Source organism: Pinus tabuliformis, chromosome 8 (assembly GCF_031772625.1).
Source record: "Pinus tabuliformis cultivar Carrire ecotype Pingquan chromosome 8, CPIR1, whole genome shotgun sequence".
Taxonomy (NCBI): Eukaryota; Viridiplantae; Streptophyta; class Pinopsida; order Pinales; family Pinaceae; genus Pinus; species Pinus tabuliformis.
The window spans coordinates 1,065,832,715-1,065,904,803 of record NC_142294.1 but is presented as its reverse complement, the minus strand read 5'-3'; positions in this window follow the sequence as shown (position 1 = coordinate 1,065,904,803).

Below are 72,089 nucleotides of genomic sequence, written 5' to 3'. Positions count from 1 at the left end.
CTCCCATTGGAATGGAAAGAATTGGGCTATTCAATACATATTCTCCCATGGATAGCTTGATATTATGGCACTTTACAGAGCAATTTATCATTCCTCCATTTGCAACCATCACTTGACACTCTGGTGTTGGATATAGGAAGCAATTCAATTCTTTTGCTATCTTACAATGAATAAAATTGTGGGTACTTCCTGAATCAATCAACACTATTACCTTTTTATTCTTGATTTGTCCTTCTATCTTGATGGTTTGAGGAGTGGCCAGCCAATGGATTACAAGATATGGTTGGATTCATTTCTTCTTTATCTAGGCTTAGTTCCTGGAGTATATCATCTTCTTTTGACATTTCTTGCTCCTTTTCTTCTTCCTCTTCACAATCGATGTAGAATAATTTCTTCTCATCACACTTATGACCTTTAGTGTATTTGCTATCACAACTGTAACAAAGCCCTTTTGCTCTTTTTTCTTCCAATTGTTGTGGTGTCAACCTTATAGGTTTTGGAAGGCTAGGGGCAGCAACACTTCCATCTTTGTAGTTGTGAGTGGTATGCTTACTGGTTGCCATAATTTTGCTTTCCATTTTTCTTGCTAACCTAAATGCCTTCTCTAATGAATCAAGTTCCCAAAGGTGAACATCATGTTGGATATTATCCTTTAAAGTCCCTATGAACGCATCAATCCTATGCTCCTCTAAAATATTTTTTACCCTTATGTTCAATTTTTGGAACTCCTCAATGTGCTCCATTATTGAACCCTTTTGTTTGAGACTTATCAGTTGGCTAGAAAAGGTGTTGCTTTTTGTATCTTCATAATGTGCTGTCAATTCTTCCATAAAAATTTCGCAAGTGATAATTTGTTTACGAGAGCAAAGCCATTGATACCATACACACTGATTTGGTTCCAAATATAAAGTTGCAATACGTACCTTTTGTGTGTTTTGCACATTATTGAGATCGGAAACTTGCTCCATTTGTAATATCCATGTTGCGGGATCCTTGCCATCAAACTTCCTCATATCGATTTTTGGAATATGGTGGGTCTTCAGTCCAACATTAGAGTCTATGAAATCATGATTAACATTTCTTTTGTTCTCATCATGAGTTTCATTTAATACCCTTTCACCATTATTAAGCATTTCTTGTGGAAACTTTGTCAAATCTGTCTTCAAATCTTCCATGCCTGTCTTCAAATCTATCTTCAAATTGTCCATCTTAGCTTCCATGCCATTCATCATAGCTTCCACGCCCTTTATCTTAGATTCCATGCCATTTATTTTAGATTCCACACCATTTATCTTAGCTTATGTTAGCTTTTGTGAGAGTGACATTTGTTGCACTTGGTCTTGTAATTTTGATATATCATGTAGCATTTCTTCCTCTTCTTCATGAGTCATGCTATCACTTTCAGGTTGCTTACTAGGTGTTTTCATTTTCTTTCCTCGGGGCATCAGTTACCAATAATAATGCTCTACTATGCCCTTTGAATTCTTCAAAATAATTTTTCAAACCAAGGTTAAGAAAAAAATTTAAAAAATATGCACACCTTTTTTCACTTTGTAGGAGCTCAATATTGCCTCTGATGTATCTTTGTAATTTCAGATCATCCAGCTCTAAAATTGCGACCTGCAGTAGTCCTTTGTGTCCTGTTTCCAATGGCACCAGTCGGATCCAAATTGGATTCCCCGAGGAATAGTTATGCCAAATCTCCCACAGTGACATGATTATAGACTAGTTCAGTACAACGAACTTGTACGACATTCCACGAGTCACTGTTTCAACATTTTTCTCCAAACAATATATAAAAGAATATACAATCCGTTCTCTTTTTGGAACTTCTTACGAAATTTCAATCCAATTCTTATAGAGAAAGATATGACAATTTTCCCCAGGTCACCTGTTTGGAATGTAATTCAAGAGTCTGCAAAAAGAACAACTTCCTCAGATCATATCTCTGCAAATATAGTGTGAAAAGCTCTGAAATTCAGACTCGAGGTTCAGTGCAATTTCTTCTCAAATGGTTTTTTTTTTTAGCTTCTGAGACGTTGCAAGAAAAACTTTATAGCGAAAATGCCACGATCACCTATTTGGAGCAGCGAAACCCTAAAATCCAAAGCTCTGATACCAAATGTTATGAAACCAGCTCAAAAAAAGATAGAATGGATAGATCAACGCCTTAGAGTTCAGCCTCTTCGAGGGAGCAACCTCCTTTACATTACATAAATGAACAATTCTTGGATGATTCAAATGAAAAAATCTCATTTCTATATATAGGAGTTTAAGGAGTCGCAATATAACCCAGCCGACCTAACAATAATAATATAAAGCCACAAAAATAACAATAGAGGGATTCTATGGAGCACATTAATAACAATATGGGGACAATATGGGCACATCAATATTAATAAGGGATACAACTATAATAGTATTGGGGTAATCACTAGTATTATAGTGACCTAACATGGTGGTCCTGAATGATTGCACCACCCGGTTGGGACCTTAGAACAAATCCTTTTCCATTTGGAATGATGGCTCCAACTAGAATTATGGGACCCATTTCCCTTTCTATAAAACAATATGAAATGGAATAAATAAAGATATAATGCTCTAATATGACAAGAAATTGAAATAGAAACTAATATACTACTATTTATCCTCAGTATATTGATGGTATATGTCATTATAAAAATTTCACAATTATCATAACAATATAGCTCATCATGTAATTATGAAGTTAACTCAAAGAAATAAAACTAATTTAATTAAATAGATAATTAAATTAGTTGGGTAAATTGCCACATATATTGATATATCTTTGTTCACATATAATTTGAAATTTCAATTGGGCACATGAATAGTGATAATGAGAGATTCCTTTAACACATATATTATGAACAAAAATAGAATTCCATTCTACTCTAAGAAAATAAATAGATAAGGGATAATAGTACCTTATTGACCATAGATCTACTCATCCTAGAAAGGAAACAGTTCAACTTGAAATTAAGAAAAACTTAATTACAATAGACCAACTTAAGATTTTTCTTACAAACATTCGAAACACGGTCTCTATGTGAGAGAGACAATTTCTAGTTCGTTAAGAAAAGATAAAGATATAAAATCTACCAAGAACGTCAAGGAGTCTTAAACAAAAATAACTACACAGAACACATCTGGAATTAGTTACAATAAATTTCCTATGTTCGAGAGGAAGATTTTCCTCGAATGTGTTGTTGAAACTCAAAGATATCAATTATCTTTTTTAGTTCGGCTGGAGATTTTGGTTGAATCTGCATCTGACTCATGAAGATACATCTCTCAATGATGACAAAATTTGTATGTTGGTGTTCAATAGGTATCAAATAATTATACATTGATTGTGTGATTTTACCAAGGACTTCCAATGGTGCTCTAAGTTAATCTTGGTTAGTTGGTCAATGATCTAAACCCTTTTATTGTATCATTCCTACCACATCTTAGTCAAAATTTTGATATCGGTTAAAGTTTCCTCAGGATAACTTGGAATGAGATTATATTGGAGTAAATTATCACTAATTTCCTCAATGATATTGCTTAAAATGTCTCGAGCCTGGTAAACTGTTGCTTCATCTTGCTCTATGCGAATCTCCCATTCTATGAAAACAATTTCTTTATGGGCCTCTTCGATTTTAGGATGATTGGCTGATCTGATTGCCTCACTTTCCTCTCAGGTTAGGAAACGAAAAATATTCTCCTCAATCTCTTCAAAGCATTTTTTCATATCTGATAGTTGATTTACTAGTGAGTTTCTCATCTTGCAACGATCATGAATAATTGCCAATTTCTACCAAAAGAGTACCTGCTACTGGGCAAGAAGAATGTTTAAATATTTAACCTCTTTCTTGATATCTACCAATTGTGGATTGATACTCATATGTTCAATTGTTTTCTACAACTCGTAAATCTATGCATATCTGGCATGTGTATCTATGTCATACTGAATTTTGAGAGTATTAAACCTTTTTTGAATCTGTATCACCTGTGTTATCCAATGATTTGTTATCTTATGCTTTTATGCTTCAATACTTTGTTCCAATAGTGAAATTTTCTCCTCTTTCTCCTTGAGTAGTTGTTGTACCTTTGTAGCTTTATCAATGGTGGATGAGACATAATCACTTGTAAATTGAGTAAGTCTACCTAATTCCTTTGTTGGAGTTGTTGTGGGGTATTTACATAATACTTCGAAAGATGCATTACTAGGGACTAATGCCTGGGACTGATTAATATTTCTCTTATTTCTCTCCCTCCTTACTAAAAATTTGTTCCAAGGGCTGTAGAAAATGTGTAATGGAGGAATATCCTCAATCTTTAAAACAACTTCAGAAGAAGGAATTGCTGGTATAATTTCTATATCCTTGTCATCCAAAAGCTTCTCACAAACCTTCATTGTTTTAGGATTTTGTTCAGGATACTTTAGGGTGTCTTGAACCTTCATTTGTTGACCAGTATTAATGTCCTGAGACTCATCAATCTTGGAATTTAGACCTTGATTATATTCTTTCCAAATATCTTCTAACCTAGCATCAGGCACAAATCCTTCTACTTGAGAAGAAGAAGAGGCAAATTCTACTTTTGTTTGAGAAGAATCAAGTGACTGTGTAGAACCAGTAACTTTAGCATCATCATTAACAATTTTCTCTTAAGGTACCTATGATGAATCCATGGGAAGTTAAACTAGCCTGGAGGCCCTGTATTGTGTAAACTGATTCATTTATTCAAGGGTCAATTTTTCTTTTCATCTTTGTGCCACCAGGGAATAAGAATAAACCTTTCAAAATAAATCATCAAATTTATTAGGCTCATGAACAAACTCTCTGATACTTTGTACAACTGTGATACTTTTAACCACAATATGGGTATCATATTGCATATTAGGTGTAGTAGGAAAAAAAAGAGCTTGAATAACACGTATTTCAATTTGTGTATGCTTATAATTGTCTAAATAAAATATATCAAATTGAACTGGGAATTAATGCCACATATTTTTGTTGGATTCTCTCAAGGCTTTGGAAATGCTATTGCCAATAGTTTGGTAAGCAATCTCCCTACTCAGAAGTTTATTTGGGATGAACAATGGTAAAACATGAGGATTTACTAAACTTCCATATAGCCTGATATAGGTAAATTATTGTTCACCAAACGAATTCCCCACTTGCAGAAGATCAGATTCAGCTTCTGGAGACATTCCAGTGCCTTTGTACCAAAGATAACCTGATAGGTTGGTAATATGACCCTGTGGCATATTTGATAGAAATTTTGATGATATTTTGAGTCCCATAAAATATCATGATAAATATGAATGGGATTCGGGTCTTACAGAGTCCATTTCCAACCCATAGATGAAAAATCCATAGGAAAAATAAAGCATCCATAATATAGGCACTCATATAGAAAGGTGGGACTATATTTTCAAAAAATTTGCATTTACCTATAAAGGCTAAATAATGGGAAGCCAAATTTTCTAAAAGTATAATGGCCTAATCAAATATAAACCCTTATGAAGCTCCATCTATTAGAGGTACCCATTGATCAAGAAATTTCTATACATTTGGTAGTGCGTGTAGCCTACGCATCATAGTAGTAATTTGGGAATAAGGACCAACGGGAGAGTCTAAAGTATACCTACCACTCTCTTCCCTTTTTTGTTTGTTTAAGTCCTTTCTCTAGCATCTCATTTGCTCCTATGCATGTCTATGCTATTTAATAAATGCCTCAACATATTCCTTGTCCTATTTTCATTTTGGTTCAAACATATGATGCATTTTCTGCAAATCGTCATTGGTTAAGGACCCAATGATTTTTTACTTTCTTGTAATAATCTGCCTATTATCAATAGTTAGATTATCCACAACCCACTAAACCATATTGGTATAAGGAAGAAGTCTTCGTCTGGCTACAATTTTATGCATAAAAGAATTTGTGACATCGCTGAAATTTGTATTTGAAACCAGGCTGGTATCATTAGTGGTCACTGTTATTTGAGTAACCCTAGGTTCTTCATTTTTGAAGAAGTTGTAAATTCATTCCCATGAAGAATGCCTAGAATTTTTGGTACAAAATGTATCAGAAAACACGTCATAGCAGTATTTTCATCAATATATTTTGTTAAAGGAGAAATGGATTATTACGATGTTGTAACTTTCTTCTTACCCTTTCCTAAATTTGACATCTCTTCATTATTCTGGCAATCAGAGCTTTCCTATATAGAAAACACAGAGATCAGTGGAATAATCTCTTTAGCCGAGACTTAGTGCAAACCATGAAATTTACAATAGTAATATTTTCATTTTAAGGAGATATTCATAATATCAAGGTGAAATGAATGAAGGAATTTAGAATTTCAAGAACCATAAATCCACATTATCAATCATTAAGTGTGCAAGTGAGTAATCACGTGGGCTTATCATGTCAGTTCATAGGAGGAATTATATTGTAGGATTATGTTAAAGAGTTATGATAAATTAAAACTCTGATGTCAAAATATTTCCATGGAACAACAGTCATGAGGAATTCTCAAATGAAAAAGCTTTGATAAAAGAGGCGTGAGTTCTATCCAGAGAATTACATCAATAGGTTTAATAAAATACTTTTGATGGAATAGTTTTGATAAAAGAGTGGTGGTTTAAATATTAAGTCTTTAAAAGGATATCAGATGAAGAGGCTATCATAGATGCAATTAAAATATAACTCCAATATGGGATCTACAGATATAATAAATAATAAGTTGCAGGGTCGGCAGGAGGTTTATAATATTACTTTTTGGAAAAGCGCGCAAGATTTTTATAAATGTTAACAAAACCTTTTATATGACTGTTATAGACATTTTTGTGCCTTACAGATCTAAGCATGAAATGTCCATAAACCAAGGGATCCTAAGTCCCTAAAGGTGTTGTTCTAGCTCCTAAAGAAACAAGGTCAACAAATTACAGCTTCTCCCAGAAGTTCTCCACCAGAAACTGCTCAGAACTAGTCAAATCAGGATCATTTCAGCTGCTCCACTAGCTAGCTGCGTTGCAAAGCACCCAAATACACCGGCTAGGTGCGTTGCAACGCACTTGAATGCACTACCAGGATGCGTTGAGCGGGAAATGACAAGTGGCAGAGTCATTCCACGAGGTGGAGAGACAATGGAAGCTTCCAGGATCTTCTCCAATGACACTTGCCTCACTGAATTCGACCAGTGATGAGTAGGAGGCTCTCAGTCTCCAAGTGGAAGCAAGAACTGACAGAGAGAGGCCACTAATCAATTCATGAGCTGACTCATCCTCTTTGCATACATCTATATATGGATCCCCCACCAAGAGATCCAGAGGCTGGAATTTTGTACATTGCAGAGAATTGTTGTTGGTTTTGAGATAGATATCAGAGTATTGGGTGATTTATGCTTTGTTGGAGGTGAAGAGGGGATTCTATGCTGGGAGGTTGATGCTAGATTAGGAATCATCGGTTGTAACTCCTCCTGGATCTTCTTGTTTTATCAATAAAACTATTTGAGTTTCTCCTACATGCTTGTATATCATTGATGTTTGTTATATTTGTATGTTTAGCTTAAATCTGATCCTAAGCTATTTATGAACATAAATCCATGTCTTTGTGTAGTTTATTTGTTCTGTGATATCACAGGAACTTGGTGAAGCTGGGCAAGTAAGGAAGCAAGTAGTTGGAAGCTGTCAAAGAGGAGAGAGATGTTGGAAATAATACTGAGAGGGGGGGTGAATCAGTATTATCAGATCAATCAAACTTTTTCAATGCTCAGAAACATATACGCTACTTCAGTTAGGTGAACCAGCGTGTACACGCTACTATGACTAAACAAAACAGCGTATAAGAAGAAAACTCATAATTTAGTTAGCTTATTCTTCAGTTAAGTTCATCAGGACATTGTTCACCACATTAATAGTAAACAGGTGCAGTATAACAGAATAGATCAAAAAGCCACACACATGAACACCAAGATGTAAGGTGGAAACCCAATGTGGGTGAAAACCACCTGCTGCAAGTTGTCTCTATCTTTCTTTAATATGAAACTTCAGTTTACAATCTTTTGTACTGGTGCAGCCTTATACCAGTACGCAGGCTACAACCTGCAGAAGGCTACAACCTTCTCTCGTTCTCCAAACTTCCTTGGAAGGGAGCTCCAACCCCCTTTGCTCTTGTACTAGCCAAGATACTAGTACGTAGGTGCTGACCTACAATCTTCTTTCCTTCAGGTACCACCTTTCATACATTTTCAGACTGGATATTCCTGAAGCACAACATTACAATCTGTAGACCCCAATTCATTCAATTTTCACAACAGATCATTGAAGCATAAAACAACCAAACTTTGAATCACTGAACCACTGAACCCTGTCAATCACCAGTTACCAGAACACAGAGCAGACTACAGAAATCTGCAATAACAGTCAGACCCCACTGTAAACCCAAAATCAAGCTTCAAAAGATATACGCTACTTCAATGAGCAAAACCCGCGTATACACGCGCTTTTGCCGAAGCCAACCTGCGTACAGATCTAAAAATAAATTTTCTCAATTTGCAGCTGTACCAGACATCAGTTAGACCCAGAACATAACATTGCGACAATATGCAGATCTAGAAATACGCATAATCACCCATATCATGATAGTGCATTTCAAACCATTAGATCCCGATCTATCCTTAGATCTAGTCTTCCATCAACCGATGTGATCTCTCCTTGGCTTAGATCAAGCAACCCAACACCTGCATATCAGATCTCTTTCTCTCTTAGATATTCAAGCCTTGTCGAAAGATATTTTTGCCTAATGATCTTCTTCTCCTTATATAGCCTTAGGCCTTGCTCAATACCAAGAGCCAAAACCATAGTAATACAATACCATTAACTTCAAAACTAGAGATCGACACGCCCGTCGAGACACAATGGTCCGAAACCATAGGCACAACTTCCAAGGACTAACCACCATGGACCAAAGGTACTTTTCCACATACACGCGCTTTTTCTGAATCCAACTAGCGTGTACACGCGACTTGGGCTTAACGAACCTGCGTATATGAACTTCCTTGGCATGCTGTACTAAGATCTGTCTTCTGATTAAGTTGCCATCACCTGTACCAACCTCTGAGCACCTGTACCAACCTCTGAGAGAGTTGCCATCAAGGACAACACTTGAATCATAATGCCAACAATCTCCCCCTTTGGACTTGATGGCAACCACCACACCAAGTCACTCTCCCCCTTTGACATCAAGGGCAAAGGGCTGTGCTCCCCCTGAGGACATGCTGATACCTCTGCTTGGCTGTGCTGACTCGTGCTCCCCCTGACAGTAGGCCAGATCTGCAAAAGATGTTCTTCAACAAGAACCAAGACTTATACACCATAAGAGACCTTCCTATCACCAAAAGACTCAATACATACATCCATACTCCCTACCAAGAGGGGACATATCAGAAACAACCAATTATATTACAGCATTCATCCCAGGCAAAGAGGGGAAACCAACATAGGCCGTTACATGACCTTGACACCATAAAAGAGATATGACAAGAGAGATACATGACATAGAGACAACAGATCTAGACCAAGACTTAAGAAAGGCACCAGCAGCATCTGATAAACATCTTGTTAGATCAGCAACCAGGATTTCTTTCTGAGCTCCTTCTCCTGAAACCAACAACCAAAACATCTGAATGCCAACAATGCTTTATGAGACTTTTAAGCTGCTCCCCCTGAACCTGTGCCTGTTGCACCCCCTGAAACTGTGCCTGAAGAATTCTGACATTCCCATTGCTGTTCAGAACTCCAGAGTTTTCCCTTGCTGTTCAGAACTTCATATACGCGATTTCTCCTGCATAAAACAGCGTATGTACGCGGATATAATCTTTGCAACAAGCGTACACCTTACACGCGACTTTCCCAGCATAAATCCGCGTGTATACGCGTATATACCTTTCGTAACTTGCGTATACCAACTTTTCTGTAGAACAGACAAGCTTCAACAGCAGGATGAAGCATCAACTACTCCCAGCTTTTGTCTGAGATATTCAAAAGTTTCCCTGGGCAGTGGTTTTGTGAGAATATCAGCAACTTGTTCCTTAGAAGGAACATACTCCAACTTGACCTTCTGTTCAAGCACTTCTTCCCGGAGAAAATGGTACTTGATTGGTATGTGCTTGGTCTTTGAGTGCATGACTGGATTCTTTGAAATGCTGATTGCACTAGTATTATCACATAAGATAGAAACTGGTGGAGTGCAAGTGATTTGAAAGTCCTGCAAGGTCTGCATCATCCAAAGAAGTTGTGTGCAACAAGATGCTGCAGCCACATATTCTGCTTCAGCTGTAGATAAGGCAATCGAACTCTGTTTCTTGCTGAACCAAGATACTAATCTGGAACCCATGAAGAAAGCACCACCACTTGTGCTTTTCCTATCATCCACACTTCCAGCCCAATCTGCATCTGTGTAAGCATGAAGAGTGAGATCTGTATTTCTAGGATACCATAAGCCATAGTTTTGGGTCCCTTGAAGATATTTGAAGATTCTTTTGACTGCCTGAAGATGAGTTTCCTTTGGGTTGGCTTGAAATCTTCCAACCATTCCTACAGCATGTGTAATATCTGGTCGAGTACCTGTCAAATAAAGAAAACTCCCAATCATGGATCTATAAGTGGGTTGGTGAACTGCTGCTGATTCATCATTAGCACTGAGGCTGCATCCTGTAACCATGGGTGTACAAACTGGCTTTGACTCTTCCATGCCATACTTCTTCAAGATCTGTTTGAGGTATTTGGTTTGAGACAAGAAGATACCTCCTTCATTTTGTTGGATTTGCAATCCAAGAAAATATGTCAATTCTCCAAGAAGTGACATTTCGAATTCTTTCTGCATAACCAAGGCAAAGTTTTGACTCATAGTCTCTTCATTGCTGCCAAAAATAATATCATCTACATAAACAACAAGAATTAGCAATTTGTTATTTTCAACTTTTATATAGAGATTGCTATCTGCTGATCCTTTTGAAAAGCCTTGTTGGTGAAGATATTTGTCCAACCGATAATACCAAGCCCTTGGAGCTTGTTTGAGTCCATAGAGTGCTTTTTTCAATCTGCATACAAGGTTTGGATCATTCCCAAGAATGAAGCCATCTGGCTGCTCAATATATACTTCTTCTTCTAAGTCTCCATTCAGGAAGGCTGATTTCACGTCCATTTGAAATACCTTGAAGTTTTGAAAGCTTGAGAGAGCAAGGAACATTCGGATGGCCTCTAGTCTTGCCACAGGAGCAAAGGTCTCTTCAAAATCTATTCCTTCTTGCTGTGCATACCCTTTACAAACAAGTCTGGCCTTGTTTCTAATTACTTCTCCATTTTCATTTAATTTATTCTTGAAGACCCATTTTGTTCCTATTACATTCTTATCTTTTGGTCTAGGAACTAATTCCCAAGTGTTGTTCTTTTCGATTTGCTCAAGTTCTTCATCCATTGCTTTGACCCAACATTCATCTTTGCATGCCTCTTTCACATTTTGTGGTTCAGTGGAGGAGAGTAGTGCCAAGTAGCTTGAAGCTTCTGCAAGAGTTCTTCTTGTTTGTACTCCTGCTTCTTTTTGCCCCACAATCTGAGTTTCTGGATGATTCTTTTGGACATATCTGGATGGAGTCTTCTCTTCTATTCTTGTCTGCTCCTCTGGTTCTTCTTGAGATTCTTCTTCTTCTTGAGGTTCTTCTTCTACATCATTTCGCCTTTGAGAGTAACCTTCATCTTCTTCAATGTCTTCATGATGAACTTGCCTAGGAATATATCCCTTCTCATCAACCACTATATCAATACTGTCAACAATTCTGCCAAGTCTTTTATTGTAGCACTTGTATGCTTTGCTATGTGGAGAATAACCAAGAAGAATGCCCTCATCTGCTCTAGGTTCAAGTTTGCCAAGTTGCTCATCAGTATTCTTAATATAACATTTGCTCCCAAAGATTTTGAAATGCTTCACGGAAGGAGTTTTACCACTCCAAAGCTCATGAGGTGTTTGAGTGCTGTTTACTCGGACATTTGTTTTGTTAAGAATAATAACAGCAGCATGTGCAGCTTCACCCCAGAAGGTTGCAGGAGTACCTGATTCATCGAGCATAGCACGAGCCATTTGTTGGATAGTTCTGTTCATTCTTTCCACAACCCCATTTTGCTGAGGAGTTCTAGCTGTAGAGAATTCTCTTCTTATCCCATGTTCATCGCAGAAATCGAAAAATTCATTTGATGTGAACTCCCCACCTCTGTCAGATCTGAGGCACTTAATTTTGTGTCCTGATTCATTTTCAGCCAATGCTTTGAAGGATTTGAATTTTTCGAATGCTTCATCTTTGTGCTTCATAAGTCCTAACCAAACAAACCTTGAGAAATCATCAATGAATAATATCAGATATTCTTCTCCTCGAGGTGTCCTTTTCCTAAATGGACCACATACATCTGTATGGACTAGCTCAAGAGGCAAGCTAGCTGATCCTTCCTTCTCTGGAAAGTTAGTTCTGGTTTGCTTTCCAAACTGACAAGATTTGCATATGGTGTTGTCTGGAATTTTGATATCTGGAAGATCGCGAACTGCCTGATATTTGCATGCTTTCCTTATTTGTGAGAAGCTTAGATGTCCCAACCTTCGATGCCATAACCAGTGCTCTTCATCCTTGCTAAGATAGCATTGTTGTTGTCCTTCTTCAAATATGTACAGATTATTTGGAGTTCTTTTGCCTTTGAGAACTGTTTTACCTGTATCAAGATCACGAACAAGACATCCATTCGATCTGAAAATAACCTCGGTTTTTTGATCACACATCTGGCTGACACTTAGTAGATTATGCTTCAATCCATCAACATACAAAACATTTCCAGCCTTGACCTTTTCTTTCAAAGGAGCAATACCTTTTCCTTTTATAGTTGCAGGAGTATCATTTCCAAAAGATACTTTCTTTCCCTTTTCTAAAGTAGAATAAGATTCAAGTTTTTCTTTATCACCTGTCATATGTTTCGAACATCCACTGTCAATGTACCATAGATTTTCCTGTCCTTCTGCATAAAAAGCTATCCCACATCTTTCTGTCTGAGGTTCCTTTATTCTCCATTTTTTGGTGCTCGTGGCTTGTTCCTTTTTCTCCTGAAACCTGCTCCTGCATTCAGAGTCTTTATGACCAAAATTATTGCAAATAGAACATTCAACTTCATTTTCAAGAACCGAAAAGTTGTTATAGGTCCTCTTTGTAATCCCTGTCATACTTCTTTGTTTTTGAGCTTCCCTAGTCATGATTGTTTTATATGCAACACACTGAGCTGCTTTGTGACCAAAGTTATGGCAAGAAAAGCATTGTCCATTGAAGAAGCTTCTGCGGTTATTGAATCTACCAGCCAACTGATTGTAATTTCTATTTTCATCTATTCTTGAGCCAAACTGAGAGGATTTTACCTGTGGTTGGTTGTAGCTTTTGTTCACCCTTAAGAAGGATTGTCCCTGATAGTTTCTGTTTGTAATTCGTCCCTGCTTTACCTGATTATCTTCATTGTTCTTCTGCTCATTTCTTCTTGCTGCATCAAGATAACTTTTTGAGGTGGATGCTTGAGAGGTTTCTCCATTATAGCCCAAACCTGTCTTGTTTAGAGGAGACCGCTGCACATTGATAATCTCATCCAAAGTTTCAGATCCTTTGACAAACTTAAGATTAATAGTTTTTGTTTTCTCAATTTCTTTTCTGAGACCAACAATTTCACCTTCTAGTTTTTCAAGATGTTTTTCCTTTTCATCAATTTGAAATTGCAAAGTATCAATGATCACACTCTTTTCTTCTATGCACCTCTTGAGTCTAGTAATTTCATTATAGAGATTATCCACATCTACAGCATCCTCATAATCATCATCTTCAAATGCCATTAACAGCTTATATTTATTACCTTGTTCATCTTCATCACTGTTTGATAAGCCATCACTATCTTCATGGGTGTAGTAGCTTTTCTTATTTGCACTTTGTTTCTTGTTCCATCTAGCAGGTTCTTTTCCTTTATCCTTATAAGGACATTTTGCAGCATAATGACCTACTCTTCCACAAGCAAAGCATTTGAAAGGTAGCTTACCTCTGAACCTTCCAGAACCCCTTTGAAGATTTCTGACAAAATTTGATTCTTCTTCCTCTTCTTCTGGAACATGGCTTGCTTCATAGTAATCTTCTTTTCCTGATGCCTTAAAAGCAGCTTCCCTTCTGTCAGATGGACCTCCCTTTCTCATTTCATAAGCAGTTAGAATTCCATGTAGCTGAGACATAGTGAGAACACGGAGATTTTCTTTTTCTTCTATTGCAGATACTTTAGATTCAAACTTGGGGGATAATGATCTTAGAATCTTTTGAACTACTATAGTCTCTTTTATTTCTTCACCCAAATTTTTCATGCAATTAACAATCTCATCTACCCGAAGAAAATAATTAGCCACACTTTCATCATTATACATCTTGAGAGTCTCATATTGAATCCTGAGAGTTTGAAGTTTAGCTTGCTTTACCTGTTCATCTCCTTCATAGCTAGTGATCATTTTGTCCCATATCTCTTTTGCTGATTTGAAGTGCATGACCTTCATGAATTCTGTTTGGGATATACTTCCTAATAGAGTACTGACTGCTTTTGCATTTGTTTCATACTGCTTTTTCTCAGCTGGATCTGTAGGAGTAGCTGAAGGAAAAGCATAGCCTGTTTCTACAATATTCCAAACTTCTGTACCAAGAGATTGAAGATATGCAGTAACTCTTACCTTCCAATAATTGAAATTTGTCCCATCAAAAATCGGTGGCCTGATTGATGCTTCTTTCTCGTAGTTGCTCATGATGAATGATCTACCTTCAAGCGATCAAGCTTCTCTGAAGGACCTGCTCTGATACCAATTGTTGGAAATAATACTGAGAGGGGGGGTGAATCAGTATTATCAGATCAATCAAACTTTTTCAATGCTCAGAAACATATACGCTACTTCAGTTAGGTGAACCAGCGTGTACACGCTACTATGACTAAACAAAACAGCGTATAAGAAGAAAACTCATAATTTAGTTAGCTTATTCTTCAGTTAAGTTCATCAGGACATTATTCACCACATTAATAGTAAACAGGTGCAGTATAACAGAATAGATCAAAAAGCCACACACATGAACACCAAGATGTAAGGTGGAAACCCAATGTGGGTGAAAACCACCTGCTGCAAGTTGTCTCTATCTTTCTTTAATATGAAACTTCAGTTTACAATCTTTTGTACTGGTGCAGCCTTATACCAGTACGCAGGCTACAACCTGCAGAAGGCTACAACCTTCTCTCGTTCTCCAAACTTCCTTGGAAGGGAGCTCCAACCCCCTTTGCTCTTGTACTAGCCAAGATACTAGTACGTAGGTGCTGACCTACAATCTTCTTTCCTTCAGGTACCACCTTTCATACATTTTCAGACTGGATATTCCTGAAGCACAACATTACAATCTGTAGACCCCAATTCATTCAATTTTCACAACAGATCATTGAAGCATAAAACAACCAAACTTTGAATCACTGAACCACTGAACCCTGTCAATCACCAGTTACCAGAACACAGAGCAGACTACAGAAATCTGCAATAACAGTCAGACCCCACTGTAAACCCAAAATCAAGCTTCAAAAGATATACGCTACTTCAATGAGCAAAACCCGCGTATACACGCGCTTTTGCCGAAGCCAACCTGCGTACAGATCTAAAAATAAATTTTCTCAATTTGCAGCTGTACCAGACATCAGTTAGACCCAGAACATAACATTGCGACAATATGCAGATCTAGAAATACGCATAATCACCCATATCATGATAGTGCATTTCAAACCATTAGATCCCGATCTATCCTTAGATCTAGTCTTCCATCAACCGATGTGATCTCTCCTTGGCTTAGATCAAGCAACCCAGCACCTGCATATCAGATCTCTTTCTCTCTTAGATATTCAAGCCTTGTCGAAAGATATTTTTGCCTAATGATCTTCTTCTCCTTATATAGCCTTAGGCCTTGCTCAATACCAAGAGCCAAAACCATAGTAATACAATACCATTAACTTCAAAACTAGAGATCGACACGCCCGTCGAGACACAATGGTCTGAAACCATAGGCACAACTTCCAAGGACTAACCACCATGGACCAAAGGTACTTTTCCACATACACGCGCTTTTTCGGAATCCAACTAGCGTGTACACGTGACTTGGGCTTAACGAACCTGCGTATATGAACTTCCTTGGCATGCTGTACTAAGATCTGTCTTCTGATTAAGTTGCCATCACCTGTACCAACCTCTGAGCACCTGTACCAACCTCTGAGAGAGTTTCCATCAAGGACAACACTTGAATCATAATGCCAACAAGAGATTGGACCAAAGGACTAGCGCAAGACACAGGTTGGTTCATCCTATTCCTCTTCGTTTATAGTTCATAAAGGAGAATACAAGAGTAGTTTTCCCTGTTTGTTTCTGAGGTCACTGTCACACCTAAGTGGGATAGGGTCGTTCTAAATAGAAACTTTTCCCGTTAAAAAAATGGCGACTCCGCTGGGGATCGTGTCTAATTAGTTTGTTTGTGTTTCTCTTGTTGTTTGTTTCATAAACTTAGAAGTAGCGAATCGAACTGCATTTGCCATTAACAAATGCAAAGTAGACATCTGCTGCTTCAATCCATTCACTGGATCTGTTTATGATTTGAACAGCTGGTTCACAAATGATCTGATTACCCTTTGTGATAGTTCTTAAACCTTCATTAAATCAACCCTTTGATTCTGCATTACTGATTGTTTTTACCCGGCCAAAAACCATATATTAAACTGCAAACCGTGACCCAGAACCCGGATAGAATTCTCATTTCTTCCCCAGCGCAGGTGATGTGAAGAGTTCCTGCATTTCAGCGCAGTTCCCGAGAGGGCAACCTGCATTGCAATCTAGTTTCTCTGTGTACCAGGTGCGTTGATCAGCTTAGCCCTGTGCAGCTGAGGTTCTTTGTTCATTTTTTCCAGTTTTGTCTCTGATTTTTGCAGCCTGTGATCAGTGTGTGTGTCTGTTTAAAAACCCCTTTTCTTTGCCTTAATTTCGCCTCAGTTTTATAAAAGAAACTGTATTTTTTTTTGTGTGTTTGTTGCATCATTTACAGTTTCCCATTGCAAAAGTAGAATAGCCATATTGTCGTCCCTTGATTTAGATCTGTCGTAAGTGTCGATTTTGATCCTAGGAGAAAGTTTATTTGCTGTTGACAGTTGATTATGCTTTTACTTTTGCCTTTGGCTTGAATTTGTGAATTTCTAGTGTTGAAACAAGTGTTTACTTCAAAATCATAAAGTGTCGTAATCGTCTCTACCTTTTGATTTCGAAAAGAAGCTTGTTTGTGTTTTTCACTTGAAAACGAATTCAAATTTGTATAACAACTTTCTTTTTAGGCATCAATATTAAGAAAGTGAAAAACAAATACATGCACATGTGCATTTGCATATTGACAGTCTGTTTGGCTTGATTTAGGAAAAGTTCATTTACAGTGTACTCTTTGCTCTTTGAGAAAAGATTGTGTCTTTCTTTTCCCCTTGTAGCTAGGATTTTCATTGCTGAAAAGAGATAAAAGCTTGCTTATCATCTTTAGATTGCATTTTAGGAACTACATCTACATCTCGTGGTGAACCCAAAAGGAAAACTTCATAAGAAAGATCAACCTAAAATAAATTCAATGAACTTAACAACGCTTTGTAACTAAACGCACAACATCTAGAGGTCTAGGCTAGAGACGTATTCCAGCATCGTAAAGCCTGGTAACTGTTGTCCTCACTGATGGTTGGGTGATTCCTCCACTTTGAGACGATAAGTTCCAGTACAGACTTGTTCTCCCACGTACCGTCGAGTATATATTGGGAGACCCCTATAGGCATAAAACCTTTATCCATAGGAAGCCGTGTCGGCCGCCCTACTGATCGCAATGCACCGAACACAGCATTCGGGAAGATTGACTGCCGTACCGTAAAAAGTATTCTGCATTTTTGCCATTGGTTTGGTACTCCCTCTACCTAGACCTCCAGAGCAGTCCCTTTCATTCCTTTTCAGACTCCTTAAAGGAAAAGGTCCATCTAAGCACTTGTCACTTCAGGCTCATTAAAAATCGAAGGAGACTAGAGTCATCTTTTGTTTTTTCTCGACTCTTTAAAACTGAAAAAACAAGTTGTGTCAAAGCATGTTAAAATTTATTTTAAGCAAAATATTCATCCCCTTTTCCTACGTTGATCTTTGGGTTGAGAAAATGGAGCCTACCAACCAAGGAATTCCCCTTGGTGGAAATCCTAGTCCCTTCTCCTCTTGGGGAGATGTTGGTGTGCCCCATATGGCCACATTGTCATTTCCAGGACTGACAATTGGCTTGCCAGTATGGCTCTTCTCAACCAATGTCGTTCAGAACACCACTATTCCTGAACAATCGAATCAGCAATTAGACGAGTCCAGAGTTACCCACCAGCCTTCTACTTACTCTAGTTCTTCCTCTCCTCCTTCCTCTTCGCTTGACGGGACTGGTAAAGCTAAAAGCCAAGTTCCTAAGGAGAAGAAGGAAAAGAAGAAGAAAGAGAAAAAGAAGAAGGAGACAAAGGCGAATGGGGGAAAACGAGTGTCGTCTAACGAAAATCCACACACAGCACTGACCAGGCCTAAATCGCCATGTGTCATTTGCAAAGGAGACCACTTTTACAAAGATTGTCCTTGCATCCCCCGGATACTAAGGGACTGGTCTCCTCGTTTGCACAATCCGGTGTCATCAACCTCTGGTGATCATGTTGAAAGCACACCGTCAACTAGTGAAAGTGAAGCCCCGAGACAAAAAGGGAAAGCTAGATTTCCCTATAAACTGTGTGAAGGCAACCATGCCCTCCACCATTGTCCCTTCTTAGACGAAGCTAAAAGAGTTTTGGATGATCGTCCGGTTTCACCGTTACGACTCCCTCCTGGATATAAAAAACTCTTGCCGAGTCCGTCACTAGTTGAGAACCCAGCTGGCCCACTCAGGTGGTCGGTTGAAGCGCCTATCATTGAAGATAAACCAATTGAATCCATACCAGACGAAAGTCAAAAGGTCGAGGCGGCAGTTAACCTGGTCTTGCCTTCAGAGGTTCTATCTTCGGATGATACAGTCACTGAAGAGAACAAGGATGACACCGTCCAAATTCTCTTCATCAACACAGACTCCGACGAACATGGGGGCAATTTACCCATTCCTTTACCGCAAGAAGGAAGTTCGTCAGAGCTATACCCGACCGTCTACTCGGTCCCACCTCCAAGCAACCTATTTGTCTCCTTCGACTGGAATCAACTAGGCAGACCCCGCCTACCGGCAGGCATATCATTCTGAATTATCATTCAAATATATAGAATGGTCATGGCTGGTTGTTGTTGGGAAAAGTATCCAATACGGAATGACCCTATCCCACTCTAAGGGTGATAGTACCTCAGCAACAATCAAAGCAAAGATATCTAAGATTTCTTCTTTATGAAAGTAAAATAGGGGAGAAAGAGATCCACTAACCGATGTCTTTCGCTAATGGTTGATCCAATCTTCTCTCCTTGGTGCTTGCTCCCAGCTCCTTGTTCTTTCACTGGCCCCGCTACACCAAGATCCTGCAAAATGGCAAGAAAGGGAAACTACAAGAAGCATACATTCATAATTGATTTAAGGATTAGAATAAATCAAATACACAAGTATGACAATACATCATTGAGACACATGTATATAGAAGAACCTCAAATGCTTTATTAATGGAAGAAGTAAAGTTCAGGAAGTGATACAACCATAAGAGGCCCAATCCAGCATCACCTTCCCAGCAGAAAGAAATCTCCTCTTCACCTCCTTCAAAGCAAATCACCCAATAGTTCTAAACTCAAACCAACAACAATTCTTTACATTCACAAGATTGCAGCCCCCCTAGACCTCATGAGAGAGCTCTATATATAGGAGTTTTGGAGAAAGGATGAGTCAGCTTGAGGCTGGCATGAAGCTGACTAGTGTCCTCTCTCACTTCAGTTATTCTTCAGTTCTTGAGTCCACTTGGAGGTTCTTGCTTCCACTTGGAGATCTAGACCCTCTTACTCATCACCAGTCGAATTCCTTGATCCAAGTGTCATTTTGGAAGCTTCCTGGACATTGACACCTTGAGGAATGACTGTGCCACATGTCCCAACTCGCCCAGCGCAGGTAGCCTTCTTTTCAGTTGACATTCAACGCAGGTAGACAGTGGAGCACTTGACATTCAGCGCAGATGCTCAGTGGAGCAGTTGACATGATCCAGAATTGCCTTGTTTTTGAGTGTTTTCAGGTGGAGAACTGTTATTCAGTGCTGTGGTTTGCTGACCTTGTTCCTCTAGGGGTAGGAACAACATGTTTAGGGACTTTGGATCCCTTAGATTATGGACATTTCATGCTCAATGTTGTAAGGCACAAAAATGTCTATAACAGTTGCCCCCTAAAGTATGAAGTCGTTTATCGGGTGAAATGCTTTATCAGGAGGATCCGAAGTTCATTCAATTGCTGAGAGGTGACCTGTAATAAAATACAATACAATACATTATGATTCATTCTGCTTTCATGATCTAGCTAAGGCGGGCATTCCCATGCTCAGCTTTATGAATTCATTTTGGTACATAGAACAGACGATCGTCTGATGGTAGACTGATAATTCTCTACCGAAATTATCATCCTTTGAGTAGGATGATCATCTGCTGCAATGATGTACATGTCAAATGTCTTTATATTTCCTGAATATATATTGCAGCCCGGATGGATGAAACTAGATCCGGGGTCTTCAAACTCGTTCGATCTTCACTCTAAGTACAAGTCGATCCATGTGAGAATTGCGCTGAAGTCGAACATGGAAAGACATCGCTTGACTACGGTCAATGATGTAAACCGTTAACAAGCACGAGAGGAATCACCGATAATGATAATGACCCTCAAGGTACTGCAGTACAATTCACGTGGTGTGAATAAATGACTTGGCGTCAAACACCACGCAAAATCTTTCGATCGAAGGTCATTGATGTATACCTGTCGCCGGAAGTGAGAAACTTGCCATTGAGGCATGCAAGCTTCAAAGTACTGGGGGGTTTGTTCCTAGATCAACTTCTTGGATAATGAGCTGAAGTCGACAAGAAGCGATCCATCAAAGGAGGGCCTTAATGAATCCCACATCAGTGACATGGAACGGAGCTAATGATTTTCATGGAGGTGAAAACGATCTGTGAAATATGATTCAGGGTGGCGGTCATGAATGGATGAAGGATAATGTATGGCAGTGGATGGGACACGGTTGACTCTTTCTGAACAACATCTCTTGAACATATAACGACACTGATGCGATGGATCGGTAGCATTACCCCAAATGTGGATGGTTTGGCGAGACCATGGTGATGAGACCGGTGAATGAAACAACCCAACCCGATGTCGTACGGAGGAAAAGTGTCATGTTCAAGAGCGACTTGCTACCATTAAAGCTTTGAGGTTCTCCCGATTTTTCCCCAGTCATTTCTGACCAGTACCTCTTTATTTTTGTCAAGCTTGAGGAGGATAACATATGCTTGTTCTATAACCTGCCCTTCGGGCAAGCCCATCGCTATGTTTTAACGAGCCTAGCGATAGGGAAACTCGTTCTCGTCTAAAGACAAGTTTGTCGCTATTTAATCATTTTAACGAGTCTAACGACAAGGAAAACTCGGTCCTTTTCATTTTTAGAGAGTCTGAAAAGGTATAGAAAGTTAACTCCAAAATTCCTTTTTCGTCATCTAATCCCTTAAGTCCGAAAAAGTATAAAACAATACAGAAGGGATGAGTTTTCGATAACTTTAACGAGCCGAATAAAACAAGCGCTCGACCTTTTTGTGCAATAATCCCTCAGGTCCAAAAAGATTAAAATTTAGAGGAGGGATAGCTCTTCCGGTCCTTTTAACGAGCTGGAAGGCCAAAACTCGGCAATCTTTTCATATTTTACGAGTCAGTTGAAAAGAGCTCAAATAAGACTCGTCTTTTGAGGAACGAGTGATAAACAAGGATAGCAGCAGATTCCAGGTACAGGTTGGAATTTTCCAATCACGGCAGTGTCACAAGGATGGCTAGGTGAAATCACTCTTCGCAGCTGTTCCTCAAAATGGGTAAACAATCATATGGAGGTGAAAGATCGGCCAAATGACGATGGAGGTGGCAGGTGCAAACACGACCAAGGCTTTTTATGGCTGATAAATTTACGATCACAGAGGTTATTTACCGGAATAGGTTCATTTTTTATTTAAAAATGAGCTTAAACTCTGGGGGAAACATTGCTCACTGCTTTTATTTATTTTTTAACGAGCATGAAGACCACATTAAAACTGCTCGGATCTTGCGTTTATTTTTTAACGAGCATGAACTTTATGCTAAAACTGCTCGAAATACCAGTCATAAGATAAGAAATGTCCCCTGTGAGATCTCTATTTTTTAAGGAGTTTCATCTTCACTAAGCTTTACTCCATATCCTTTCTTTATGCAAGTTCGGAAACGGCTAATCCAAAAAGCAGATAAATAACCGCTCTTTCCTTGCACTCCAAAAGGTTTGCATGCCCCCAGGTATAAAATACAATTTCAAGGCTGCCCCTCCTCCTTCCCACCTATGTTTTTCTTTGGGTGTTCACAGCTACTTGTTGTCTTGCCAGTCTAATGTTAACGATACTTGTCTTCTCGTTATTTTAACGGGTCTTACGCGATACTTGTCTTCTCGTTATTTTAACGGGTCTTACACGATACTTGTCTTCTCGTTAGCCCAACTTTTAACAGATCTTTCGCAAGATCGCAAGAGAACAACCACTTGCGACAAGAGAGCAGCTACTTGCGACAAGAGAAGAGCACTACTTAAAGACAAAACATTTGTGTTATTGAGGGAGGCTTACCTCTTTCTGGTTACCCAAAGATTGTTTCATTAATCTTTCAAACAAAACATTTCCTCGGCACTGTCTACCGAAATAGACAAGGGTGAATGACCTTTGTCAAACACGTAACTTTGACAAAAGAATCTTATTCCAGAACAACCCCTCTTCCATCCACGGACGGGGTACGGACTGGTCATATTCTTTCGCGGAAATTTTATCTTATACCCAAGGTTTTCTCTGCCCGAAGCAGACCAGGATGCATGCCCCCTGGGTTCCAGTCCCATCTTTCCGAATCACTCGCACTCATCGGGAAGAAGGACTGGGGGTGGGGACATTTCTTGATTGAATAGACCATTCAGGGTTGGTATGTGACTATTTGCGATGTGTGATCCCGGAAATGAAAGTTGGTCTACGAGCTTGACCATTCTTCCTTCGTGTGGAAAATACATTACTCTAAAGAGTGAGGAGACTATTGCTCCCATGCAATATATATAGTCTCGTCCAAGGAGTAGGTTATAATCCAAGGGTCCTTGAACGACCATCACGTTCATTTGAACGGTCTTCCCTTTCAATGTAACAGGCACATTGGGGAGGATCCCTAATGGTCGACTGGTTCCTTTATCGAAACCCGAGAGATTTCTTATCTCAGGAAAAAGCGCCAGGGAACCCAGTGCTTTCCAAGCAATAGAGGAAAGGATACTCACAGATGCCCCTTCATCAATGATAGTGCCAGCCATTACCATTCTGTATATTTGGACTATGATTCTGAATGGTATACTGGCTGGCAACCGGGGTCTGCCTAGTTGATTCCAATCAAAGGACACAACCAGGTTGCTTGGTGGTGGGACCGAATACACGGCCAGATACGACCCTGACGATGTTCCTTCCTGCGATAAAGGAATGGGCGCATTGCCCTGACGCTCGTCAGAGTCTGTGTTGACGAAAAGAATCTGGATGGTGTCATCCTTATTCTCTTCAGTGAGGGTGTCATTTGAAGATGAATCTTCAATGACGGTGTCATTTGAAGATGAAACTTCTGAAGGAAGAACCGGGTCAACTGCCGTTTCGACCTTTGGACTTTCGTCCGGTCTAGATTCAGTAGGTTCATTTTCAATGACTGACGCTTTAGCTGACCACTTGAGCGGGCCAGCTGTATTCTCAACCAACGAAGGACTTGGCACGAGTTTTTTGTATCCAGGAGGAAGTCTCAACGGTGAAACCGGACGATCTTCCAAAACTCTCTTTGCTTCGTCTAAGAAGGGACAACGGTGGATGGCGTGATCACCTTCACACAGTCTGCAGGGGGATCTTGCTCCCCCTCTTTCTCTTGAACCTTCACTTTCGCTGGTTGACGGTAAGCATTCAACATGGCTATCAGAGGTTGATGCTCCCGAATTGTGCAAACGAGGGGACCAGTCCCTTAGTATCCGGGGAATACAGGGACAATCTCTATGGAAGTGGTCCCCTCTACATATGACACATGGCGATTTAGGCCCGGTCTGTGCTGTGTGTGGATTTTTTTCAGATGTCTTTTGCTTGCCCCTAGTCGCCTTAGGCTCCTTCTTCTTCTTTTCTCTCTTCTTCTTCTCCTTCTTCTCCATGGGAGCTTGGCTTTTGCCGGCTCTACCTTGCGAAGATGAAGGATTGGATGAAGAGTTATAGGAAGTAGAAGGCTGGTGGGCAGCTCTAGACTGATCTAACTATTGACTCGACTGTTCAGGAACCATGATGTTCTGAACTACATTGGTTGAGAATAACCAAATTGGCAGGCCAATTGTCAGTCCTGGAAGTGACAATGTGGCCATGTGGGGCGCACCAACTTCTCCCCAAGAGGAGAAAGGACTAGGATTTCCATCATGGGGAATTCCTTGGTTGGGGCATTCCATGTTCTCAACCTACAGATCAACGTAGGAATAGGAGGTGATTATGTTCCGTTTAAAATAAATTTTATAACGACGCTTTAGACACAACTTTCTTTTTCACTTTTTAAGAGTCGAGAAAAAGCTAAAGATGACTCTAGTCTCCTTCGATGTTTTAACGAGCCCGAAGTGACAAATGATCGGATGGACTTTTTCAGTTATAGAGTTTGAAAAAGGCCAAAAGAAACTGCTCTGGAGTTCTAGGCAGAGGGTGTGCCAAACTTTTCGCAAAACCACAGAATACGTTTTACGGTACGGGTGGTCGATCTTCGTGAATGCTGTGTTCACTGCATTGCGATCAGTAGGGAGGCCGACACGGCTTCCTATGGATAAAGGCTTTGTTCCTATAGGGGTCTCCCAATATATACGTGACGGTACGTGGGAGCACAAGTCCGTATTAGTGCCACCGACTCTCAGGAGGAATCACCCACCTTCTTCGAGATCGACAGTCACTATGTTTAACGACGCCGGAACACGTCTCTACCTTAGACCTCTATGTGTTTGCATTATGTTTCAATGCGTTGTTATGTAAATTCAATTTATTTTAAGTTGATCTTGTTTAGCAGTTTGCCTTTATGGATCACCACGAGATGTATGGTACAACTCCTAAATGCAGTCTAAGATGATAAGCAAGCTTTTCAATCTTTCAACTTTGAAAATCTTAACTACTGAGGGAAAAGAAAGACATCATCTTTTCACACAGATCATAGAGCACACACTAATGCACTTTTCCCTAAATCAACATGCAAGCTGTCAAAATGCACATGCACAATGCAGGTATTTCTTTTCTCTTTCTTAATGTTGATGTACTACAAAAAGAAAGCTGTTGTATAACTTTGAATTCAATTTCAAGTGAAAGCAAACAAGCTTTGTCCAAAATCAAAAGACACCTTAAGATTTACTTGTTTCAACACTAGAAATACATAAATTCAAACCATATGACGAAAGCAAAAGCTCAATCAGCTATGAACAACAAACAAACTAACTCTTAAGATCAAAACGACACTTATCACAGGTCTAGATCTAAGAGGCCACAGCAAGACTAGTTCACTTTCGTTATGGGAAACTGCAAATGATATAAGAAATAGACAAAGAACAAATACAGTTTCTTTATACAACCGAGGCAGAATAGTGGCAAAGAAAGGTGGTTTCAGATAGGTACATTGACTGGTAACAGGCTGCAAAAACAAGGATGAAAACAGGGCAATAAACAGCAGGGAACCCCAGTTGCACAAGGCAAAACTGGTTCAGTGCAGGTAGTACACTGTCAATTTGACATTCAGCGCAGGTAGCCCCTTCGGGACCTGCGATGAAATGCAGACTGCCTTCACAGTGCCTGCAATGAAGAGAGAAACTCTCGTTTCTCTTGGTTTCCGGGTTACAGATTGCTCAAAAATTCACAGTTTTTGGCCAAATCAAAGGCTATCAATCAAGTACACACTAAAGGGTAATTAGGAGGATGAAAAGCTATCACTAAGAGCTATTCATATTCCTTGTGGATCAGCTCTTCAAATCATAAACATGCCCAGAAACTGAGCTAGAGTAGCTGCCCTCTACTTTGCATTTGAAAGATCCAAATGCAGTTCGATTCGGTACTCCCCGTGTTTAGGAAATGAATAGCAAAAAACACAAGCAACCAACAAGATACGATCCCCAGCGGAGTCACCAATTTGTTGTTGGGAAAAGTATCCAATACGGAATGACCCTATCCCACTCTAAGGGTGATAGTACCTCAGCAACAATCAAAGAAAAGCTATCTAAGATTTCTTCTTTATGAAAGTAAAATAGGGGAGAAAGAGATCCACTAACCGATGTCTTTCGCTAATGGTTGATCCAATCTTCTCTCCTTGGTGCTTGCTCCCAGCTCCTTGTTCTTTCACTGGCCCAGCTACACCAAGATCCTGCAAAATGGCAAGAAAGGGAAACTACAAGAAGCATACATTCATAATTGATTTAAGGATTAGAATAAATCAAATACACAAGTATGACAATACATCATTGAGACACATGTATATAGAAGAACCTCAAATGCTTTATTAATGGAAGAAGTAAAGTTCAGGAAGTGATACAACCATAAGAGGCCCAATCCAGCATCACCTTCCCAGCAGAAAGAAATCTCCTCTTCACCTCCTTCAAAGCAAATCACCCAATAGTTCTAAACTCAAACCAACAACAATTCTTTACATTCACAAGATTGCAGCCCCCCTAGACCTCATGAGAGAGCTCTATATATAGGAGTTTTGGAGAAAGGATGAGTCAGCTTGAGGCTGGCATGAAGATGACTAGTGTCCTCTCTCACTTCAGTTATTCTTCAGTTCTTGAGTCCACTTGGAGGTTCTTGCTTCCACTTGGAGATCTAGACCCTCTTACTCATCACCAGTCGAATTCCTTGATCCAAGTGTCATTTTGGAAGCTTCCTGGGCATTGACACCTTGAGGAATGACTGTGCCACATGTCCCAACTCGCCCAGCGCAGGTAGCCTTCTTTTCAGTTGACATTCAACACAGGTAGACAGTGGAGCACTTGACATTCAGCGCAGATGCTCAGTGGAGAAGTTGACATGATCCAGAATTGCCTTGTTTTTTAGTGTTTTCAGGTGGAGAACTGTTATTCAGTGCCGTGGTTTGCTGACCTTGTTCCTCTAGGGGTAGGAACAACATGTTTAGGGACTTTGGATCCCTTAGATTATGGACATTTCATGCTTCATGCTGTAAGGCACAAAAATGTCTATAACACTGGTACTATCATAGATGAGGGGGCTTCTGTGAGTATCCTTTTCTCTATTGCTTGGAAAGTGCTTGCTTCGCCATCACTTTTGCCTGAGATGAGAAATCTGACAGGCTTTGATAAAGGAACCAGTCGACCTTTAGGGATCCTTCCCGATGTGCCCATAACATTGAGAGGGAAGACAGTTCGCATGAACGTCATGGTAGTTCAAGGACCCTTGGATTATAACCTACTCCGTCGACGAGACTATATTTATTGCATGGGAGCAATTGTCTCCTCACTCTTTAGAGTAATGTGTTTTCCGCACGAAGGAAGAGTGGTCAAGCTCGTGGACCAGCTTTCATTTCCCGGATCACGCATAGCAAATAGTCATATACCGTCCCTAAATGGTCTCTTCACACAAGAAATTTCTCAACCCCCAGTCCGTCCTCCCGATGAGCGCGAGTAATTCGGAGGGATATGATTGAAACCCAGGGGGCATGCATCCTGGTCTGCTTCGGGAGGAAAACTTCGGGTATAGAGTAGGTTTCCATGGGAGAATATGACTAGTCTGTACCCCGTCCGCTAGTGGAAGAGGGGTTATTCTAGAATAAGATTCTCTTCTCAAAGTTATGTGAGTTGGTCGGCATCGTCACTCACCTTTGTTTATTTCGAGCAACATCGCCGAAGAAGTGTTTTGTTTACACTGTAAATAGAACAATCTTTGGGTAACCTATAAGAGGTAGGCCTCTCCTGATAGAACAAATGTTTTGTCTACAAATTAAGAGGTAACCTTGAAACTCTGTTTTATACCTGGGGGCATGCAAACCTTTTGGAATGCAAGCGAAGAGCGACTATTTATTTTTTTAAATTTATAGGACCTCTAACCCTTTAAACTCAGAGGATTGGTCGTTTCCTAACTTGCATAAAGAAAGGATATGAGGCAACACTCGAAAGATTACCGCTTTTATATGAGACATTCTTATCATATGACTGGATTAATCAAGCAGTTTTAGCGCATAGTTCAAGCTCGTTAAAAAATAAACATAAGACCGAACAAATGTTTCCACCCGCGTTTAAGCTCGTTAAAAAATAAACTATCCCCCCGGTAAATAACCACCGTGAATGAAGCATTTTTAGCCATTAAAGCCTTGGTCGTGTTTGCACCGTCACCTCCACTTTTCCATTGGCCGATCATTCACCTCCATTTGATTGTTTACCCATTTTGAGGAACAGCTGCGAAGAGTGATTTCACTAGCCATCCTTGTGACACTGCCGTGATTGGAAAATTCCAAACCTTACCTGGAATCAGCTGCTACCCATTTTATCACTCATTCCTCAAAAGACGAGTCTTCTTTAAGCTCTTTTCAATAGACTCGTAAAATATGAAAATATTGCCGAGTTTTGGCCTTCCAGCTCGTTAAAGCAACAGGAAGTGCTATCCCTCCTCTAGATTTTAATCTTTTTGGACCTGAGGGATTATTGCACAAAAAGATCGAGCGCTTGTTTTGGTCGGCTCGTTAAAGCTAATCGAAAATTCATCCCTTCTGTATTGTTTTATACTTTTTCGGACTTAAGGGATTAGATGACGAAAAAGGAATTTTGGAGTTACCTTTACGTACCTTTTCAGACTCTCTAAAAATGAAAAGGACCGAGTTATCTTTGTCGTTAGACTCGTTAAAAAGATTAATAGTGACAAACTTGTCTTTAGGCGAGAACGAGTTTCACTATCGCTAGGCTCGTTAAAACATAGCGATGGGTTTGCCCGAAGGGAAAATTATAGAACAAGCATATGTTATCCTCCTCAAGCTTGACAAAAATAAAGTGGTACTGGTCAGCAATGACTGGAGAAAAATTGGGAAGAAAACTCAAAGAAACTTTATTGGTAGCAAGTCGCTCTTGAACATGACACTTCCACTCCGTGCTTGAGTGGGGTTGGGTTGTTTCATTCACCGGTCACATCACCATGGTCACACCATACCATCAACATTTGGGGTAAATGCTACCAATCCATCACATAAGTGTCGCCGACATGTTCAAGAGAAGTCATCCAGAGAAGTCACCCGTGTCCCATCCACTACCATACATTATACTTCATTCTTTCATGACCGCTACCCTGAACCATATATCACCAGATCGTTTTCACCTCCATCAAAATCATTTGCTCCATTCCGTGTCATTGATGTGGGATTCATTAAGGCCCTCCTTTGACGGATCGCTTCTTGTCGACATCAGCTCATTATCCAAGAAGTTGATCTAGGAACAACCCCTTCAGTACTTTGAAGCTTGCATGCCTCAATGGCAAGTTTCTCACTTCCGGCGACAGGTATACATCAATGACCTTCGACCAAAAGATTTTGCGTGGTGTTCGACGCCAAGTCCTTTATTCACACCACATGAATTGTACTGCAATACCTTGAGGGTCATTATCATTATCGGTGATTCCTCTCACGCTTGTTAACAGTTTACATCATTGACTGGTAATCAAGCGATGTCTTTCCATGTTCGACTTCAAAACATTTCTCACATGGATCGACTTGTACTTCGAGTGAAGATCGAATGAGATTGAAGACCCCGGATCTAGTTTCACCCATTCGGGCTGCGATATATATTCAGGAAAAATAAAGACATTGAAATGTACAACATTGCAGCACAGATAATCATCCTACCAAAAGGATGATGACTTCATCAGAATCATCAGTCTACCATCAGACGATTGTCTGTCCTATGTACATGAAAATGAATTTATAAAGCTATGCATGGGAATGACCGCCTCAGCTAGATCATGAAAACATTATGAAGATAATGTATTGTATTGTATCTTATTACAGGTCTCCTCCCAGCATTGAAAGAACTTCAGATCCTCCTAATAAAGCATTTCACCCGATAAACGGCCTCATACTTTAGGGTGCAACTGTTATAGACATTTTTGTGCCTTACATATCTAAGCATGAAATGTCCATAAACCAAGGGATCCTAAGTCCCTAAAGGTGTTGTTCCAGCTCCTAAAGAAACAAGGTCAACAAATTACAGCTTCTCCCAGAAGTTCTCCACCAGAAACTGCTCAGAACTAGTCAAATCGGGATCATTTCAGCTACTCCACTAGCTAGTTGCGTTGCAAAGCACCCAAATACACTGTCTAGGTGCGTTGCAACGCACTTGCATGCATTACCAGGGTGCGTTGAGCGGGAAATGACAAGTGGCAGAGTCATTCCACGAGGTGGAGAGACAATGGAAGCTTCCAGGATCTTCTCCAATGACACTTGCCTCACTGAATTCGACCAGTGATGAGTACGAGGCTCTCAGTCTCCAAGTGGAAGCAAGAACTGACAGAGAGAGGCCACTAATCAATTCTTGAGCTTACTCATCCTCTTTGCATACATCTATACATGGATCCCTCACCAAGAGATCCAGAGGCTGGAATTTTGTACATTGCAGAGAATTGCTGTTGGTTTTGAGATAGATATCAGAGTATTGGGTGATTTATGCTTTGTTGGAGGTGAAGAGGGGATTCTATGCTGGGAGGTTGATGCTGGATCAGGAATCATCGGTTGTAACTCCTCCTGTATCTTCTTGTTTTATCAATAAAACTATTTGAGTTTCTCCTACATGCTTGTATATCATTGATGTTTGTTATATTTGTATGTTTAGCTTAAATCTGATCCTAAGCTATTTATGAACATAAATCCATGTCTTTGTGTAGTTTCTTTCTTCTGTAATCTTACAGGAACTTGGTGAAGCTGGGCAAGTAAGGAAGTAGGTAGCTGGAAGCTGTCAAAGAGGAGAGAGATTGGACCAAAGGACTAGCGCAAGACACAGGTTGGTTCATCCTATTCCTCTTCGTTTATAGTTCATAAAGGAGAATACAAGAGTAGTTTTCCCTGTTTGTTTCTGAGGTCACTGTCACACCTCAGTGGGATAGGGTCATTCTAAATAGACACTTTTCCCGTTAACAATGACTCTTTAAATAAAGCAAGAATCAGGGAGATATGCATCGGGAAGGAGCTTTATCGTAACAAACTTTAAAACAACATTATGATATAATAGAAATATGATATGAAATCTTCTGATCTAACTTCAACTTTTAGAGTTGGGCTCATCATAGTTTTGGGTTCTCATAATATGTTTTAAATTGCATCTTTTATATGAGAAGTTATGATAAGGAAAAAGCCTCAACTTCTTAAACTTTGTAACTCATTCGAATATGCTCCAAATTTATTAAAACTCAGAAATTTATTAAAATAAAATAAAATATAAAAAATATGGGTCCCAATTATTTATTCATAACTAAGTATAAAAAATGGGGGGATTGTTTAATGCTACAACAGGATCCTGACTCAACCAACTCATTCTTTAGAGAAACTAACTTACATTAGAAGATAATAAACTCAGTCTTCCACTAAGTAGAAATAGTCAACTATGTCTTGCACTCCTAACTTTTAGGAATTCACACTAAATTTTAGGAGCTCATCCCACATTTTAGGAATTATCACCTAGCTTATAGGAATTTGAGAATGCTCAAGGAGAAACTCATAGTGGTTCCACTAATTAAAGCACAAATCAAGGAACCCTTTCTCATTAACATTTTCAACACTCCCTCTTAGTGAGGAAGGAATTCTTGGAAGAACCTCTTCCACCTAGATCTATCTCCAACATTACCATGCTCTCTATTGTTGCAAATGCTCCCTCTACAGTAGAAGGCTTCCCTTCTTTATTCTTGCAAACCTACTTTAAAGACTGATTCTTTCCCACAATTCTCCATAAGTCTATCACTTCTTTATTCTGAGAACTTCTTTATTGTCCCTTGGAAGTGTCATAAGGGTTTGTTAAGGCTATTGTAGGGTGACGCAAGCCTAAAAAATAGTGTGGAGAAGAGATAGGTTGTTTGGAGAGGGATGGAAGGCCTAATATAGGGTTGACTTCTCCTGAGGACACAACGCTTGAAAACAAAATTATATTGGAGCAAGGCCACAGTTGCTAGAGTGGTTCAAGAGGAGGAAAAGAGGGGTGTAGTAGTGGGTTATAAGCCCTTACCAAGAGAATAACTTGCAGCAATGAACAGACCTATAAACCAAGGTATGGATTGGTGATTGTTTGTTGATTTTATGCTAGGGATGGAAGGTGCCTTCACTGAGTTTTATATATTGTAGATTAATGATTTGTGATGGTTGAGTCAATGTGGAGAGAAAGAAGTGTGTTTTTATGGTGATGTCAGTTCTTATGAACATAGGTGTTGGAATTATGGATCTAGTGTTTCTAATATCTACCATATATTTATGATATATGCTTTCATAGATTATATGAATTGATGTGAATAATGCATGTCTGATATACTTGATAAATTATCAAAGCCTAGAAACCCTTGACCCTTGTAGAAAACCATCACAATGTCCTATCCATTTAGATCTTATTTGAAATGTTATAAAATCATATTTCTATCATATAATCTTCTCCCTCATGTGGCATTGAGCAATCCTTCTTTTAACATGGTAAAACACCTGGTAAAGGGAAAGGTAAAGCACATAGAAAGCTTGAAATAATTCATTCTAATCTGTGTGGCCCTATGCCTATTCCTTCTACAAATGGAAATAAACATATGATGACATTTATTGATGACTACACCAGAATGTGTTGGGTATTTTATTGAAGAACAAATCTAAAGCATTTGAAACTTTTAAGAAATTTCATGCATGAATTGAAAATGATGCACAATATCATATTTTCTCTATTCATACTGATAATGGAAAAGAATATACTTCAAAATAATTTTGAAAACTATCTTCACTAGCATGGGATCAAACATCAAACAATTGTGCCTTATATAATCCCCAACAAAATGGAGTAGCTGAAAGAATGAACAAGAAAATCTTAAATATGGTACTTTCAATGATGCTTTTCAATAATGTTAAGTGGATGTTTTGGGTTCACGTAGTTCACTGCGTTGTGTATATAAAGAATATGTGTCCATCTCATGCTATTAGAAACAAGACCCCCTATGAAATTTGGTAAGGCCACATTTCTTCGGTGAGGCATCTTAGGGTTTTTTTTCCACTTGTTATGCCTTTATAACTAAGGAATATAGAAACAAACTTGATGCAGGGAGTCGCAGATGTATGTTCTTGGGGTACTAAAATAACTCCAAATCATACCATCTCTATGATGAAGTGAATAAGTTCATAATATCTAGATATGTGATATTTCTTGAGTCTTTCAAGACTGACAATGTTGTTGAGCAACAGCTTAATCACGTGGATAGATTCGGAAATGCAAAGTATTTTCAAGAGTTTGAAAATTATATTCCACATATTGAAGGGAGGATCACTATATTGGATAAATTCGTGGAATCTCCTTCTCAAGAACTCTCTTCCCCACATGAAGCTCCATCCACTAATCAAGATGACACTTTGAGTGCTGTGATTGACAGAATTGGGAGGCTAAATCTGGATTCAACCCCATCTCAATCAACTGGAAAGCCTGGGCCATCTCAAAAAGGTCCTCCACAATGGTTGACAAAGACACTTGAAAGTGTTTGTCTAGATGAGGATGGAATACAAGAGCAAGAAGCTCAACCAGATAGAATGGAGGTTATTTAGATGATCATTACTCACCTATTGATATGGATGTTTCTTATGATTACGAACTAAACTTGTCTACATATTTTGAACCAACTTCCTTCAAAGAATTCACTTCTCATGATGAATTGAATGAAGCAATGAAAAAAGAATATGATGCTTTGATAAAGAATGGAACCTAGAACCTGGTTGGTCCTCCATTCAGAACCAAACCAATAGGCTACAATTGGTTCTTTAAGAGCAAGTATAAATCATATGGATCACTTGACGAGCATAAATCCATGATTGTGGAAAAATGTTTTTCACAGAAAGAAGGGGTCGATTATCAGGATACTTTTTCCCCCATAGAAAAATGGGCTACCATCTGGACACTATTTTCCTCGGTATCTCAGAATGGTTGGAAAGCCCATCAAATGGATGTAAAAACTACTTTCTGAATGGAGATCTAAAAGAGGATTTTTTTATGTCCCAACTAGAAGGATTTGTTGTGAATGGTTAGGAAAACAAAGCATGAAAGCTTGTAAAATCCTTGTATGGGCTCAAGAAAGCACTGTGAGCGTAGTACAAGAAGTTGACTAAGCATCTTCTGAAACTCAATTTCAAACATTATTATCTTGATGATGCAACTTCTTTTATCAAGAAAGTTGGAAAAATAGTTGAGTATCTTGTAATGTATGTAGATGATCTTTTGATGTCAAGGAACAATCAGAACGACATTGCATCCATAAAGAAATAACTAGGGAAAGGTTTTGAAATGACATATTTTGACTATTTTCACTACTATCTTGGTATTGAAGTAACCAAAAATCCGAAGTTTATATTCCTATCTCAAAAGAAGTAAATAGGAGATATGTTGAACAAGTTTGGCATGCTTGAGTGAAATCCTCAAACTACACCAATGGAATATAATTTAAAGCTCACATCCGTTGAAGGAAAATTATTTGAGGATGCAACAAAGTATATACAACTTATAGGAATTATCAACTACCTTACTACTACTAGACAAAACATTTCATTTGTTGTTGGAATCCTCTTCAAGTTTATGCAAAAGCATTATGAGGATCAGTAGTGTAGATAATCCTGTAGATTCACAAGCTCATGTAATCTACTAAAACAAGAGACAAGAATCTACTTCTACTCTTTACAATGGAAGCACATAAAGATCAAGAAAAACAATAATCAACAAGAGGAATAACATCAATGGAACATAACACAATAAATATCAGGGAAAGCCACAACTCAAAACCCCCTATCTGTATTACATTAACCATAAATACAAGATGATAATAAAATGTTTGTTCTCACAAGAACAATCCCAACACTTAGTAAAATCAATCTCCAACTCACAAGAAAACTCTTGGCCAACACTTAGCCAATTCTCCTACTCTCCAAGTCCCTATTTCCTTGTGCAATTCCTATGGCTGATTAACCCATCTTAATGGGAAATTAGTGCATCCAAAACTGTGCAATCCCTTCTATGTTCAATTCTTGATTGCATGCACCATTTGTACAACTCATAAAATTATACAACAAATAGTACACTATTCCTACACTCTAGTCTCAACTACGTCTTTCTCATAATCAAGATGCATGAGTTTCTAATGATGGAATCTTCAGTTAACTAGAGTAGCACTAGTTAATGCATTATTGAACCAACTAACTATAAACTCACTATTATTTACTCAAACAATTTGGAACTAAGTTAACTGGACATAACTCAGTAAACTAAGTTAACTAATTAGAAGTCATACTTAACTCATCCTCGACCCCTATAATATAGGGAGAACATATACATGACTTCAGAAAGAATTCCAATTTGAAATTCCTAAGTTAACTAAGTCAACTCACTCTAGTTAACTATTACAAGTTGCTATGAGAATAAAAATCAATTTTAATTCTCAGTTTAATTCAGGGACAAATTAAACTAGAATTTCTGGATTCTATTTTTATCATTTCTTATTGCCATTTTCAACACTCCCTCCCAACAAGAAAGGAATTCAACTTGATCCTGATCCTAAACCTTTGGAATGTTTTGCATGCAACACACCTCTTTAGTGTTGTTGCTACAACAACTCCAAAAAAAAATAAAAAAAATTATCCAACCTAAATCAGAGTGATGCCTTTGTCATCAAAGTCTCTGACTGCTATTAACTTTGTCGAGTGAAAACTCTCTGCTTCTATTGAATCTTACTCTTTGCATTGTTGTCAACCCTTCTCGACACTTCTTTAGTATCTAATTGCTCTAGACTCTATCACTTTGATCTCTAATTGCATCAATCCCAGTGATTCCTCCCGCTACTATGTAGTTTGGGCTCCCGTAGCAAGGTATGATCGATGAGGTAAAACCTCTCAATGGACCTTGCCCAATTTCAGCCCTCTTGGGACTATCACTTCACATCACCCCACATCACACCTAGAGGTATGGTTTCATGTCATCCCTTCTTCAGCCTGGCTCAAAATTTCCCCCTACTGGTTTTTCAGGTGGAAGCACCTTAGGGCTTTGGGTTAGAACTCCAACAAACTAGAAGAAAATTACAACAAGAAATACTCATATAACTTAGGAAAAATGCTTATATTATCAAACTACGTAAGAGTGATCATACCGAGATTTCCCTCGTTTGAGTAGGTCCCACAGGTTCAAACCCTCTGCAACTCCCGATGTTCTTATACCTGAAAAGCATTCAATTCGAACATACATAGTAGTATATAAGTAAAGCATCTTCACGAAATTGACTTTATATCATATAATAAAATGATTGATCATACAACAAAACGACATTCATATATGAATTAAACCATAATTTGATGCATAAACATAGTTAATTTTGGAAACAAGACATCATTTCTTTTATTGTAGTAAGCTATAAATAACATGGAGAGAATTCACCTGAGTCTTGTTCTTTTGGCTCCAAGCAGAACTGTCCTTCGGATTTGTCCTATCCCACCCTTCATTAATCTTCTTCCATCACCAACACCATGATATCTCAAGCAAAAGGAAGGATATCTATAGTCAAGGAAACAAGGGTTTCCTGAAGCTCGGGGAAGTGCATGAGGCACAAGGATTCATCAGACTTAGTCAAGGATAATCTTAGTATAGTAAATCTATCTCTTATCTTCCTGAAGGCCTTCCTATAGAGGTCTATTTATACCTCTCCCAATTAGTTTTTTAGATGGGAAACAGTTGGGACATGAGCAATAGGAGGTAATCAACAAGTAAAACTTGTGAACTCCACCCTTAATTAAGGAAATTTAATTTTTTTAAGTGTTTTAATACATATATGCGGGTTGGGTATTGACTGACCCACGTGTACACACTTTTAGGTCAGGGAAAAGTAGCGTACAGGGAATAAAACACTATTTTTTATATATTTGGACCAAGTCTAGAAGGAGGGACTGCCCTGGGCCATAAACAAAGAATCACATATACCAAGAGTGGTAAATGGTGGTATAACAGATGCCCCCTAATATATGAGGTCAGAAGGGGTACATGATGGCCGAATTGTATTAAGTGTATGGAAAGAATCATGCTGAGACTAAGAAGGACTTCACTAGAATTCAGCTTGCCAAGCCATCAAAAGAGATCAGAAAGAAATGGATGTTTGAGGCAAGCATACCCATGCTCAGAGAAAGTAAAGCATGTCTGCATATCAAGTACAAGCGGGTCCAATATGTATACTAGTATAGAAGAATGGAAAGTACATAATGGATCATCTAATCGTGATCAAAAAAGTACATGTTTGAATATCACATATAAGAAGACGATCGATGATGCTAAAGGATGAAGCTGATCACTGATGTCAAAAACTGATCCCAATAATACCAAATGAACATGGTGGAATAAAATGATACTACATCGCAACTCGGGTGCCAGCATATAAGATGTCGTTTTGAAGAACTACAACATATAAGGTGGATGGTGTCAACCAGTAGCAATTGACAAGTGAACCAAGACATGTTGATGCAACCTGAGGTCTTCACCGACCACCATGGTACATTTCTACACAATGAGAATAAATGATTTGAAGTTGACCATGTGAGAAATCATTTGATTACCAGTCATTGATGTATACCGTTAACAAACACGAGACTACCCACCGATAATGATAATGAGAGTCAAGGTACCCAGTACAATCTTACATGTGCGAATGAATGAGATGAAGTCGAACACTTGAAATAATCTATCAATCAGGAGACAATGATGGTTTCCCAGTGTCGATAGCAAAGGAATATGCTATTGATGACTATAAACCCCAAGGTACTGCCAAATAGACTCTAGATATTTTTCCCAGAGCAAATGAGTTGTAGTCGATAGGAAACGATCTGCTAGAAGGAAGGCATTAAGGCATCTTTCATCAAGTTAGCACGAGTGTAACCCGTAGGCCAATAATTTTGAAGGAATCAGAAGAAAAAGATGTAGTAACCCAACTGAAGCACGGTTCCAATGTACACAAGATGTAGCTATCACATGATAGAAACCCTCTAAACCAACCAATAATGAAAGCTGACATAGAGGCGAGGAATCCACTAATAGGTTCAAATAGAAACCAAGGCACTACACGAATCCCAATGTTTGATGATGAAAGTTGATGTCGAACACGAGGGAAACCACTCAATCAAATACCCATGATACTGATTGATGTTGAACACAAGGTGACCTATCAATAATGAAATAGGGCTAGGGTGCAGCTCCAGATCTGCCCTCAGAGCAATTTGTTGTAGTCGATAAGGACAAGACCCACCAGCAAGAAGTCAAAGGAGACCTTCTCAAACTGGCAAGAGAAAATTACCAATATAGCTGATGTGATGAAAAATACGACACTGACAACCAGGGATGTCCAACTGAAAAATAGGTCAAGGGACACTGCAGAGAGGTCGACTTAGGTTTACCTCCCTTGAACAAAAGCACGACTCAATGATGACTATATGGCAACATATGGTAACTCTGTTTAAGTTTTTCATGCAAGAGGTATAAGAAAAATCTCCATATGATTGGAAGAGGTAACCAATCAGAGGAGTACTGACTCAATAACAAGGTTAAGGCACTCCTAAGTCAAGCTAAATCCCACCCAAATGGAGGAGAGACTTTCTTTTGAGTGCTTTGTTCAAGGGCGACACGACTTACTCTACCTACCAACAAAATATGGAAATTTTGTCCCATTCCTGCTCTTTTTGGAATATATAATTTTTGTCTTTTTATTTAAGCTAGAAAAAGAATAAAAGAATGCTATAGTACAGTGGAAAGAACGAGTGTTATAGAAACAGATGATCTAGTTCCTGGGTGGGGAACATTCCTATGCTCAATGCATGGAGGCGAAACTAGTGAAGGACACTAAAAGGGATGCTCTTTCCATGGGTAAAAGGATGCATCAAGTTGCAGAAGGTAAGTGATTGCATGGTTGAGTTTGGAGAAGACATGGTCAAATAAATGGCTTAAACACGAGTCCAAGTGAAGCCGACTCAAGGACAAAAGGTGAAAATAGTCAAAATGCAACGTAGAAGTACAACTCAACCCAAAGGAGACTCTAGGGTATAAGGCCAACAATTAGCATGAAAGAAAGGAGAATATGCCTTCAACACATTAGTCATGGTGGGACTAAAGAGGACTCCCAAGCCTACTCAATATAGCAGCATGGACAACCAATGTCAGTGAGGTTCTAACTAAGATGCCCTTGTAAAGGATGGCTCTACCATCACATCATGATTTAAATATTGGTGAGTCAAAATGGTTTTCTAACCAAGATACGATGAGGTCAACCCTACAGCTAATGTATCCCTGAATGGAGGCTAGTATGCAAGATGAAGTGGAAAATGGGTTTCCCTAACCTAAATGCTAGTGAGAGAATGATAACTGCCATGATGGGTCAGTGGTCATGGGACCAAAATGACCTCTCAAAGAAGTATCCAAAATTACCTGAAAAAACAACCCACTCTCAACAATCCAAGTCCACAGGTCAAAAAATCCATCATAAAAAAAATCAATTTTTGAAAACATATTTTGCAATTTCAAAGTTATATAATGACTTTTGGACTCACATTTTTTTCATTTCTATTTGGCGCAAAGAGATGTGGATAAAAATGGAGCAAGTCTTCCTCTGAACAAATGGACCATTCAAATCACCCCAAAGTTTCCACGTAACCCTCAAATCATACTTGTAATGTTTTATGATAGTTTTTAGAAGTTTTTTCAAAGTTTTGACTATGGGAAACTATGCCCAAAAATTCAACTCTACATACATGCAAGTTGGATGTGAGCAACCCACATATACGATGGCCCTACATGCGACTGTGTGTAAAGGGAACCTGCGTGTACGTGAGTTAAAGTTTTAACATATAAACTAATGGTTGAAACTTCAATTTTTTGTAGGATGATTATCACTTAGAGGGAAAGAGAGCATGCCACTAATGGTAATGAGGTAATGAACGACCCAAATGCATTGGATTCTTTGAGAGGTTGTGGCTTACTCAAATTATTCAAAATGCCAAATATGAAATCTAATACGCACTTGCTAGAAATTTTGATCCACTACTGGAGCACAGAGGATGACGCTTTCATGATAGACCAGATGACTCTATGGATTGAGGTCGAATATGTCTATTTTATTACCGGTATCTCTCGAAGAGGGGAGGTCGTGCATCTGACAGGAAAGACGAGAGGTAGCCTTTTGGTGGAAGACTATGTCCATATATATTGTCTTGGACATACAGAGAAGATTGGAAGTCAAATTCCAATCAAAAATGTGGAAAGTTTATCCTTGCAGATTTTGTTATTTACCATTGCATGGGTAAATGGGTCAGCTTCCTTGCATCAAGCATCATGAGTATCTATGAGCCTGGCAGTGGAATGTGTAACCACAGTATTTGCTGGTGCACACCTCTTCTCACTAACATGAAGAGTCAATTGACCTCTATACAGAAGGGTCAAATGAATAATTTTGGATATGGAAACATCTTGTGTTCATTGTTCTTCGAGAAGGTACCTTGGCTACGTCCCAAAGTATCAGCATCCATCAGTAGCCCTAGAGATCCATGAATGGGTAGATGGGCGGACTTGATGAAGTGCCTCGGGGGTGGAGAAGTGCCTAGAATGACTTTTGATGATGATTTTTTCACCTGGTGGGATCAACAGATCATCGCCATCGATCACTACCCATATGCCGGCATGAATTTCCAAGGAGATCCAGACTTAGTGTTACCACCAAATGCGGCATGGGAAGACATAGGTAAAAAATTTTAAGTTTTTGTGAATTTTTAAAGATTTTTTGGATTTGTTAATATGAAATGAACTTAGAAAATATTGCTTGATGAGACAAAATACTGACAAAATATAATGACCATCTTCCATATGTGGGTCTAGTGAGACTTGATGGATTTTCTAGGCACATGTGTCATGGAAGAGGGGCCGCAGAGCCAAGAGCTGAAATAGAGAGAGTCATTTATGCCATTCAGAGAAACTTGGTGAGACGAATTCACCAGATACCTATGATAGCCGTAGAGGATTTTCCTAAGGAGATTGTTATGAAACCAGCTCAAGAAAAGATAGAAAAGATAGATCAATGCCTTAGAATTCAACCTCTTCAAGGGGGAAACCTCCTTTACATTACATAAATGAACAATTCTTGGATGATACAAATGAAAAGACCTCTTTCTATATATAGGAGTCTAAGGGGTCATAACATAATCAGAGCCGACATAACAATAATAATGTAAGGGCACAATAATAACAATAATGGGCTTCTATGGGGCAAAATAGTAACAATATGGGCACTACATGCGTACATCAATATAATAAGTGGGTTATACTAATACAATAAGGGGTTACACTAGTAGTATAGGGGCCTAACATGCCCCTCTCCTTCAAAAAGTGTTGTCCTCAACACTTGAGTAGTTCTTGATGCTTCTGTATAAAATTCTTGTCCTCCCATGTGGAATCTTCAACGGATAAGTTCTTCCACTTGATGAGATACTCTAAAATTGATTGATTTCGTAGCTGTCGGGTTCTTGTTTCTGTGACTGCTCCAAGTTCCAATATGATTTTTCCTTCCTCTTCAATTTCTGGAAATATTGTTTGAATTATGATCTTTTGCAACTTTTGAATAAGTGGCCATACTTCTTCGTCCTTCTTCCATTCATCCCTTGCTTCGTTTATCCAATCTAGTTGGATAATATAAATAGCACAAAACAATGCTTCCACATCCTCGTCCTTGAAGAGTCTTCCCATTCTGTAAGGTCGCTATTTTTTAAGTGCATGCAGTATTTCCAACATTTACTTCTCATAAATAGCTTGCTTGAGATGTAGCAGTAAAAATACCCAATCACCTACATCAAAACATTTTTCACTACGATGTTATCTACCTGTTGTTTCATTTGATTTTGCACCGAAGTGGCGTTATCCTTTAAAAGTTTGAGAACTTGTTGTTGATGCTCGATGTGATCTTTCACTGCTTGAACCTTTTTCTTCTTGATATGTCCTTCTATCTCTAGAGTTTGAGGAGTGGTAATTTCTTCCAATCCTTTACAAGATATGGTCGGATTCATTTGTTGATGCTCGATGTGATCTTTCACTTCTTGAACATTTTTCTTCTTGATATGTCCTTCTATCTTGATAGTTTGAGGAGTGGTAATTTCGAACAATGAATTACAAGATATGGTTGGATTCATTTCTTCTTTCTCGATGTGATCTTTCACTTCTTGCACATTTTTCTTCTTGATATGTCCCTCTATCCTGAGAGTTTGAGGAGTGGTAATTCTTGCCAATGCTTTACAAGATATGGTCTGATTCATTTCTTCTTTCTCTAGGGTTGGGTCCTGGCGTATATCTTCTTGTTTTGATGTTTCTTGATCCTTTTCTTCCTCCTCTTCATATTCTATGTAAAATAATTTCTTCTCGGCACACTTATGACCTTTAGTGCATTTGCTATCACAATTGTAAAAAAGCCCTCTTTCTCTTTTTTCTTCCAATTGTTGTGGTGTAACCCTTGTAGGTTGTGGAAGGCTAGGAGAAACAACACTTCCATCTTTATAGTTGTGAGGGGTACACTTCCTGGTTTCCATAATTTTTCTTTCCACTATGTCACAAAGCCCTTTTACTCTTTCCAATTGTTGTGGTGTTGCTCTAAAGAAAGTGTTGCTCTTTGTATCCTCATAATTTGCTATCATTTCCTCTGTGAAAATTTACCACGTAACAAGTTTTTTACGAGAACAAAGCCCTTCGTACCATAAAAATTGATCTGGTTCTAAACATGAAGATGTAATACATACCTTTTGTAACAGTTGTACACCATGTAGATCAAAATATTTCTCCATCTGAAGTATCCAATTTACCGGATCCTTGCCATCAAACTTCCTCATCTTGTTTTTTCTCTATTTTAGGAGCTCGACCTTAAAACGACTGTAACTCTGTACTTTCAAATCTTTAAGTTCTGAAATTGTGATCTATAGTAGCCCTCTATGTCCTCTTTCAAATGCCACCAGTCTGATCCAAATTGGATTCTCTAAGAAAGAGTTATGCACAATCTCCCAAGATGACCTGATTATAGACCTTTCTAGAAGAGCGAACTTGTATGAAGTGCCACGTGTCACTTTTTCGACCTTTGGATCTAAAAAATGCATACAAGAAACTATAGTCTGTCCCCTTTCTATACCTTCTTATGAAATTTCAATCTGATCCCCAGAGAGAAAGTTATGACGATTTCCCCAGGTCACTGTTTGGAATTTAATTCAGGAGTCTGCAAAAAGACCAACTTCCTCAGATCATATCTCCTCAAATATCCCGCGAAGAGCTCTGACATTCGAACCCAAGGTTCAGCGCAATTTCTTCTCAAATGGGTTTTTTTTGCGACTTCTGAAACGTCACAGAAAAAAAGTTATAGCAAAAATGCCACAATAACCTGTTTGGAGCAGCGAAACCCTAGAATCCAAAGCTCTGATACCAAATGTTATGAAACCAGCTCAAGAAAAGATAGAAAAGATAGATCAACGCCTTAGAATTCAGACTCTTCGAGGGGGAAACCTCCTTTACATTACATAAGTGAACAATTCTTGGATGATACAAATGAAAAGACCTCCTTTCTATATATAGGAGTCTAAGGGGTCATAACATAATCAGAGCCGACATAACAATAATAATGTAAGGGCACAATAATAACAATAATGGGCTTCTATGGGGCACAATAGTAACAATATGGGCACTACATGGGTACATCAATATAATAAGTGGGTTATACTAATACAATAAGAGGTTACACTAGTAGTATAGGGGCCTAACAGAGATGCAGCGCTGCATGGTAGGGGTACCACGGGACTGGGTCCGGATACTTCGGTGTGTAGCCAACGTTGTGGTTAAAGTTTTAGTCACTCATACTGAGCCGGGTCTATAGATAGACATATGTATGATTGCACATGATTATGGGCATAAGCCCAAATTTTGAGCGCACCTTGTCCCAATTTTGTATATTATTTTTTTGAACACTCCATCTATATATAGGCGACTTTATGATATATATAGAGATTCGATTTTTTTTTTTTTATGTTATTTAATTTGATGAATGATTAATGTGCCAATCTAATGCTTGATTAGCAATAGAGTTTGCTAATGAATTCTCAGATCGTGGAATGTGAACATATGTAATATAAATAAATGATTTGAACTTGCCTTCCCCAAGGGCATATTTGTCTTGGTCATAGACTAAGACAAGGTCGCCTTTAGAAAAAACCTGAGGACGGATGAATTTATCATATTGAGTTTTAATCCTCTTCTTATGGGCTTCATTTATTATGGTTGCATCTCGATGTTGCTCATCAAGATGTTCCAAATGAACGAGGCGTTCTTCGAGACTAGATGTCTTGGGAAGAATTTCTACAGCTAGCTTAAGCGACGAAATTTCACATTTGATAGGTAAAATAGATTCCAGCCTGTAAACTAGTTGAAAAGGAGTAAAATCGATGGCAGTCTTAACTGAGGTTCGATATGCCCAGAGCGTTGGGTACAACATGATGTGCCAATTGGATTGAGCTTTATCAATTGTCCTTTTTAGGATGGTCTTAAGGGACTTATTCACGGCTTCAACCTTCCCATTGGCCTGAGGATAATATGGAGATGAATGATCCTTCTAGAAGCCCAACTTGAGAGCCAATTCGGTCATCAGTTGATTTTGGAATTGACTACCATGGTCAGTGACAATGTCTCTTGGGATACTAGATTGTGAAATAACCTGGTTGAAGAGAAACAAGGATGTTGTCTCACTATTGTTTTTTTAAGTAGGCATGGCCTCATCACACTTCGTAATGTAGTCTACGGCCACAATGATGTACTTGTGATTCCCTACCAAAGGCAGATTACAAGTAGTAAAATCAATGCCCCACTTCGTAAATGGATCGACAGTGATAACAGGAAAAAGTGGAGTTGGATGCGCGTGCATTTTCTGAGTATAAATTTGACAAGGATGGCAATGTTTGACCACTTTAATACAGTATTTGAAAATTGAAGGCCAAAAGTAGCCTGCTCGCAAAATTTTCTGGACTACTGCAAGCCCTGATAGATGACTACCACAAGCTCCAGTTTGGAAACCATTAAGAACAGACTTAGCTTCTTCCAAATTTAAGCAATGCCTAAGGATCGAGTCAATGCCTCTGCGAGATAATGTATCACCAATAATAGCATATTTTTTGAGAAGGTGTCGTAACTTTCAACGCTCATATTTGGAGAAAGAATATGGAAACTTCGAAGTCTAGAGATATATAATGATATCTTCGTACTAGGGATCTTGTGAAGAAATGAGGAATAAATGTTCGTCGGGAAAATTTTCCTCATAAACAATAGCCTCCCCACAAGGCAACTCCAAAATAAATTCCAAAAAAACTAATGACTTCTGATTTAACTGACAATAATTCGAGGTCGAACTCTTGCAGAATAACAATCCATCGATTATACTTGCCCCCAATCACTTGCCTACTAAGGACAAACTGAAAAGGATTGACAGTCACTAAGACAAACATTTTTTGAAGCAGAATGTAGTGACGAAGCCGCTGAACAACATGAATAGTTTCCAAGGCTAATTTCTTGATGGGAGAATAACGTAGCTCAAGCCCTACTAAGCCTCGACTCAAGTAGTAGATTACATGCTCACTGAGAGAATCATCCTCCTAAACCAGAACCATACCAATGGTTGATTCTGCCACAGCGAGATACAAAAGGAAATCTCTACCATAATCTGGTGGACTCAATAATGGAGCAGAGGTTAATTCTTTTTTCAAAGCATCAAAAGATCGTTGTGCGAAATCATCCCATAAAAATGGAACTCCTTTCTTAAGCAAACGCATAAATCCTTTGGTAATCTCGACGTAATTTTGTATAAATCTCCTCAAGAAATTTGTCTTTCCTTGGAGACTTTGAAGTTGACGAATGGAAGATGGGGGAGGCAACTGAATTATTGCCTCAACCTTAAAAGGATCAACAAGAATCCCTTCAGTTGATACAATGAATCCTAAGAGTCGAACGGATGTGACCGCAAAAACAAACTTATTCAGATTCAACCAGGTTTTATAAAAATGACATCTCTGAAAGACTAATCGAAGGTGGCTGGGATGATCCATTCTCTTGCGGGAACGAGCAGCTAAGTCATCCAAGTATGCTTCGATAATATGTTTGATGTTGTGGAAAGCATAAGACATGGCCCGCTAAAAGGTAGCTCCAACATTTTTAAGGGAAAAAGGATCTTCTTGTATGCAAACGTGCCCCAAGGACAAATAAAGGTTGTCTTGTGCTGATCCTCTTGATGGATAGTAATTTGATTGTAACTAGAGAATCCATCCATGAACAAAAAAATTTCATTACCCGCACATTCATCAATAATTTGATCAATAAAAGGCATGTGGTATTTGTCTCTTGGACAAGCTTTATTTAAATCCCTAAATTCGATACATACTGAGATCTTTCCTTGCTTCTCATCTACCAGGATTGGGTTGGAAACCCACTAAGTTAGAGGAATGGGGTATATGAAACCTACCTTAAGCATCTTTTCAACTTCAGATTTAATAGCTACTGCTTTCCAAGGATTCACCAATCGAAGTTTTTGACGAATAGGTTTGGCGTTTTTGTATGTCTTGATCTCATGTTGGACTATATATGGATCAATTCTAGGAATTTCCTCCTAAGACTAGGCAAAGACATCTCGATACTCTTTAAAGAGATCGATGTATATTTGGATTTCCTTAGGGTAAGAATTAGCTTCGATGAAGACATTTTTGATTATGTTAGGATTCCTAGAGATGTTTAGATGTATAGTTTGTGAGATAATCAACATGTTACCTTCGGCAGAAAATTTTGCTAGACCCAAAGGGTTTGAAATTGTATAAACATCACTAGTAGAAAGATTGGAAAACTAGACTCAACATCACACAATGGAGGGCGAAAATATGAACGATGATGTAAATCCTCCCATGGTCGATCTACACCCATCATTGCTTCCAAAATTTCTTCCTCAGATGGTAAAACTGTACCCAAGCAATCCAGAGCTGAAGTAGAATGAAGGGTCCAAGCTGGAGCCACATCGCCATCTAAATCCTCTTGTGAAAAAGGAGTGGGATGGTTGTCTCAAGAGTTAACGATAGATTGATAAGTGAGCTCTACTACAAACATGGGAAATTCCATTCCACCTACCTTCCCTCCACCTAATGTGGTGGTGGATGAAGATAAGGGTCAAGGGTCCGAAAAATAATGAGTTTGAAAGAACTCTTTCTGAGAAGGTCCCCTAGAGGATGAAATCACATTAATTCTAGTTGTAGGAGGAGGGAGGTCAAATATACCCATTAATGAAGAGTACATCCCAACTCCTAAATTCTCAATAGGTTGACGGGATTGTCCACCAATGGAACGGTAGAATCTCAAGTTGCAGAGAGTCACCTTGAGAATAATCTAATTGATCAACTCTAACAATCCTCCCCTCATGAGGAAAACAAAGGATGTGAAATAATGATGAAACTATGGCATCCATCTCATAGATCAAATTCCTGCCTAAGAGGAGGTTATATTCTAGGTTTGCATCGACGATTTCTACCTCAATATTCACTACCTTTTCTCCAACATAGATAGGAAGTGATGGGATAATCCCATGCAGCCTATGAGAATGTCCATAAAATTCCGTCAAAAAAGTGAGTGAAGGAACACCTGAAGGTGATCCAATGGCCTTCCAACATGACATAGAAATCACGCATGTGGAAGCTCCCTCATCTATAACAGTTTGAAAAATATTGGTCTTTCGGTATGTGGACTTTATCTAGAAAGCCATATGGTGAGGAAGTCTCTTTTTGACATTCAACATATCAAAAGTGAGCACTGAAGAATTCTTTGGATCTACTACACCAATTTTCGAAAGCAAATCACTTCTCTGAGCAAGGCACGACTGGAGTACCTCCAGTGCAGACATAGCAAAGGAAATTTGAGCCAGATCTTCTACAATTGAGTAGTTTTGGGCTGCCCTAGCATTAGGGTTAATAGTCGAGTGCTTTGTGGAGCCTTTGGGTATCCGAGGAATAGAATCAACAGAGGGCCGCTCAATATGAAGTGGTTTTGTGGCTTTGGGAACAGATTTAGCCTTAGATTTTTATGATTCACCATAATCGTGTGCTCGCGTAGTGACGTCGATATGAGAGCTCATCATATAAACATTTGACAAATTTTCCCCTTCTTGGTTGCCCCCTGCAGAGGTATCGGCGTTAGAATTCGCGCCAACAAGTAATTGTTGCCCTTGGGTAAAAGGGTCAGTCATAAAACTTTAGGAGCTAGAGGGCCATTGTTGTACTAATAAGCACTGAGTGTCTTGCTTCTTGGGGAAGATGTGAGTCAGATGATCTCCATTGCATAACTTGCATGGAAATTTTACCATTTTCTTGGACTCTTTCCTACCCTCTCCAACATTATTTCCGAGTTTGTTTGCATTGCCTTTCCCTTCCTGGTTCTTTTTCTTACCTTGTCCTTTCATCTTCCCATTGGATTTTTTATTTCCTTTTGGGTTAGAGGTCTGAATGATTTTTATAGAGGTAGGTTGGGAAGGTGTAGATACAGATGGTGTTGCCTGGTTAGAAGAAGCAGTTTGTAGAAACAACTACTGTAATTGATTCAATAGGTTCACCGAATTAACATCAATGGATCCAGCTATACCATCGGTGTGGGGACCTAGTTTTTGTTTGGCTAAATCAACTTTAGATCTAGGAGAATCAAGTAGAATTTTCTGAAGAGTCCGAGACTGAGAATATATTAGTTCCAATTGTTGGGCTCAGAAAATGGCCTGCTCTTCCGAATAAACGCAGGAAAGAGACACATCCTTTGAGATATCATGTTATAATGATTTGAGAAACCATTTGAGAAGGAACTCTGGTGGGATTTCAGTTTTGATAAGCCTTTTCCTCCTTCTCCATTCTTAGATGTGATCCAAAATGTGCGTTGTGATGTCTTGCTGAAAGTTAGCCAAAAGTTTAGTTTCAGCTTCATATCGGACAAACAATTGAAAATGGTTCAAAAAGATATTAGCCAAAACATAGAAAGAAGTAAAGGTGCCCCCTAGAAACTCTATATACCATTTGGCCACATTTCTAGTTAGGGTGCACTGAAATACCCTCAACTTGATCGAATCATCTATTAGGGAGTTGGATGAGCACCATAAGTGAAACGCGGTTACGTGGTCTCTCGGATCTTCACCACTCTTCCCTTCGAATTTTGGGATATCCAAGGGAATTTTAGTTGGGACTGGATGCCAAGCGGGATTGTACTGAATTGGATAATTTGTCAATTTAGTTAAGTCTGGCAAGTTCAATGTAGCTAGAAAAGTAAGTCTTGGCAGACCTTGGGAATTCCATCAAGTGCGGGCAAGGTTTCCAAAGGTCTGAAAAGAATGACCTAGATTTTGAAAAACACCAGGTTGCCCGAAGTAACTCATAAAGCCTACTGAACCAAAAGGTGCTCCTTTTGCTCCAACAAAATTCATAGTTTGACCAACTCCTACCGAAAATCCCCCGTAACTAGTGAAGTTATCCCCTCACGAAGTGTTGAAAGGAGATGATAGCCCCTGATAAGAATTCCATGCGTTAGCAAAGGGCAGAAAATTATGAAACTATCTAACTGAAGAATACGACACATTCCCTTGTTCGCTAAAAGATTGATTCCCAACTCCTATCCCACTAACCGTAGGTTTTGTCTAACTCTGGAGTTGGTTATTACCTGGACTTGTAAAAGAAAAAGGCATTGACCCTATTGTTGGATTGGAGTGTTGTATATGACCACTTCCAAATGGTAAACCCTGAGAAGAAGTCGATCCACTCATCATGGATGTGGAGGCGATCGATGGTATATTCAAAGGAATTGAAGGAATCTCGTGAGACGTCATTCCATAAGGGATAAATCCAAAAATAGATGCAGTAGCCTAAGAACTTCCACTCATTGGTGGAATGGAAGTAGACCCAAATATAGCCATGTTGGGAGTAATATAAGGGATGGAAATAGTTCCTCCTCCTTGAATAGATATGGGAGTCTGCATACTTGCAACACTCGTCATAGATGCCATGCTTCCAGCAGTGGTCATCGAAGGAATAGATGGATGTAAAATTGGGCTCAATGGCCTATGAGTTGGAGTTCTGACATACAATAGAACATTTGGATGATCAAGAGGAAGAGGATAATTCAGAACCACAACTGAATTTGAAAGCTCTTCAACTTCGATATTATCTTCCGACCGAAAAAGTGCTTGAGAAAGAACTAGTGTGTTCCTCTCTAACTCTCTACTAGTGCCAGGTCTATCTTGTGAATCAATGACCCCAAGCGAAGGATCAATATCTAATGCACCTAATACCACTAGTTGAAAGCCACTGGCATAATTACTCCTACACCTTCTAGGAGAAGGCTGAGGACTTGCAGGTGATAGCCCACGAAGTCTCCTAGACCGTCTAGATGGTTGATCAACCACTTTGAATTATTTAAAAGATCTACTTAAAGACTCAAAAAATTATAAAGCTAGGCTAACTAGGAGAAAAGAAAACTGACTAAAAGTCCCTACAGATATCAGAAATCAAACAACCCTTGAGTATTTCTGCTCCCAGTGATTAGGACTAGACACCAAAATACAAGAAAGTTAATAACAAGGGCCTTACGAAAACATACTGGGGTAATTACGCCCCCGACCTACTAGCAAAGGTATTAGATGTAGTTACACTGACCTCCAGACAACAGCCTTTGCCAGTGCAAGCCCCCAAGCTTCCCAAGGGTGCCCTCCAGAAGTATTGTTAAATGTGATATAATGTTAACCTCAGGTGCCATGGGATTCCCCTCCACAGCCACCTGTGTGGTCCCTAGCATAGGAAACTATGGTCACCAACTTGAATCAAACACTGGGCGGAATAGTCATGAGGTGGGTGTGGAGTACTAAAAAGGTATGTTTTTAATGATCATTTCAGTGGCTTTTCAGTGGAACTTGTGAACCTTTTTGTGTCATGAACTTGGAAAACAATAAAGAATTATAACAAAACATGTGGGATTAATACGCAAGACTTAACCGTTGATAGTTGTCATCCTCCTGTGTAGGAAAGGGTGAAAACGAGGAGCTGTTGTTCCAAAGAAAAAGACAAGAACAGGGTAACTGTTGTCCCTTTGACGGGGGACCGAGTGCAAACAAGGCTTAGCATATCAAAGCAAACCGGCCCGAAAAAGGAGGAGAAGACACCAGCTCGGCGGAGGAGAAAAGAAATGATTAAGGATTAACATTTTGACGAATCCCTCAGGATCTTTGATCCTGAGGGATCGCTGCTTTATCTATATTTTTACTTAGACATCTCCGCTGTCACCTTTATATAAAGGGACAACACTGTTAGCTTTGGGGATTATGCTTTTATGTAATTTTCTGTTAAAGATCAAACTTTGATCATTGAGTCTCGTTGAGAACTGGTTCATTGTACCTTTGTTTTATGCATTGATATAAACTTGGTGATTATCTTATCTCTGTGTCTGGATTAACTTAAAGCAATGTACCCTTGGAGGCTAAGGGCCCGGCCCCAGAGGACACTTGCTTCTGTATCACTACGATTTGATTTCTGTGTGGTTTGCTTATCATCGTTATTTGGTAATCTGACATGCTTTATAAGTTGACATCACATGCTCTGTTAAGATTCATTCATTAAGGTTTTTACAGACAGAACTGTGTATTGACTCTGCATTATATTATTGATCCTTTAAGAGTTGATTGAATGTTATCAATCTTGATCGAATATTATTACTGTTCTGTTACAGAGCTCTTATGTTGTACATTCATGTTATAGAATTTATCTGAAAGTTGTGTTATTTACGATTCAGGAGTAATGTTGTTCCATTTTGAAACGCAGTCGTATTCCTGTTAATTAAGATTGATGCTAGATCAGATTACTCTTCAAGCGTGTTGTGTGTGTATATGATTTCCAAGCGCTATTCCATAATTTATCAGAAATTAGTGTTGTTCCATTAGTGTGTGATGTTTGGTTTGCCTTAAGAATGAAAGATTGTTGTTTGATTAAAATGAGTGAATTTGAGTTAGTAGAATAGAGTTTGATTACTGCTCGCGAGACTTAGATTTTTGATTGTTGTTCCATTTCAGAATTACTATTCCATTCTAGATTTGCTGTTCGATTTCTTATTTGTTGTTCCATTTTTCTATCTGTCATTTCATTTACTCGCATTTGTTGGTTTGGTGTGAGAGACGATCTGTGGCTGTAGTGAGCCTCGACATTTACTGTCTAGCTCCCAGACCTGTGGTCCATGCTCTAATTTCCTTTCCATCAGTTTCCAAAGGGATGGGCTATCGCTGTCGAACCCTTGACTGATATGTTGCCCAGCTTTTGAGTGTGTGATTTATTCCTTTAAAGTAACTTAGTTCTAGAAAAGCATCCGTTTACTCTTGTATTTTTGAACTGTACTACTAGCATTACTCTGGCAAATGATAGCCTCAGACTGAGACTGTTACACTAAAAAATGTCACCATGACTACTTACAGTTAGTATGGCTCAAATCAACAGTCATGCTACCCTCTTAGGCAAGTCTTATGCCTCTGCTATCCATCTCAAACTCAAAGAAGAGAGAAAGTCTTGTAAAAAATGTGTTTATCTCTGGGGTCGCAGGTTCTCTCTAGCCTTACCTGCAGGGACGCTCACAATGTTCACAAAAGCTGCGTCCTTGGACGCTCTGTATGTTAAGGGACAGGTGCGTCCTTCTGTAAAAGGCAAAATGCGCAAGTTTCATCTTAAAAAAGTTACTTGTGGTTACTTCTAGAACTTTCTAGAGGTCGGTTTGATGAAATGGATGCGCCTCCAGTTGGTTCATGTATCCCTATTAAGGAGGAACTTATCCCATCAATAAGGGAGCTATCCCACCCAAAGAGGGGGATTATCCCATTGATGGTGGACCTGAATAACCTCTTTACAGCACTATAAATAAAGGCATTGAGCCAGAAGGAGAGGAGGTTGGAGCTATACATTTTCTTTGGGTAAATGCTGCAGGAATTAGGACTCCCATTTAGAACCTTGTGAGGAGAGATTGTCTTTGCTTGATTCTACTTGGAAGTGGGTGAGCTTTGTCAAAGTAGAGGAAAACCCTTGATGGACCCTGGGAGGAACTTGCACAACACCAAGGCCAGGTTGTAAGAGTTTCTTTGTTTCGTTATTAATACAAACTGGTTTATTTTTCTCAATAGCTTGTGTTAATGAGTTATTTCATGTGTTCCTTGGTCTGCATGTTGAATATATGTTTTATTATATGAAATGCAAGTGCTTGGTAATTGTTTGATTGTTTGTGGTTGCAGGAATTGATGTGAAGGAGGAGCTCATCCGGATCGGCAAGGACGAACTACAACAACGGTGTTTTGGAATAAGGTAAGCCTAAACACTTGTAGTTTTCATGTTTTAAAAAGGTATATTTAGAGAAAGATCACTCCATTTTGTCTTGTTTGTCGCTAGAGAGTTTAGACTCCTAGGGAGGTCAGTTGTGTCCGCACAAACGACATTTTCCGCCACGACAAATTGGCGACTCCGCTGGGGAATCCATTAATGTGAAAGTCTTTTCCTTTGTGTGAACTTTGCTCTGAGAAAATCATTTTTATTTTCTGGTTTTTGACTGTGAGAATTAGTATTTGGGTGGCTTAGCTTTAGATTTAGTTAGATTTGGTTTTTCTTAACTTTTCCAGAAGGACGCACCCTCTGAGTACTGCACAGTGCGTCTTTGGACGCGCTGTTGCCGTTTGCACAGAGCGGGCCCGCGCCTGTTCTAACGGGTTGCCTGCGTCTTCCTGTAAAAATTTAGGAAAACTCCATTTTTGCTTTAATTGCTTTTAGATTTTGGTTTTTCTTAGTGTTTTCTGCCCAGATCCTTTAGTACCTTGTCAAAAATTTTCACCTGAACTTGTTTCATTAGCATTCCTGCTTTTAGCTTTCATCAATTGGGTGTTTTGAGTCTCTTTTTTTAGAAATTCTTAATTTGATTTCCTTTCGTCATTACTTGGAGGTTTCTCTCAGTCTTTTCACAATTTTGCATCTTTTTGCTTGGGGGGGCTAAATTGTGTATGAGTGTTAATCGCCTTTGAGTGTTTTTATGTTTTGGTCTTTGGAACTCTCACCCAATTTTCTCGACTTGCACTTGATTGGTTCTTAGATTACATTAGAATCATCTTGTGTTTGAGAATTCTCTTGCATAGATCACATTTGCATAATTAGAGTTCTCAGTTTCAGAATATGAATGAAAAATGTGCATAGATTACATTTGCATACTTTTCATGTGAATTGTGCATAGATTACAATTGCATAGTTTACATTCTGAAAAATCAATCGTAGATTTAGATCAGCTTTCTTTGATTTGAATTTACACAAAAATAAAAATAAAAATTGGTTTGGAATTGATTTGCATTAGTTTTTCTTGATGAAATTAGTGCATTAGAGAATTTGTTAAATTTTCTCTTAATGATCAATTTTTTGCATTGTTGGAAGTGAATGGAAACTCTCTCCTTACTCTAGTTAGGATTCATCGAATTGAAAGGATTGCATTATCATATTCGATTGCATTCAGTTGAGTCGGGTCATAACACCATTGGTTTCATCTCCATTTACCCCTTTGAGTAATAACAGCCTTAATAACACAGCGCTTAATTAAAATTCATCTAGTAATTTTTACATTTCTAGGGCTCTGATACACCAACATAGATCAGGCTAGTGTCTTGGAGTAGGAGAGTAATTAACTCTCCAAGACAGCAAAACAAAACAAGTAGCTGATCTTGAGTTAGAATCAAATCCAATTGTTACATTTACACTCTGGGAAAGCTCCTCTTAAAGGAGAAGCACGAGCTCGTGTCCGAACCAGTGAGGGGATCAATCCTCCCTCGTTGGGAACGACGCCAGACAGTACGTATTACAAACGGTAAACCTCGGATTAACCATTGTCGAGGAGCCAGGGGTCACTTATCGGTAAACCTTGGATTATTGTCAAGGAGCCGGTAAGGGGATTGAGCTTGTTACTCTGCCCTTGCGTGCTGTCGGAGTTTAGACTGTTCCCCCAGGTGTACTTGTGGCCATTGGTAACCTTAGTGACCGTAATCTCTAGGATTCTACCCAAGGTGACGGTGGAGGGAAGATCCCACTGTACCTGGAGCAGACGTCGGTTATACTCACTTGGATTTTCCGGGGGGTTCGCTTCACTTCGAGACGGTTAAAGTGGAGGAACTTGTGCCGGTCTATTCATTAAGCAGGTTGCCGGGGTAACTGTTCCACCCACCACTTCTGTACTGAATTCGGCGATGTTGGGCTTCATCACCAACTAGTGTTTTCGGTCCGGAAGGCTACTGTTTGTATATGGTTTGACTCCTAGATTTGATAGCGCGTGTTAATTTGTTTGTTTTTACTTTTAGAGACCATAGGTGTGATTTGTGAATTTTAATTGTTAGGTGTGAATTGTGAATTGTTAATTTTAGTTTTAAATTGTTAATAAAATTCACTGAAGTTGAATATAATGGCAAATGTTCCGGAATTTATCAACCTAGGAACCCCTCCTAATGAGAATCCTAGTACTTTTCCTTACTTTGGAAATGTTGGTCCTCCTTATATGGCTACTTTGTCATTACCTGGATATACAATAGGTTTACCGATATGGTTATTTTCAACTTCGTTGGCCCAAAATACTCCAATTGTTCCACCTCAACCGGATGCTTCACCTCAACCGAGTTCACCATCTCAACATCACCAACCTTCTGTTGACCCTTTACCTTCTTCGCCTAATTTTTCTTCCTCCATTTCTTCCTCTTCGCCTGGTAAAAGCCTTGATGCTAGTAACCAGGAGGCTAAGAAGAAGAAGAAAGGGAAGAAGAAGAAGAAGAAGAAGAAGCAAGATAAGAAAGAAGTCAACCAGCCAGCCATGGCTGTAAGTGTTAGTTGTGTTGAGGAAAATTCCGACATGCACCGTAAACCCAAATACCCTTGCAGGCTTTGTAAGGGTGACCACTTCCTTGTCAATTGTCCTGGTATTCCAAAGGTCTTGGAAGTATGGTCAGAAAAATCTCATCAACTTTCCGTTGATCCATCAACCAGTGATAGTCAGGTTCCTGGGAAAAAGGGTAAAGTTAGGTTTCCTTGTAAGTTATGCAAAGGGAGTCATCAAACTCACATTTGCCCTCACATGGATGAAGCCTCAACATTGTTGGAAAACCTTACTGTTCCACAGCAAGAATTTCCAACTGGTTACCGTAAACTTTCTCCCAACCTACCGTCAACTGAGGGAGTGATTGATCTAAATTCAAGTACGGTCGATCACACTCTTCCATTGGAGAGTGAAACTCATGTCACTCAGGCTGATGATCCATTAGTTGATCAAGTGGTCGATTCAATTTCACATTCGGTCGATCCCACTTTCCATTTAGAGAGTGAATTTCATACCGCTCAGGTTCTTCTTGTTACATCAGATTCTTCTACGCCAGGGGGCATTTCACCTGTTTCTATAGAATCCCCTCCAAGCACTGAGGTCTTTTCCTTTGATTGGAATAGACTGACAGAACCTCGTCTTCCTTCCTCCATCCCTTTCCAAATCATTGTCAAGGCTGGTGGTAGGGACATACATCGTACTCAGGTAGATGAAGGTTCTTCTGTTAGTATTTTATCCTCAACTGTTTGGAATGCTTTGGGTTCCCCTCAGCTTGCACCTATTACGCAGAATCTGAAAGCTTTTAACAGAACCATTAGTGAACCTTTAGGGATCCTTCCTAAGTTTTCAATTACCTTGGAAGGTAAATCTGTCTGTATTGATCTTATGGTAGTTCGAGGTCCCTTGGATTTCAATTTACTCCTTGGGCGAGACTATGTTTATGCAATGAAAGCTGTCGTATCGACACTCTTTCGCGTGATGTCTTTCCCTCACAATGGCAGTATTGTGACTGTAGACCAGCTTTCGTTCCCTAGTCTTGTTTCAACTACCAATAATATGACACCCCTAACTGTTCCTGATTCTAAAGTGGTATCTACCCTGCCGCGGGTTAATTATGTGGCAACTGATCCCATGTTTTCAGTTACCAATGTAAGTGAGCCTCTCACTGTTGATTTAGATCCGGTAATTGACATGGAAAACTCTATGGGATTACTTGAACACGATGTTCTTATCCCTTTTGAGTCCCTTGACATGTGTTCCTTCCAAAGAGTTGTTCTTCCTTCTGATGAAGATCTCTTGGAAGCCATGATCAAGGTGTGTCCATTGACATGTCTTTCTTCCAGTTAGAAGCCATGCTCAGTGAGTCCGAGGAAAGTTCCTTTTACTGTGTCAACCTCGTTAAAAAATGAATCAGTTGACGAGGATAGTTTGTTCCTCTCTCAACCTCGTTAAAAAATGAAATTGGATGTTACGAGGAAAGTTCCTGTTACTGAGTCAACCTCATTAAAAAATGAATCAGGTAGATAGTAGGTTATATAGGAAAGTAGGATTAGCGAGGAAAGTTCCTTTTACTGTGTCAACCTCGTTAAAAAATGAATCAGTGTGTCCGAGGAAAGTTCCTTTTACTGTGTCAACCTCATTAAAAAATGAATCAGTGAGTCTGAGGAAAGTTCCTTTTACTGTGTCAACCTCATTAAAAAATGAATCAGTGAGTCCGAGGAAAGTTCCTTTTACTGTGTCAACCTCGTTAAAAAATGAATCAGTTAGTTCGAGGATAGTTCCTTGTCTTGTGTCAACCTCGTTAAAAAATGAAACAAGGATAGGTTATATAGATAGTTAGAAAGTAGGATTTTGAGGATAGTTCCTGTTACTGAGTCAACCTCATTAAAAAAAATGAATCAGGTAGATTTTAGGATATTTACGTAGATTGTAGAAAGTAGGATTTTGAGGATAGTTCCTGTTACTGAGTTGACCTCGTTAAAAAATGAATCAGGTTTGAGGACAGTTCCTGTTACTGAGTCAACCTCGTTAAAAAATGAATCAGGTATGAGGATAGTTCTTTTCTTGTGTCAACCTCCTTAAAAATGAAACAACTCCCTTTTCAAGTTAAATATTGAAAGTAAACCTTCATTTCATCCAGCCGGTTGAATGCAATGAAGCCTGGGGGGCATGTACCTCGCTTTGCATCATTATCCTGAGGGCATGCGAACTTTTTGAGCATAGTTCCTTGTCTTGTGTCAAGCTTGTTAAAATATGAAACAAGGGTAGGATAAGTAGGTAGATTGTAAAGTAGGAGTCAAGAGCATAGTTCCTTGTCTTGTGTCAAGCTCGTTAAAAAAAGAAACAAGGAGTCATGAGCATAGTTCCTTGTCTTATGTCAAGCTCGTTAAAAAATGAATCAAGGTTTTTAGAGTAGAGTTTTCGTTAGGTAGACTGTAGAGAGTAGTTTTGAGCATAGTTCCTTATCTTGTGTCAAGCTCGTTTAAAAAATGAAACAACTCCCACAAGTCTTTCGAAGATCTTGAAAGTAAAGCTTCATTCCATCCACCTCATTGAATGCAATGAAGCTTGGGGGGCATGTACCTTTATTTGCATCATTATGCCGGGGGCATGTGAACTTGTAACAAGCATAGTTTTTCGTTTCAAGCTTGTGTAAACATGAAACCGAATCCGAGCATAGTTCTTTTCCTGTGTCAAGCTCGTTTAAAAAATGAAACAAATCCTCCTCTACTTGAGTCGAGAGATTGACTAGATCTCGTAAATGTTAAGTTGTATATTTAGGTTAGTTGTTTCGGTGTTTTGCATAATTTTCTTACAGTTTTAGGTCAAAGTCTTTTAAATGATCTCGTCACTAAACCTTCATTTCATCCAAATGGTTGAATTAAATGAAGCTAGGGGGGCATGCACTCTAGCAGTTATGCTTAGGGGGCATCAAGCACAGTTTTATCTCTGTTTCAAGCTTGTGTAAAAATGAAACTACTTTGAAGCATAGTTTTTCTCTGTTTCAAGCTTTTGTAAAAATGAAACCTATCTCGAGTCAATTTCAGTTATTTTCAAGACTCGTTAAACTCATGAAAATCCTGAGATTATTTTTCTATTTTTCATTCTCGTAAAACAAATGAAAATGCCGAGTTCTTTCCGTCTTTTCCTGCTTGTAATTAAATTGAAAGTCGGCCATATGAGTACATTTTTATCATTTTTTCGAACTCATTAAAATTTATGAAAAAGTGAAAACCATGAGTACATTTTTATCCCTTTTTCGAACTCGTTAAAACTTACGAAAAAGTGAAACCTCAGAGTCATCTTTTAAGCCCTTTTCTGACTCCTAAAATATGAAAAGATTGCCGAGCGTTTCTTTTACACTCGTTAAAACGGAATTAAAAGACGGTCCCCTTATAGCTCTTTTCTGACCGTAAAATCAGGAAAAGATTGCCGGGTTTTTGTCGTTTCAAACTCGATACGGAAATAAAACGACGTGTCTTTGATCGCTTTTTACTTTTCAGGTCAGTGACACTAATTGTGAAAGTACTCCTTGGTCGCAAGATCAAGCGGTTCCCCCAGGTATTATTTTATACTTTTTCGGGCTTGAGGGACACAAATTTACGAAAAAGTTCAACTTGGAGTTTCCTTAAGTTTTTCAGACTCTCTAAAATTGAAAAACGCCGAGTTTCTCCTATACTGGGCTCGTTAAACATTTCACAGTAAAGGACCTGTTCAATTACAAACAGGAACGAACCACTCCTTCCTAGGGTTCGAATCAAAACTGGGTTGGACTCATCCGAAGGATGAGCTTATAATCAAGCATATGTTATCCTCCTCAAGCTTGTTAAAAATAAAGAGGTACTTGCCAGAAATGGTGGGGGAAAAGAGAGAAGAATGAACCTATTTGTCACCTTTTGTCTCAAAAGAAACTTTATTACCACTCTTGAACACGACACTGTTTCATTCACCTGGGTTGGGAAATCTTTTACCTCACAGTTGATCAAACCACTTTGAAAGTCTTTAACCGGGTTCCGGGGATTAACTTTGAGTTATTCGTCACCAAGCCATCTGTCGTGTCGTTATGTGTTCAAGAGGTCTGCAAGCAAAACTTTCATCTGCAAAATACTTGTCATCCATTTGACCATCCCTGAGTCAGTCCTTACAGCAACATTTCTTCAACTTGAACAATGATTTCGTGTTGTGGGCTTGCCTGCAACGGGTCGCTTTCTATCGACATCGACACATTATCTATAAAGATGACTTAGGAATCGACAGTACCTTGAAGTCTGCATGCATCAATGGCAGGTTTCTCGCCTTTGACGTCAGTTTACATCATTGACTTTCGATCAAAGGATTCCGTGAAGTGTTCGACATCAAAACATCTATTCACATTTCACGGGTTGTGCTTGGTACTTTGAGAACCATTGACATTACTGGTGGTCTCTCCCACGCTTGTTAACAGTTTACATCATCGACTGGTAATCAAGTGGTTTCTAACATGTTCGACATCAAATCATTTAATCACATGGCTAGGATCGTACCAATTCGGGAAGTAGAAGTGAAGACCCTGGATCTAGTTTCTACCATCCAGGCTGCGAGGAGTTTTGTATTCATTATCTATGTAGACTAATCATAAACAGATGGCTGCGTCCATACTGTGTCTACAAAAGTCTATTAAAATGATGTACTGCAAGATCATTCCTGTATCAGAGTAGTTAGTCCATTAGTTAAAGTTTTGAATCTGAGTATGGGAATGCCTACCTCAGTGATGATATAATCTTATACATGTATTTTGTGTTGAAAATTGCAAGTTCCAACCAGGTCATCCACAAGACAATCCTTGAAATGATAAAGCGCTTCACCCTTCCTAGAATTATAAAACCCTAATCTATTCCAGGCTTCGCACTTTAGGAGGCAATCTGTTACACTAAAAAATGTCACCATGACTACTTACAGTTAGTATGGCTCAAATCAACAGTCATGCTACCCTCTTAGGCAAGTCTTATGCCTCTGCTATCCATCTCAAACTCAAAGAAGAGAGAAAGTCTTGTAAAAAATGTGTTTATCTCTGGGGTCGCAGGTTCTCTCTAGCCTTACCTGCGGGGACGCTCACAATGTTCACAAAAGCTGCGTCCTTGGACGCTCTGTATGTTAAGGGACAGGTGCGTCCTTCTGTAAAAGGAAAAATGCGCAAGTTTCATCTTAAAAAAGTTACTTGTGGTTACTTCTAGAACTTTCTAGAGGTCGGTTTGATGAAATGGATGCGCCTCCAGTTGGTTCATGTATCCCTATTAAGGAGGAACTTATCCCATCAATAAGGGAGCTATCCCACCCAAAGAGGGGGATTATCCCATTGATGGTGGACCTGAATAACCTCTTTACAGCACTATAAATAAAGGCATTGAGCCAGAAGGAGAGGAGGTTGGAGCTATACATTTTCTTTGGGTAAATGCTGCAGGAATTAGGACTCCCATTTAGAACCTTGTGAGGAGAGATTGTCTTTGCTTGATTCTACTTGGAAGTGGGTGAGCTTTGTCAAAGTAGAGGAAAACCCTTGATGGACCCTGGGAGGAACTTGCACAACACCAAGGCCAGGTTGTAAGAGTTTCTTTGTTTCGTTATTAATACAAACTGGTTTATTTTTCTCAATAGCTTGTGTTAATGAGTTATTTCATGTGTTCCTTGGTCTGCATGTTGAATATATGTTTTATTATATGAAATGCAAGTGCTTGGTAATTGTTTGATTGTTTGTGGTTGCAGGAATTGATGTGAAGGAGGAGCTCATCCGGATCGGCAAGGACGAACTACAACAACGGCGTTTTGGAATAAGGTAAGCCTAAACACTTGTAGTTTTCATGTTTTAAAAAGGTATATTTAGAGAAAGATCACTCCATTTTGTCTTGTTTGTCGCTAGAGAGTTTAGACTCCTAGGGAGGTCAGTTGTGTCCGCACAAACGACATTTTCCGCCACGACAGAGACACTCTTTGAAATAACAAAACACTCCCGGATTGACATATTAATGTAAGGTAATTAGAGGTGAAAGAGACCCTTTTTATAGCTCTACAGTGGGATCCGACAAGTAAGAGAGAGGGTATCTCTCGTCCTTATCTTCACTCTCTCTCATGCTTTACTCCTAGTTACAGAGCTTTCCCAGTCTCCCTAACGCTATTGGATTTCACTCATTAATCAAAGTTATATGGTTTTCAATTTTGAGCGGCATTGGAGAGTTAACTCTCCTCTTGCCTAATCCAAGGCCCTAATAAATCTAAACTTGTTGGTGTATTCTGATGAAAACACAAAAGTTCTAGTTTATTTTAATTAATCACTTGATTTTAATGGTTGTTCTTTAAGTCAAGGGTATAGATGGGAGTGAAACCAATGATGTTTGAATGACACAACAGAAATCAATGAAAAACTAACTACATTAATGCAATCATTTTTTCTTTGATGAAAAGAGATCTATATATGGGTTCTATGAAACTTCTACAAAGAAAAGTAATTTTTCTCTTCTTTTCATGAAACACACTTCACACACCCAAAAACTAAAAGACTATGAATGCTTTAACAATGCAAATTACCCTAATGTAAGATATAATGGAGATGCAAGATCCTAAATCACTCAAAAAGGAAAAGAAATTGTTTATAACTATCAATGAGCCAACTTCAGTACTGAAGAAGATAAAAAAATTTAATAGAAAATTCTCTCCAAACAAGAAGGACAAATTGTAAAAGATCGCAATTCACTTCCAATAACAAAAAGAATCCAAAAACCAAACTTGGCAAAAGAAAAACAAAAACAAAGTTTTTTGGGATCTTTTATTTTTTAAAGAAGCAACCAAAACAACTTTTTGAAGTCACCAAAATGCTACTAAAACTCCAAAAGATAAAAAAAAATAGCACAAGGAGTCCTCACAAGTTACAAACTCGAAAATGAACGAAAACTTGAGAAAAAAGATTTCAACTTGTACAAAATGACCCAAGTAGCAGTAAAGAGCTTGACAAAATGACCAAGAAGCCAGGAAAGAAATACTTCCAAATTCATCACAAATATTTTCAAAAAGCAAGAAAAGCTATGAGGCCACAAAACAAAGGAAAGAAAAGAAAGTGGATTTGAAATCCAGGCTTGACACTGAAACTGAAAACAATCTCGTGTTCTGGAGGACCAGAACAGTCAAGAACTTCAAGTCGAAGTCTTGTGTGTCAAAACACAAATTACAAACTCGCTAAAGAAGCAAACCTAGACCAAAACTTTTCAATGAGGAAGAGACTTCGAAACATTAATCTTGCAGAATATTTAATTTCTTCATAGATCAATTGACCATACAGAGACTGAAAAGACTAGGCAACAAATCTATCTGGGCTGAAAGATTTGAAAAAACAATGCAAAAATTTGCATACGCGACTGTGTTCAAACATAAAAGAGTGCACACATGCTTTTGACATAGGAAACTCATGTATATGCAAGTTTACTTTAAAGAAACAAGTGTGTATACACTACTGTAAACAAAGTAAAGAGCGTATACAAAGCTTTGCAAGAAAAATAAAAAGAAAAAGTCTAATCCAATAGATCAAACTTAAGGCCTGGGACTCTAGTAGACCAAATAAGACTGTAAAAGCAAGTAAACCAAAGACTGAGCCTTGATTGATAATGAACAACCCAAACTGGGAATAACAAGACTATTATCCCCAGCGAAGTCACCAATTATGTTTCGAACGGAAGAACCCTAGGGCTTTGGGTTAGAAACCCAACATAGCAGAAGAAAACTACAACAAGAAATACTCATACAACTTAGGAAAAATTCTTATAATATCAAACTACGTAAGAGTGACCATACCTGGATTTCCTTGGTTTGAGTAGGTCCCATAGGTTTCAAACCCTTTGCAATTCCTGATGTTCTTCAAACCTGAAAACCATTCAATTCGAACATACATAGTAGTATATAAGTAAAGCATATTCACGAAATTGACTTTATATTATATAAGAAAATGATTGATCATACATTGAAACAACATTCAAATATTAATTAAAACATAATTTGATGCATAAACATAGTTAATATCGGAAACAAGACAACATTTATTTTATTGCAGTAAGCTATAATTCAAGTGGAACTGTCCTCTAGATTATTCCTATCCCAGCCTTCAACAATCTTCTTCCATCACCAACACCATGATATCTCAAGCAAAATGAAGGATATCTATAATCAAGGAAACAAGGGTTTCCTGAAGCTTGGGGAAGTGCATGAGGCACAAGGATTCATCAAACTCAAGCAAGGATAATCTCAGTATAATAACTCTATCTCTTCTCTTCGTTAAGGCCTTCCCATAGAGGTCTATTTATACCTCTCCTAATTAGTTTTTTAGTTGGGAAATAGTAGGGCCATGGGCAATAGGAGGTAATAAACATGTAAAACTCGTGAACTTTGCCCATAATTAAGGAAATTTAATTTTTTTAAGTGTTTTAATACATATACGTGGGTTGGGCATTGACCCACGTGTACACGCTTTTAGCTCAGGGAAAAGTAGCATACATGGAATAAAACACTATTTTTTATATATTTGGACCAAGTGTGGAAGGAGGGGTTTCCCTAGGCCATAAATAAAGCATCACAAATACCAAGAGTGGTAAATGGTGCTATAACAGTTGGAGGTATATGCATGAGTGGATGCCTCCACTCGCTCTCCTCTCAGCTTCTCTAGTTGTGGCTGCTCCATAACTTCCTAAAGCTACTTTAGAGGCTTCTTCTGGGATACATGTTGAGAGGTAATTTATTCTCCCTCTCAAACACCAAGTCTATAACCTTTACCTTGCTCCTGAAGGATTTAAATGCATCTTTAAACTCAAGAGCATACAGGTTCTTAACACGTGCACTGATTTGTTTCACTTGTCCTATGGTGATGTGTCTAAGGAAAAACTTTCCCTTATTAAATGCCACATCATAGCCACAGTCTTCCAATACTATGACTATAATAATATTCTTATTTATTCCTAGAACATACATCAAATCTCTGATCCTTAGAGGGGAGCTAGACTGCCTCTGAAAGGTAACCATACTAATATAGGTAGCTCTATACCTCTCATCATCTCCAAACTCTATGCTCTGATTTAGGTCTTTCTCCTCAAAATCACTAAAGATATCTATATTCCCCATCAAATGGAATGAGGCACTGCTATCAAGATACCATATGCCTCCCATGGCAGTTTCGACCATGCATGCAATGAGAGTTAAATCAATTTCGAATTGTGAAGCTAGAGCTTCACCTGTTGCCACTAGTGTCGGCTCCTTCTTGCTTGATTTCTTCTGTGGCCAGTTCTTGGCATAATTCCTGTGCTCGTGATAGTGAAAACACGTGATTTTCATCAAGTCCATCTTCTTTCCGCACTCCTCGCCTTGGGACATGTTTCCCTTGGCCTTCTTTTTCTTACTCGCTAAGGCAAAATCCTCTTCCACTTCCTTGGAAGAGGTCCCATCTCTGGTGTTCCTCCTAATCTCCTCCTGCATCAAATCCAACCACATTAAATCCCAATCTAGCAGCTTCTCCCAACCATTGACAAAGTCTTGATAACTATTCCAACTCTTTAGGATTCCAAGAAGACAAAGCCTCACCATATTATCCTCGACAACCATTATTCCAACACTTCCAATTTCATCATGACATTGAGTGAGCTTGGTCAAGTAATTTGGAATTGAGTCGCCTGCCTCCATCTTGATTTTTCAAATTTTATATTTCAGTGCCAACTTCCCTTTTTTGGGTTGTGTTATATTCTTTCCACGATTAGCCCAAGTAGTTACCTAAGGGGGTTGGGGGGGAAGCCCCCCCTTCATTGCACCAATTGCATAGAGGGAGGTTCAAAAGGGGTTTGAGGGGTGCAGGTAACCCCACTCTATGGGATCCTGGGCAACGCCCTAGAAAATTTTGGTTTTGGAACCTATGTTAGGTTGGGCATACGCACCTATGGTTTTGTGCATGATTTTTGCACATGTTTTTGGACGCAATGGTTTTCGGTCCATGGTTTTGGATGAAATGGTTTTTGGTCCATGGTATTGGATGCTTCGGCATGTATGAATATGTATTATAACATTGAAAGGAACAGAATGAAAAATCAAGCTGGTAGTCCCAGTTTTGGGATCTAGGGGAAATCTCTGCGTATATGTGTTTTATGTGTTATTCTCTCACATTGTTTATTTTTTGTGTTTTAGAATTTGTATGTAGGTAATTTTTGTACAGGGTTAAAACCTACATTTGGTATCGGAGCTATTTTTGGCTTGAAGGGGACACCTTTGTTGCTGAGGGGTTTTTCTTAGGCCTGTGACAGACCGTGTTCAGTGGGAGATCTATGAGATTGATTCCAGTAGTAAAAGAAGATGGAGAGCATTGGAAAGATAGAGATCGAGAAATTTAATGGTCAGATTTTTGAGTTGTGGAAGCACAAGATGGAGGATCTATTGGTGGATAAAGATCAATGGATCACAGTAGATCCGTGTACTAAACCAACGGGAGTGTCCGATGAATAATGGAAGAAGTTGGATCGAAAGGCGAAGAGCACAATATGATTTTGTGTCTCAGATTCAATATTGTTGAATGTATCAGGGGAAGCTACGATGAAGGATTTGTGGGACAAGTTAGGGACTTTGTACCAATATAAGTCTCTAGTGAATAAACTATTCCTATGGAAAAATCTGTATAACCTGAGGATGAAAGATGGATACTAGGTGATAGAGAATCTGAATGCATTTAATACTGTGGTAAGTAATTTATCATTTATTGATATTAAAATTTAAGCTGAATATAAGTGCATTAGTTTGTTGTGTTCTCTACAAGATTCATGGGATAGTCTGGTTATTGCAATAGGTAGCAATGCAACTACCTTACAATTTGATGAAATAATCTCATCCTTGCTGACGGAGGAGATGAGACGGAAAAATATGGAGAGCCAGAATGGTGATGCCTTGTCTGTACGAGGATGGTCCTAGAACAGAAACAAAAATAAGTCATCAAGTGGGAGATCTAAATCTAGAGGGAGATCTAAATATCCAAGAAAACCTGTAAAGGTGGTGTGTAGGAAATTTGGAAAGGAAGGGCAGTACAAAAGGGACTGTAAATCTAAAGCTCCTGATAAAGGAAGGGGATCTGATGATGCTCATTTTGTAGAGGCAAAAACCACCTCAGATGAAGGTGGGGATGTGTACTTGGCTTCTTCAAGTACACATGTAGATCATGAGGCATGGTTGATTGACTCAAGTGAATCCTTTCACTTCACTCCCCATAGAGAGTAGTTTCGAAAGTATGAGAAATACGATGGTGGTGATGTCTTCTTAGGGGATGATAGGAAGGCTAGAATCATTGGCCACGGAAAAGTAAAGTTGAGGTTGCAAGGTGGAAGGGTTAGACCACTTCCAGGTGTTCTGCATATTCCTGGATTGGCCAGAAATCTAATTTCTATAAGCAAGTTAGATGATGTAGGTGTAAAAATAGTGTTTGAGAAGGATACCTACAAGATGGTTCAGGGAGCACTGGTATTGATGTGGGGAGTTCAAATTGGAACTCTATACAAGCTGCAAGGTAGCACTATTGTTGATGGGTGCAACAGTTCTGTGGCTCCTGAAAGTGGAGTAGAAAATATAGTGGTGTCTAGAGAGAAGACCATGCTATGGCATCAAAGGCTTGGACATATTGGAGGGAAGGGCCTTCGAATACTTCATGGTAAAGGTATGGTATAAGGTATGAGTAATAGCTCTCTAGATTTTGATTTCTTTGAAAATTGTGTATATGGGAAGCAGAATCGGGTGAGTTTCCCCTCTGGTGGTAAGAGGGTGAAACATATATTAGAGCTTGTGCATAGTGATGTATTTGGACCTGTGAAGGTTCCATCACTGGGTAAGTCTGTGTATTATGTGTCATTTATAAATGACTTCTGAAGGAATACATGGATATATTTCCCTGAGAAGAAATCTAAAGTCTTTGACAGGTTTAAAGAATTTAAGGCTCTGGTGGAAAACCAAACAGAGAACAAGATAAAGGTGCTGAGGATAGATAACGGTGGAGATTTTTGCAGTAAGGAATTTGAAGAATTTTGTAAGAAGTGTGGTATAGCACAGCAGAAGACTACTCCATATACACCTCAGCAAAATGGAGTTGCAGAAAGAATGAACAAGACATTGATGGAAAGGGCAAGAAGCATGCTTAGTGGTGCCGGATTAGGATAGGAATTCTGGGCAGAGGCAGTGGAGACAGTATGTTACTTGGTCAACAGATCACCCTCATCAGCGTTGGAGGATAAACTCCACAAGAGGTTTGGAATGGTAAGACACCCTCTCTCTCACATCTGAGGGAATTTGGATGTGATGCATATGTACATGTTCCCAAGGAGAAATGAACCAAGTTGGATAGTAAATCTGAAAAGTGCATCTTTATTGGGTATAAGGATGGTTTAAAGCGCTATAAGCTTTGGAACCCAGTAACAAGGAAGGTTCTGTACAACTAAGATGTGGTGTTCAAAGAGGTGAAAGATGTTATTGGACATGAAGTCCAACCAAAGGAACCTAAGAAGATAGAGTTTGAGCTAAAGGATGAAGAATCGGACTCTACAGCAGAGGAGGAATTGGAAGATGAAGAGCCACAAACTCCAGGTGTGAGAAGATCGGTTAAAGAAAGAAGGTAGCTAGAAAGGTATAGTCCAACTAATTTTTGTTCAAATTTTTCTATATCTATTACTGATGATGATCCCAGAACTGTGAAGGAAGCAGTAGATTCAGAGGATGGAAAACTCTAGAAAGAGGCCATGGTTGATGATATGGCATCTTTGCACAAAAATGAGGCTTGGGATCTGGTGGAGTTGTCGGCTAGAAGGAAACCCATTGGCAGCAAATGGGTGTTCAAGAAGAAGACAAATGTAGAAGGAAAGGTGGGGAAATACAAAGCTCGGTTATAGCAAAAGGTTATTCCCAGGTGCCGAGAATTGATTTTGGTGATATTTTTTCTCCTGTTGCCAAGGTAGCTTCTATTAGATTAATTTTATCTATTGTTGCTGCTTTTGATTTTGTAGTAGAACAAATGGATGTGAAGACATCATTTCTTCATGGGGATTTGGAAGAGGAGATCTACACGAAGCAACCTGAAGGATTTGCGGTGAAAGGTAATAAATAATTTGTATGTAAGTTAAAGAAGTCTTTGTATGGGTTAAAACAGTCACGAAGGATGTGCTATCAGAAATTTGATACATTTATACGGGTACTTGACTTCACCAAAAGCAAAGCAGATCACTATGTGTATTTTAAATTAATTGGTGACTATGTTATTTATCTGGTCTTGTATGTGGATAATATTTTTCTGGTTGGAAATGACAAAGAAATTATCCAGGATTTGAAGACCCAATTGTCCTCCAAATTTGACATGAAAGATATTGGTGCTACAAACTATATTTTGGGCATGGAAATTAAAAGAGATTAGGCAAAGAGGAAGCTCTGGTTAAACCAAAGGAGGTATGTCGAGACAATATTCCAGAGGTTTAATATGCAATATAGTAAACGAGTGAAGGTTTCTATTCCTCTAGGCACTGTAAAGTTATATGCTAAACAGTATCCCAAGACACAAGAAGAGGAAGAGGATATGTCTCATGTTCCATATGCAAGTGTAGTCAATAGCCTGATGTATGTGATGGTCTGTACTAGACCAAACATTGCACATGCAGTGGGAGTATTGAGAAGGTTTATGTCAAAACCAGGGAAGGAGCACTGGACAACAGTGAAGCGGGTTTCCAAGTATTTGCGTAGCACTGGTGATTATTGTTTGTGCTACCAAGGAAGACTAGGATTGGACAGAGTGTTTGATATTCATGGCTTTGTTGATGCAGACTGGGCTGGAGATCTGGATCAGAGAAGATCTACAAGTGGGTATGTGTTTAACCTATTTGAAGGTGCAGTCAGTTGGATGAGTAAGAAACAATCTGTAGTGGCACTATCAACTACAGAGGTAGAATACATGGCAGCCACTCATGCAAGCAAGGAAGTAGTTTGGTTGTAGAGATTATGTTCAAGTACAGGGTTAGTACAGTGAGCTATAAGGATAGACTGTGACAGCCAAAGTGCAATTTTCTTGGCAAAGAACCCTGCATATCATTCAAAGAAAAAGCACATTGATGTTCAATATCACTTTGTGAGGGATATGATAGAAGACAAAAAGGTGTTACTGGTAAAGGTGAACACTTTGAAGAATACTGCAGATGCATTGACAAAATCTGTGAGCTCTGAGAAGTTCTCCTGTTGTAGAGAAACAATGGACGTTGCAGGGCTAGATAAATGACTAAGCTCTCTTGTGGCCCCTCTATGGAAAGAAAACAACAAGTGGGAGAATGTTGGGTTGTGTTATATTTTTTCCATGACGAGCCCACGTAGCTAACCAGGGGGTTGTGCGGGGGGAGCCCCCCCTTCATTGCACCGATTGCATAGCGGGGGGTTCACAGGGGATTTGAGGGGTGCAGGTAACCCCCCTCTATGAGGTCCAGGGTAGCGCCTAAGAAAATTTTGGTTTTTGAACCTATGTTAACTTGGGCAGACCCACCTATGGTTTTGTGCATGATTTTCACACATGTTTTTGGACGCGATGGTTTTTGGTCCATCGTTTTGGACGCGATGGTTTTTGGTCCATGGTTTTGGACGCGCTAGTTTTAGGTCCATGGTATTGGATGCTTCGGCATGTATAAATATGAATTATAACATTTAAAAGAACAGAATGAAAAATCAAGCTGGTAGTCCCAGTTTTGGGATCCAGGCGAAAATATTTGTGTATATGTGTTTTATGTGTTATGCTCTCGCATTGTTTATTTTCTGTGTTTTAGAATTCTTATGTAGGTAATTTCTGTACAGTGTTAAAACTGACACCTTTGGCCACTACTATTTTGGAAAAGGTCCTTCAATGCTTTCCACATAGCATGCAAAGTTTCCTTCCCATGGAGGCTCAATACAATGTGGTCTCAAACTCCCTCAAGGATTATCTGCCTCGCCCTTGCCACACACTTCTTCCATTCGGCCAAATTCTGAGCATCCGATGTTGGTGGCTTAGGAATGTCCTGATCAATGAATTCCTTCAAAAATTATCCTCCAACACAACCTCTATCCTTTCCTTCTAGGCTATATAATTTGAGATACCATTCAAGGCATACTCGAGCCACAAATCGTAGAATGCCATGTGTCGATCCTCAAAAGTATGAAATGAAAAATTGAATTTCACATGTAACCCTAAACTTAAAAACTTTGAAATCTCCTCTAGTATATTGTTCTCAAACTCCAATACCATGTAGATAATCCTGTAGATTCACAAGTTCATGTAATCTACTAAAACAAGAGATAAGAATCTACTTCTACTCTTTACAGCGGAAGCACATAAAGATCGAGAAAAACAATAATCGACAAGAGGAAGAACATCAATGGCACATAACACAATAAATATCCAGGGAAAGCCAAAGCTCAAAACCCCACTATCTGTATTGCATTATTCAAACATCCAAGATGATAATACACTGATTTTTCTCACAAGAACAATCCTATCACTCA